The following is a 72,089-nucleotide window of genomic DNA, read 5'->3' as shown; positions in this document are numbered from 1 at the left end:
ACCATCTTTAATGTGGAGTGGGCGGCATCATTGCTCCAACTTTCTAAACAAGGACCCAGACTCTCCCCTCTGTACTCATGTACTAGCTGATATAACCCAGCTCTCACTCCACGAGACAAAAGGCCAGTTCAGCTGCCTACCTGTATTCCTCTGGGTATCTAGCCAGCACCTCAAACTTGCCATGGCTAGAATAGAGTTCATCTCCAGAGTACAACATGTTGGACCTCAACATCTCAAAAATACTAGAACGGTCCACCTTGCCACATCTTTCCTGCTTCTGCCCTTGGCCAGGCGCCATCAGTTTTGGAAATACCGTAATAGCCCCTGAACTAGAGGTACGGCTCTCATTCCATTCCCCACCCATAAGCCAGGGAAGTCTTTAAAATCTGAGTCAGATGGTGTCACTGTCCTGCTAAAAACATTTTAATGACTTTCCTCCACACTTCAAAGTACAACCCAACCATGACATACGTGGCCCTGGCTGATCAAGACCTTGGTTGCCTTCCTGCCTCTCTCATACTCTTCAGTCTTTTCCTTTTTTAAAATAATTTTTATTGGATTACAGTTTCTTTGGGCTTCCTAGGTGGTTCAGTAGTAAAGAATCTGCCTGCCAATGCAGGAGATGCAGGAGAAGCAGGTTCAAGCCCTGGGTTGGGAAGATCCCCTGGAGGAGGAAGAGGCAACCCACTCCAGTATTCTTGCCTGGTAAATCCCACAGACAGAGGAATTTGGTGGGCTCCAGTCCATGGGGTCACAAATAGTCGGACACAACTGAATGACTGAGGCTGCACATTTTATAGTTGCTTTACTATGTTGTGTTAGTTTCTACTGTACAGCAAGGTGAATCAGCAATATACATATATCCCCTCTTTTTTGGATTTCCTTCCCATTTAGGTTGCCAGGGAGCATTGAGTAGAGTTCTCTGTGCTATACAGCAAGTTTTCATTAATTATCTATTGTATGCATAGTAGCATATAAATATCAATCCCAGTCTCCCAATTCATCCCACCTCTCTCTTTCCCCCTTGATATCCATACATTTGTTTTCTTTGTCTGTGTCTCTGTTCCATTCTTCCTGCTACTCCAGTCACTCTGGCCTTCTTTCTGCTCCTCCATCCCCTCCCTGTTCACTCCCCACCCATTCCAAGGCCTTTGTTCGTCCTGCTCACCTGCTTGGACTTCTCCCCTCTGAGATCTTTGCAGGGCTGGTACTTCCAGGTCTCATTTCAAATACAGTCTCCTTGGCTATTCTGATCACCTAACCCCAGGGACTCCCTCAGCATTTCCTTGTTCCCCACAAGCTGATTCCCCAGTGGAAACTCAGGTTCCTGTGCTGAACTGGAGCTCTGGCTCACTGCCCTCTGCCTTCCCAGAACCTAGCATGATGCCTGGGTCAGAAAGTGCCAACTGGGTCAAAAATGGAATCAGGAGTCTCCCTGGGGCAGTGACCCTGGGAGGGTCGCAGAGTCAGAAGACCACAGTCCACCTCTGATTGTCCTGTGGGAGCCATTCATTTCCCCTGAGCTGCAGGGCTTTGTCTGTCTTGTTGCATCACTGTAACGTCCACAACAGTGGAGTTAACAACGCTTGATATCAGCTGGTTGCTGTGTGGATTAAATAAGGTCACACATTGATGGTTCTGAACACACAACAAATGGTCATGGTGCATTTTCTATCTCTTTCGGAACACAGGGCTAACAAGGTAAGAATTTCATGGACTTAATGTCTCATGAGCTGGTTGCAACTGACTTCTTGGGCTCAGACTTATCTTGCTCATCATACCATTTTAAAAGCCATCTCAGAGCACGTGTCAGATGGCACTTGGTCTAAATAATAACACAGGTAGTCACAGGACCCACCAGGTTATGGTGCACATACAGGACTTCAGTAAAGCAACACGGATGGCAAATGTGATGAGATTTTTACCAGAGGTGAGAGAGAAACAGGGGCTTCCCTGGTGACTCAGTTAGTAAAGAATCGGCCTGCGATGCAGGTCAAGCCTGCCTGCAATGCAGGAGCTCCAGGTTTGATCTCTGGGTAGGGAAGATCCCCTCAGTTGGCAACCCACTCCAGTATTTCTGCCTGGAGAATCCCATGAACAGATGACCCTGGCAGGCTACAGTCTACAGGGTGGTAAGAATTGGCAACAACTTAGCAACTAAGCCACCACCACCACCAAGAAAGAAATGGAAGTGGCATTTACTGAACAGCTATTCATTTCAGCTGATTGGAACACAAAATTTCAAATGTCACAATACTCTCAGTTGTGGGTGTCATTGTCCTGATTTTACAGATTGAGAAAACCGAGGCCAAAAATGATTATGCAAAGAACATACATTTTGTGAAGGCTTTTGCTACATGCTTCATGACGTTTTAGAAAATTTTCTCACTAGCAGTTAATCTCCCCACACCCTTGCAGAATTCACTTTTTGAGGGTGTAGGTGAAGGACACTTAACATTTACCTTTAATTAATTCAGTCAATATATTGGGAATTTAGCAGCTGGTTAATAGCAAGTAGTGACAAATATATTTTTTCAAGTTTAAAATAAGTTGTTTTGAGTACTTTCTAGCAACTTAAAACCATGAGAACGTATGTGAATGGCTGAAACACTTTTGTAAAGACCATGGGAAGGTTGTTGGGGATTTCCTAACAAAGTCTTCTCATGCAAACCTTCTGAAAGAATGGTGGTACAGGCTGGAAAAGCAGCACTGTGGGTACTAGCTTTACTGTTAAACAGATGCAAGCAGATGTAGGACCCAGGGTGCTAATAGGTTCAGCATCGCCCAGTCCTTTCCCCTCCCATCCCCTCATCTTAGCACTAGAAAGAGCAACCTGTCCTTATACTGGTCAGCATGGGAGGGAATGGTACGCTTTCTGGTTCTCCACAGATATTGGATTTCATAGTACTTTGGGTTGCTATTCCTTGGCTCAAGATCAAGGGGTTTTATTGTTTCTTCCTTGAGCCCAATTAGAAAGAGTTTGCAAGATGTGGAAGCTGAAGAGAACATGCCCAAATTGTCCATTTTACTTTCTTACTGGTCACAGAAACTACATTTTCAAAAGCAGAGGGCTGGTTTTCCTCTTCAATCAAAGTATTATGACACCAGCTCCACTCTGGTGGGTGGTAACTTCTTAACTGTCCTCGAAGGGAGCAATTGATCTTCTTTGCATCTGCTGTGTTTCCTTCATCAGTTCTTGAATTGTTTTTCCACTCTTAAATCCATCTTAAATCATTTCTGCTCTTACCTGCTAGTTGCTCAGTCGTATCCAACTCTTTGTAGCCTGCCAGGTTCCTCTGTCCATGGAATTCTCCAGGCAAGAATACTGGAGTGGGTTGCCATTTTCTTCTCCAGGGGATCTTCCTGACCCAGGGATCGAACCCGGGTTTCCTGCATGGCAGGTAGATTCTTTCCCACATGAGCTACCAGGGAAGCCCCACTCTTCTATCCACTCTTGAATCATTTCCACTCTTAAATCCACTCTTAAGTCATTTTTCCACTCTTAAATCATTTCCAGCACACGGCTGATCTTGCCAGAAGAATCATAGTGCCTGCTAACCACTGGTCCTGTAGCAGTTCATCAGCTGTGATTCTAGTTGCAAGATCCACTTTTACGGGTTCTTTCAAAACGCTTTTAGCACATCACTTACAAAATCCCCAAGTGGATCTTCAAAACATAGTTATCCCTTTCTCACTAAGTCAAAAATTTCTCTTCTGAGCTTGCCATAAAGTGTGGTTCCCACATAATAACATGTCCTTATGCAGCTCTGATCCAATGTCACACATGACTATAGCCGTGGGGATTGATGACTGCAGGGGTCCCACATGTGTTTCACAGCGTTGCTTCCCCACAGCTAAGCCACAATTGCCTTTATGTTGAAGTTGGTAGCATCAATAAAGCTGCTTTAAACCATTGTGCTTTCCAGCTTCAGATCTCTGTATACCCTGTTGTGAAGATATGCTCTAGCTGATAGGAGTGAGGCTTTGGATGATCAACCTGGACTCATCTCTGAATTTATTTGAGTTCTCCCTCTCACAAAGCTCCATCACAAGATGCATTCACTTGGGCATCTCAGACACTTGCTTGTGGCATGCAGTGTGTTCCTGTTTCATACTTTTTAAGAAGCTTACCTCTAGTCCAAGAAACTTGATAGTGGAGCTTCTAGCCAGTCTCCTTTCGCCCTTTTAGTTTCTATTTCTTTATCTGCAACCTCAGGGACCACATCAAAGTTTCCTTGTCCCAATAGTCTTCCAAGGCACAACTTTCCTGAAGAGCTGCTCCATCTCCTATCTTTAGCTGAGCAACTTCTCCTTCTGAAAATATCCCTGTAACCCTCGCTGTTGAGGTGCTTTTCTCTTTGCATTTGGAGTTTCTAAGGGCTCTTCCATGAGAATGAGTGACCCTTTGGTGACTGGGAGGGCAATGAATTTGCTGCAAGGCCCCACATAGATGGGATTAGAGGATGAGACCTGAATCTTCAGTATTTAGCAAATCTTTCCCAGAGGCCATGTCTCTGTGGGTAATTTTTTCTTCTTTTTTCTCTCTGGCGAAGTTATGAATTCGGAGCTACCCATGCTTGGTAATCTGATATTTCTTCCACCAATGGGAGGAAACTTTGTTTACAAGAATATACATGAAGTCCCATTTTTCTGAGCCTTAGCAACACTTGAGACATTCAGTGGATTTTCTAATGAAGGGCTATTTCCTTAACGTTGTAGCAAAAGCAACTTGAAAAGGAGGGAGTTTCTGTGTGAGGAAGAAGGATAAGGTGAGTTGACGACTGATGGGTGAGGTTCATAGTTTAACGATGGGCTACACTCATCTTACAGCAGCAACTTTCAACTTTCAAAGTGGTTCATATCCCTGAGTCAGAGGTAGACTCAGGGTAGACAGAGTGGAGGTAAGAAGGTGCAGGTGAAGGGGAAATATCAGAGACCACCCCAAACGTGAGACCCTGGGGAAAAGATTTCATAACAGCTCTGTCCCAGGGGAGACCAGGAGACTAGAATAGACAAGAGAGAGCTGACTTGGTTTCTCTGCAGTGACACCCTGATTCTGACTGCCCTGCCTTTCCTTTTCCAATCTGTAAAGACAAGGGGGTAAATAAAGTAGGCAGGTCATTTAAGATTAGGTGGCAGGGGCTGTGGGTAGAGTGATTTTCCTTAGAAGGGGCTCTGGGTAGACATATACCAAATGACATGGCATGATGGAGTTAATCAAGAACATGGGCTAACCAGGGAAGGAAAAAAAAAAACTTAGAAAATTATGTACACATTTATAGAGATAAAAGCTAGATTAAAGTTTAAGATATTAAGTGAAAACATGAAAATCACACATTAACTCTAGTCTTTAGGCACACTACTGGAAGAATTATATAATTTCTCATCTTAGGTATGGACCAAACATTTCAAGAAACAGAACAGGTTTAGTCGACAGAGGGCAGGACTAAGAAAGGGACTGTGTTGTAAACAATGCTTTGTTTGTTTTATTACTTTATTAAATACCAGTACCATCTTTAACACTAGAAGCAGAGTCATGCATGACTTTAAATCTAATTAGACCAGAGACTCAAACCTCAGAAAACCCGGAACCTTTGATATTGTCTTTAACAATGATGTGTTTGGATTTAACACTAATAGCAAAAACAACAAAGGCAAAAATGATACAAACAAAACACCCCAAAATAAGGGGGACTATGTGTGTGTTAGTTGCTCAGTCATGTACTGCTCTTTGTGACCGCATGTTCTGTAGCCTGCCAGACTCCTCTGTCCATGGAATTCTTCAGGCAAGAATACTGGAGTGGGTTACCATTCCCTTCTCCAGGAGATCTTCCCAACTCAGGGAAGATCTGCCTGAATTGCAGGCAGGTTCTTTACCATCTGAGCCACCAGAGAAGCCCAAGTGGGACTGTATCAAGGGGTTAATAGCTAAAATATATGAAGAACTCAGAAAAACTCAGAAAAAATCCAATTAAAAACAGGCAGAAATTTTTCCCAAAGACATACACATGACCAACAGGTATTGAAAAGGTGCTCAACATCAATAACCATCAGGGAAATGCAAATCAAAACCACACCTGTTAGAACAGTTATTACCAAAAGACAAGAAATGAAAGTATCGGGGAAGTTATGGAGAAAAGTGAACCCTCCTACACTGTTGGTGGGAATGTAAATTGGTGCAGCCACTATGGAAAACAGCATGAAGTTTTCTCAAAAAACTAAAAATAGAACTACCATATGAACCAGCAATCCCACTACTGCTGATGGGAATCAAACCACTATTATAACTGCAGTTACGTTCATTGTAGCATTATTAACAATAGCCAAGACACAGAAACACCTAAGCATCCATCAACGGATGGATGGATAAAAAAATGTGATATATGTGTATGCATACACACACACACACACACACACACACGCACAATGGAATATTATTCAGTTTTAAAGAAGAAGGAAATCCTACCATTTGTGACAACATGGATGAAACTTAAGGGCGTTATAGTAAGTGAATTGAGTCAAACAGAGAAAGACAAATACCGTATGATATCAGTTTTATTATATGGAATCACAAACACCTAACAAACCAAGTTCATAGATGTAGAGAACAGATTGTTGGTTGCCAGAGGTTGGGGGGTGGCAGGTGGGCAAAATAGGTAAAGATAGTCAAAAGGTACAAACTTCCACTTATAAGATGTGGAAGTCCTGGGGTTGTAATGTATAGGATGGTAACTATAGTTAATAATACTGTATTGTGTATTTGAAAGTTGTTAAGAGAGTGGAGTTTAAAAGTTCTTTTCATAAAAAAGTTTTTGACTGTGCAGTGATGAAAGTTAACTAGATTTTGTAACAATCCTCTCACAATGTGTACAAGTGTCAAATTATTTTGATGTGCTCCTAAAACGAATGCAATATTATATGTCAATTATTAATATTCTCAATTAAAACTAATAAAAAAGAAAACCCAGAAGCAATTAAGGGAAACTGTCCTTAAGGTTTTACTCCTCTAAAACCAGACTCCAATAACATGAGTGGCAACTCTACACATGGACATCATCAGATGGTCAATACTGAAATCAGATTGATTATATTCTTTGCAGCTGAAATTGGAGAAGCACTATGCAGCCAGCAAAAACAAGACCGGGAACTGACTGTTGCTCAGATCATGAACTCCTTACTGCAAAATTCAGACTTAAATTGAAGAAACGAGGGAAAACCACTAGACCACTCAGGTATGACCTAAATCAAATCCCTTACAATTATACAGTGGAAGTGGCAAATAGATGCAAGGGATTAGATCTGATAGACAGATGGACGGAGAACTATGACGGAGGTTTGTGACATTGTGCTGAAGAACTATGGACGGAGGTCTGTGACATCCTACAGAAGGCATTGATCAAAATCACCCCCAAGAAAAAGAAACGCAACGAGGTAAAATGGTTGTCTGAGGAGGCCTTACAAAGAGCTGAGAAAAGAAGAGAAGTGAAAGGCAAAGGAGAAAAGGAAAGATATACCATCTGAATGCAGAGTTCCAAAGAATAGCAAGAAGAGATAAGAAAACCTTCCTAAGTGATCAATGTGAAGAAATAGAGGAAAACAATAGAATGGGAAATACCAGAGATCTCTTCAAGAAAATTAGAGATACCAAGGGAATATTTCATGCAAAGATGGGCACAATAAAGGACAGAAATGGTGTGTACCTAACAGAAGCAGAAGATATTAAGAAGAGGTGGCAAGAATACACAGAAGAACTATAGAAAAAAGATCTTAATCATCTAGATAACCACGATGGTGTGGTCACTCATCTAGAGCCAGAACCAGACACAGGTATCAAAGTTTTGTGCTAGTCCAGGTTCAGTTAGAGCAGCTGGACCACTAGGATATGTATATGATTCTCACAGGACTTGACTGCACACTTGTGGGCTGCTGTTGAAGCAGGTTCTGTGGGATTTTTGTCTTTGTTGGAGCCAAGTCCCCTGGGTGCTGAGGAAGAGGTGACTGTAGAGTGGGGAAGAGCAAGGACAAGCCGGAACCCTTGCTGAAAGAGGAGCACCAGAGGACAGACTGGAATCCATGTGATGGGAATTATATGTAATAGTTTGCAACTTCTAGCCCCAAATTACTGATCCATCCCTCCCCTAACACCCCTTCCCCTTGGCAACCAGAAGTCTGTTCTGTAAGGACATTTATTTATTAATTACATAGATAGTTTATATTCCAATGTGGGATGGAGAAGAATGCAATTGTCAGATACATGGAATCAATGTTACTAGAATATGTGTCATAAAGGAGCTGATTAAAAGACTGAATTAACAAATCAGAGATACTTAAATATATAAAGATATATAGCAATTTATATACAGATATAAAAATAAATGGCGATCCTTCCTTCCTTTCTTCTTTCTAATGAGGGAAGAGAGTTGAAAAGAAGAGTAACACCTGAGAGCGATGATGGATGAGAAGAGCATGGAAGAGCAGATTAGGCCCCTCTTGTCTTGACATCCAGTTATAAAGAATCTCAGTTCTAACCCATTAGGTTGGCAGGAAGTTCAGTCTTATCCTGAAGCTACTTCTCTCATGATTTTCTTAGAACCTCCCATCACGTCTCTTGTCTCCTAATTTTCTGTGAATCCCATTGGCTGGTGGATCAGGGACCCAACATTCCTCCGGGGACCTGGGGGTCTGTTGCTGTTAACGCTGGCTGCTGCAGCTGGTGTGACCAAGGATTTGCAGGCCCACAATGTAGAGGAATTCAGGAGCTGTGTTTGCGAATCAGTTCTGCCCTGATGCAGTAAGGAGGATATGTCACCTTTAGTGGTCCATTCAATCTTCATAGGTGTGGGCAGAGTGTTTGTGTGTGTGTGTGTTTGCACACACATGCATTTGTTAAGGGGTGCTGTAGTGTGCTCCAAGGCCAGGTGCCCTGAGCCCCATGGTACTGAGAAAATGGATGTGGCTCATGCCTTTGCCACCACGACTGGGTGCTCTACTGGATAATCTGGGGTCAGGGAGTTGGGTTCTCAGACATGCTCAGTGTTTCCAGTGATCTGCTTGTCTCTGTGGCTGTGACTGTCCGGGTGAAGGCTGGGCTCGACAGCAGGCTAGGTGATCCCCTGGCAGTGCCAATAGTCCCTGAGTCTCTCTGCAGCCACTGCTCTCAGTGAAATTGCAGAGTCTGATGACCTAACCAGCCTCGGGAGAATGGGAGACACATTCCTTCTTTCTGCATTATGTTCAACAGCATGTGGTCCAGGTCCCAAGGGTTTCAGTTCTTTGGTTTAATCACTGTGCTGTGCTGTGCTTAGTCACTCAGTCCTGTCTGACTCTTTGCGACCCCATGGACGGTAGCCTGCCAGGCTCTTCTGTTCATGGGGATTCTTCAGGCAAGAACACTGGAGTGGGTTGCCATGCCCTTCTCCAGGGGATCTTCCCAAGCCAAGGACCGAACCTAGGTCTCCTGAATCGCAGGCGGAATCTTTACTGACTGAGCCATCATGGAAGCCCTTAATCACTGTTGTTCTCTACAAATGGGGCATGCTCTAAAAAATTCATGATTTTTAAAAAGTACAAAAAGGAGGCTACAAATCAAACTAAATCCAATTATATCCCAGTCACCTGTGTTAATATTTTCTGAACATTAGACTAGACACATGTCTATGCATCTGGGTGCAGGTGCACACACATACATACAGAAAGAATTTCTGAAGAGTAGGAGTACACTATACATAGTGTTTTTAAAAACAAAATTTATTATATATAATATTGATTGAAATCATATGAATGGTAAACTGATGTAAGACTGTTGGAAATGCTAAATTTTAGATAACTTTTCCTATCCCAAAAGATTGTTACAGCTCTTAAAAAATTATTATGAAATATTTGCATATGCAAGAAGTATAAATAACAGACACTATGTCTCCACCATCACCAGGCTAGAAAGTGAAATGTTGCAGTTTAAAGTCACCCTCTGCTCCTGCAGCTAGGCTCCTGGGCAGAGACAAGCTCCGGTACCAACTGGTTTGTGGGCCTGGAGCCCACGTCCCCTCCAAAGTGCCATCAAACAAAAATCACAGGCCCAAGATGATGTGGCTTGCACTAAAGTCCATGATACCAAACCTAGATCTAGTGCCAAAGCTGAGTTGCAGACCTTCCCCAGAAATGTAATCTTAATCAACCAGTTTGGAATTTTCTGGTCAGCATCGATGAGATCACTTGTCAGGTGGGTCCTCTTCACCCTGATCCACCTCCTGAGGAAGAAGAGGCAACCTGCTTGTTAAACCCCGTGCTCTTCCCTACCCTCCAGAAAGAAGGTGTTCTGGCCCCCAAAACCCTTTTTTTCTTTTACTAATGGTTTCCTTGCCCACCCTTTCCCCCACCCCCTTTCTATAAAAGCCTTCTATTTTGTACCACTCTTGGGAGCTGAACGTCCTTCAAGTTGCTAGACTGAATGCTGTCCAATTCAGGAATTGTTGGATAAAGCCAACTGGAGCTTCAAAAATGTACTCACTATTCTGTTTTTGACAGTGTCCAGGGTGGGTTCCAGTGCCTCTGCCCGCACACTGAGCTCCTTCTTTGCCAGGTAGGACCTAGTAGCTTGTGCTCTGGGTTACCAGGGCATCTCCTGCCCCTTAGAAAAATCAGCCTTGGTGGCCCCCCAGTGACCATCCAGAGTTGCAGCCACATCAGAAGTGCCCTTTCAGAGAGCCAGAGCCAGTGGATAGATTATACCCCCTGAAGGCTCCTCCTTCTCCAGGCCCTTGCTGCTGACTTGAGCTTATGCAGTTGTCTTAAAGGGAGAATCTCACTATTTTTGGATGTCCTTACCTGTTAGTTTTGAGTTTATGAGTTCCTCAGGCCTATTAAGTTTGCCATCAATTGCTTCATCTCTAAATTTATCATGATCTGACCTGGTGGCACTGCTCTGGTTTATAGGAACTGCTAAGTGCTGTGCTTAGCTGCTCAGTCGTATCCAACTCTTTGCAACCCCATGGAATGTAGCCTGCCAGCCTCCTCCATCCATGGAATTTTCCAGACAAGAGCCCTGGAATGGATTGCCATTTTCTTCTCCAGGGATCTTCCCAACCTAGGAAGTGAACCCATGTCTCCGGCATTGTGAGCAGATTCTTTACTGTCTGAGCCACTAGGGAAGCCCATGAATACTGGAGTGGGTAGCCTATCCCTTCTGCAGGGGATCTTCCCAACCCAGGAATTGAAACAGAGTCTCGTGCATTGCAGGCGGATTCTTTACCAGCTGAGCTACCAGGGAATCCCAGGAATTGCTATAGATTCAATTATTTATATTTATTCTATTATTTTAGTAAGATTTTGCAGGGAGAAAAGGTAAAAATTTGTATTCTGTTGGGTATTTTGAATAGCAAGCCTCATTCTATTTTTATAGAATCTGTATCTATCTATAGATATAGCTGGAACAATATAGACTATATAGAGCAATGAGAAGAAAAGCAAGAGTTATTTAAAAAATAGTGAAAGATTTTGAATTTTTACGGGTGCCCCTCAATTTAGTGGGGCTTCCCAGATGGCTCAGTGGTAAAGAATCCTCCTGCCAGGGCAGGAGACGCAGGAGACATGGGCTTGATCCCTAGGTTGAGAATATGCCCTGGAGAAGGAAATGGCAACCCACTCCAGTATTCCTGCCTAGAAAAATCCCATGGACAAAGGAACCTGGTGAGCCACAGTCCATGGGGTCGCAGAGTCAGACACGACTGAGTGACTAAGCACATACTCCATTTAGTAATCATGCTTCTAACCTTGCATCTTAAATACATTTACTAAATTGTTACTATAATCTTTATTTTTTCAGGTGACTTATTACCTTTCTCTATTAAAAAAATATTATATTATTTTTTCAGTTTTATTGAGACATAATTGACTAATAAAATTTAAGATATTTAAAGTGCACCAAATGATGATTTGACAGATGCACTGTGAAAGACTTCTTCCCCCCACTGAGTTCATTAACACATTCAGGTGATTTACTAAGGATGTCCCTAGGCATTTGATGACATGGGGCTGGAAAGTGCATTGCATGGAGGGCTGAAGGGTGGGTTGGGAGGGTGGTCAAATTTGGACTGAGAATTTGATACACTGTTTCTTAATCACTCTGGGTTGATTGAGGCAATCTTAAAGTTGTCTCCTGGACTCTAGGAATTGGATGTCAGTTTCAGACCTCCAGTTCTGGGCTGGATATTTTCTTTGCCTGTCCAGAGCAGGGGAGAGTTCTTCTGCTCTCTTCCTAGTAATGATGAACCTGACTGAACAAATGGGCTTCTTTGTCCTCCAGCTCCCTCTTGGCTTCAGCTGATGGGTTGAGAAGGAGGAGAATGAGGTTGGGATATTTGCTATCTCGGATTCCTGCTCCTGTGGGCTGGCCTTGGATGGCTGAGCCCTTTGACAGAAGAGGACAGCATCTTTTAAGATGACATCCTCTACAGGACTTCTGCCTTCTGGCTGGTAACCACACCTTCCTCTCTTTCCTTGAGTTCCAAGTTTCTAGTCTCAATGACACTAGTTTGGGGGACTGCACTATTCCCTGTGTTTTCTCTGCAAAATTTTAAACAGTTCTTTTATTTAATATTTGCTGAATTATCCAATCTGAGCATGTCATCTCTTTCCTATCAGAACCTTGACTATTTCCCATCTATAAAAGTGTTGTTAATTAAGCATAATACTAATGACATAGTTCTAAGAGGATGAAGGAGAATATATGACACATTTTCACATTTCAGCATGTGCAGAATTGATGTTGTACTTGCTTTGATTTTCTTTTTTTTCCCCCAAACCTTGTGATCCTGGACAGGCAAGCAAAACCTCAACTACAGCTGCAGAAGAGACAGATCAGCATTGAATATTCCAATTTGGGGTTGAAATTCCCTCCCTTCATTACTCTTCAATCATATATAATGTATAATGCGTACAAAGGTACTTCTAGGACATTTAAAAAACCCCTTTTCCTCCCATGCTGCCTGGCTTACTGAGAGTCAAGGAATCTTCTCAGGGAAGGCATAGATTTCTGGTGTTCAGTGATTTGGGCTAAATTTCAGCTGCACTTATATTGACAGGCGAGTCTGAGAGATGCTCAGATCAGCAGGAATTTAGCTTAAGGGAGTGACTTACCCTTACCTGGTAGATAAACAACTCTTACAGGGTTGTACAAACTGGATTCCACTGGCAGATCATGGGCTCCTTAGGGCAAGGATTTTAGTTGATTCACTCTGTACTCTTAATCTCACAAGTATCTGGCAAGAGATGCCCAGTCAGTGCTTGTTGAATGAGCAGGGTGAACTCAAGGCTCCAGGGACCTCGGGAAACCATCTCTTCATCCTCCTGGCTCCTGTGAGCTGACAACAAAGCACAAAAGCTCTCCAGTGTGAGTGAGGAGAGCCTTCTGAAGCTTATTTATCTACGCATGTAAAATCTTTCTCTAAATGAATGCTACATAATTGCAGTTTAAGCTAATTTTATTGGACACAAATAAAAACGAATGACAAGACACTTATAATAGCTCTTTTTATACCTGAAGGCTTTCAGACCTTCTCTGGCTTCTTTCTTTTCTTTGTGGGCTTAATTATCCCAATTTCTTAAAAAATTTCTCAGAACTCATACAGTAGAGTATGATGAAATTGGCTAAAGACATTTGAATTTATATTCCACCTATTTAGGGACAATGTTTCTCAGAATTATTCCATTTTACAACAGTTCATCATGTTCAAGAATCAAAATGGCTTATAAGCTAGTCATTGAAATTGAGTTGCCTCCTTGTAGCCACCTAATTTTCCTTTAGTAGGGCAGATGGAGGGCAAGAAAGGATTCGTCGAAGGTAAATAATTTTTTTTCTTGGCTGTACTGGATCTTAGATGCTTTGCTTGGGCTTTCTCTAGTTCTGTTGAACGGGGTCTACTCATTGTTGCAGTGCACAGACTTCTCTTTTGGTGGCTTCTCTTGTTGCAAATAACGGGCTCTAGGGGGCGCTGGCTTCAGTAGTTGTGGGGCGTGAGCTTAGTTGAAAAAACAGGAAAAAAATAAGTAAGTCTTCCTTTTTGATGAACTGAACTGAATCAGGGGCTCTGAGCAATCATCAGCAAAACTAGCCTAGATGCCTAAGAGAACTGAGGGAGAAAGCACACACTGATTTTCTCGCCCCCATTTGGGTGGTGGGTTTGTAATCAACCTGAGTGGGTGTGGCAAGTACTTACCTCCAAGTCCCGGTGGGTGTTCATGGTCCTAACGGTAGAGCCACATAGACTCAGGGAAGTCGGTAGGCCTTAGGATCCATTCACCCAAGGCACAGGCCTTAATTAAAAGACAGACTGAATTATGGCCTGCATCTGGATTGGGTTGGAAATAATTTTGTTTTATAAACAAAAGACTCTGGATTTACATCTTAGTTTGGATAGAGACTGGGATAGAAGAAGCCTAACGGTCTAGGTGTCTGCTGAAACCATGGCTTTCACTCTGTAAAAGAGGGGAGTGATTTTTTGGAGGAGACAGATACCCTTAGAGGGCTTCCCTGGTGGCTCAGATGGTAAAGAATATGCCTGCAATGCAGGAGACCCAGGTTTGATCCGTGAGTTGGGAAGATTCCCTGGAGAAGGGAATGGCAACCGAGTCCTGTATTCTTGCCTGGAGAATTCCATGAACAGAGGAGCCTGGTGGTCTACAATCTATGGGGTTGCAAAGAGTAGGACATGACTGAGCAACTAACACGCAGACACTCTTAGATAGGAGGGCCAGGGAGAAAGAGAAGGAGAGAAAGGAAGATGGGAAAGAGAAGAGCTGATAAATTAGGATCAGGGCCAAAGGGTGAAGGGCAGTCAACAGATTTTTAGCAATGATGATGCTCGAACTGTGAGTACAGGTTGTACATGGAACACACCACACCTCTAAGGAGAGCAATTCACTTTTCAGGTACGAATATTTGAGCTTGAGTATTTATTATCATAGTTATCCACCAGATGTCAGTAAAGCGTCTCATTCTAGCAATATAGGATGGTAAAGGCAATTTTCCAACAGACAAAAGTGTCTCGAGGAAGGGTGCTTTAAAAAGATTTGCACAAAGGAATAGTATGTGCTAGCAGAGCCCTGAGTCTCGGCTTCTTCACTTACTATTTAAATATCTTCCTTTTACACCCTCCCAAAAGAGAAAGAAAAGAAAAAAGAACGAAAATACTCCCAAGTTTTCTACCCACCAGGAAGCCGTCACATCTATAACCTGTAAAACAACCTAACCAAATGAAGCACACCTTTTATTGTATTCAAGTGCATTCAATGCTTTTAAGAGCTTCTCCTTTGGTCCATAATACATCATGGTTCACTTTGGATATTTATAATATGTATTCTGTAATTATCTATGTTCATGTCTGCTTCTCCTCGAAAACTGTAAACCTCTTTTAAATCAATAACTTATCTATTTATTTAAGTTATGAATAGACATATTTTAAAGTTAAGTATTACTATTGATCATATAATAAAAACCAGCAGCCATATACCCCATCCCACTCTAGTTCTACTAGGACTACTCCTTGGATGTACCATTTCACCTCTTTTTCCTGTTTCTTTGACTCTCTACCTCTGTATATCTAAATTATTTGCTTCAATGTCTGCTTCTTGATTGATCAGATTTTTCATTGTTTAAACCACTACCTATTACAGTGGTTGAATGTATGTCAGGCTGAGTGATGCCAACTGCTAAAATACCCTCTCCATCATGCTATCTTAAAACAATATAGATTTCTTTCCTAGGCAGGTCATTAAAGGAGGTGAGAGGATGTTCTCCACACCTTCAGGAACCCAAGCTCCTTTTATCTTTTGAGGGCACCGTCTTCAACATGTTCCCTTGCAACAGGAAGAGAGAACATAATGCCTAAATGTGAGGGCTATGGAGCAGTCAGGAAGGAGTGTGTTCTTCCCTGTGTTGGAGAAGAACAGAAAAGAGAGTGTATCAAGTTGGAGGGGTGATAAATTGTGCCAAGTAAGGAAAGAGAGAACTGACTATTGGAATCAGCGAGCCAGATGTCGTTGGCACCTATGTTAAGACTGTGGGATGAAAATGTGAGTGGAGTGAGCCTAAAAAGGAGATGTTGGAATAAATGCAATAGCATTGTAAGATGGTTTCGGGACCCTTTTGTTTGGAGAAATAGGGAGGGAGCTGAAGGAGGAAGGAGAATTCAGGTAGTTTTAAATGTTGATGAAGATGACCCAGTAGAGATGAGAAATGATGGAGTTTCATAGAGGAGAATTTTGGAGTGGTTCTCCAAGCTAGCTTACAGCACAGGAGCTTTACTGTTGGAAAGCGGCCTTTGGTACCCACGCTCAGCTCACTTCAGTCATAGGAAGGAAGAGCAGATGCTGCGGGCAGGTGAACCAGGACATGTGGTGACAGGAGTTTGGGAGAGTTTTTCCTGGGACATGAAGGGAGATCATTAGCTGAGAGTGAGGATGGGGGTAACCTGAGAGGATGGATTTGAGCTTTATTTCTTCTTTCTGAAAAATTCTTTTTCAGTCATTTTAGAGCAATCTGGGGAGGGAACACAGGTGTTCAACCTGCCATATTTAATAGGAAGTCCAATTATAAACTACTTAAAATTCCAATCCTATTCCTTTGCATCTGCCAGGGATCTGAACCAGTAAACTCTCAATAAATATTTGTGTAGCTGAAGTGAATGTTCTTCGTGGTCACAGTCAGCTTTTCCATTAAAAAAAAAAGATGTTTCTTCCATATCACCTTCACAAACTTGAGAAAACTAAAGATAAACGTGTTAATGACAGCTTCTCCACCCTTGCTTGCTGGGTGTTTTTGAGTTTGGGTTGTCCATGTTTTCAAGCACGTGTGCTGTTTGATATACATCTTTGCAGAACATGGAGGGTCTGAAGTGACCCGGTAGCCAGAGGTTTGGGAAACTTGTTAGCTGCAGGCTGTTTCAGGACATGTCCAGCAGCATCGTGTCTGAGGGTCAGAGCCAGGCCTCTGTCTCCTGCAGAGTACAAAAGTGATGTGCTTCCAGCATGGGATGCCAGATGTGGGCACTCATGCTGTGATCTGGAGGAAGTAGACTGAAGAGTCATTCACCTTATGGCTTCTGAATTGAGAATTAAAGCATTTATAGGACAGCAAATTCAAGGGTGAGGGAGCTGGTTATTGCCATGAGAGAGGACAAGATTTTACTCTGTGAGCTTTTGATATTTACATAAGGACAAGAAGAACCTACATTTATGGAACCTTATTTAATCTTAATGACTTCCCTTTGAGTATTATTATCCCTATTTTACAGATAAAGACATTGAGGTACAGGAAAGCTCAGTGATTTGCTGAGGCCAGACAGTTCTGTCAGAGGCAGGTTTTAAACTAAGGAGCCTTGGCTCTAGAGCACAGGTTCCTCTTAATTTCTGTGCTAACTTTCAGAGCCTCTATTTTCCTATCTTTCAAATGGGAATATGAGCATGTACCTTGCAGAGTCATGCTGAAAATTAAAGGAGATAATATTTATAAAGTATTGGAGCTCGGTAAGAGGTTTTTTTGTACTTTAAGTTATTTTTCTTTTTTTTTTTTTAAGCAAGAAATACGAAGATGTTATACTTCTCCATCAGAGGGCAGACAGACTGAAAACCACAATCGCAGGAAACTGATCAATCTGATCACATGGACCACAGCCTTGTCTAACTCAGTGAAACTATGAGCCATGCCGTGTAGGGCCACCCAAGACAGATGGGTCATGGTGGAGAGTTCTGACAAAATGTGGTCCCCTGGAGAAGGGAATGGCAAACCACTTCAGTATTCTTGCTTTCAGAACCCCATGAACAGTATGAAAAGGCAAAAAGATAGGACACTGAAAGATGAACTCCCCAGGTTGAAAGGTGCCCAATATGCTACTGGAGAAGAGTGGAGAAATAACTCCAGAAAGAATGAAGAGATGGAGCCAAAGCAAAAACAACACCCAGTTGTGGATGTGACTGGTGATGGAAGTAAAGTCTGATGTTGTAAAGAGCAGTACTGCATAGGAACCTGGAGTGTTAGGTCCATGAATCAAGGAAAATTGGAAGTGGTCAAACAGGAGATGGCAAGAGTGAATATTAACATTGTAGGAATCACCGAACTAAAATGGATTCGGGAGCAGGGCTAAGATGGCGGAGGAATAGGACGGGGAGACCACTCTCTCCACAAATTTATCGAAAGAACATCTGAACGCTGAGCAAACATCACAAAACTACTTCTGAATGCTGGCAGAGGACGTCAGGCATCCAGAAAGACAGCGCATTATCTTCGAAAGCAGGTAGGAGAAATTATAAAAGATAAAAAGGGAGACAAAAGAGTTAGGGACGGAGACCCGTCCCGGGGAGGGAGTCGTAAAAGAGGAGAAATTTCCAAGCACCAGGAAACCCTCTCACCGGCGGGTTTGGGGGAAGATTTCGAATCTCGGAGGGCAACATAACTGGGAGAAAAAATAAATAAAACCCACAGATTACGTGCCTAAAGGCAGCTCCCAGCAAAGAACCCCAGACGCTCGCATCCGCCACCAGCAAGTGGGGGCTGAACGGAGAGGAGCGGGTGGCACTGCCTAGGGTAAGGACTGGGCCCGAACGCCCTGAGGGCAATCTGAGGGAGCTAACGTGAGATAGTAACCTAAACTGTGGGACAGCCAGAGAGAGAGAACTATCCCGCGAAAAGCCCAAATCTAAGGCACTGCCGGCCCGCTCACAGAACAAAGGACTGAGCGATACCAGAGGAGAGCTAGCCGGCTGCGGACCGCCCCATCCCCCGCCGGACACAGCAGGCAGGCGGGGCCCGCCAGAGCTGGGAAGGGGCAAACTCGGCCTCAGAGAGGGCACCCCCTACCAATCTGCAAACAGGCTCCCAGTTTCTAAGCAAAGACTGCCTGAGATCCCGGAGGGTCGCCAGCCTCCAGGAGGGTCGCAGCCAGAGACCAGCTCCCCAGAACTGACACAAAGCACACCAGAGCCGGGCGCGCCTGTAAACCGAGGCTGGGACCAGGGAGGTGATAAGCCGCACCACCCCAACAGGGGAGAGTGCCCTCGCCAAACTCCTGGCTGCCTGAGCTGCTCCGACCGGGAACGGCAAAAACTGCGGGCGCAACCGAGTCTGCGCCTTTGTGGAATTCCCGGGAACCTGAACCTGAGCGGCTTAGACCTGGGAAGTGCATGCATCTCAGGGCCCACTCCCCGGCCGAGAAACCTGAAGCCTGAGCAGGGTAGATGGGGAAAGCACACACGCCCGTGAGCGGGGGCGAACCCAGTGTGGCCGAGACACTGCGAGCTCACCACACACACGCCAGTGATATAGGTTTGCAGTGTTCCTCCCTCCCCACAGCACGACTGAACAAGCGAACCTAAAGAGACCACCTCCGCCCCTTTGTGGCAGGGCGGAAATTAGATACTGACGAGACCTCCAAACAGAAGCCAAATAAACAGAGGGAAGCGCGTTGGAAGTGACAGGCCAACAGATTAAAATCCCTGTAGTTAACACCGACTACATTGAAAGGGGCCTATAGATCTTGAAAAGTATAAGCAGGAACAAGGATCTATCTGAAACTGAACAGACCCCACACTGCTCACAACAGCTCCAGAGAAAGTCCGGGATATATATTTTTACTATTATCATTTTTTTTTAATTAAAAAAAATTTTTTTTTCTTTCTTTTTTCTGTAAGTCCTCTATTACACCTTTAATTTTCATTTTCATAACCCACTATTACCTTGCAAAAAAAAACCCCTATTTTTAAAGCAAACTGCATACATATATCTTATACCTTTTGTGTTTTCTTTTTTATTACTGTTTTTTTCCTGTTTTACTTTTTTTTTTACTGTTTCTTTTTTTACTGTTTTACTGTTTTTTTTCTTTTTACACTGTTTTCTTTTTTATATTGTATATTTTATAAGAGTCTAACCTCTACTCTAGAGTTTTAATCTTTGTTTTACATATTTGATATCAATTTTGTACATTTAAGAATCCAATCTTTAGTACCCAGGAGCGTGATTACTGGCTTGATTACTCTCTCCCCCTATTGACACTCTTTCTTCTCCCCCAGGGAACCTCTATCTCCCACCCTCCTCCTTCTCTTCTCAACCCAATTCTGTGAATCTCTGAGGGTGTTCTGGGTACCGGAGAACACTTCAGGAACAGAATACTGCCCAGATCTCTCTCTCCCCTCTTGAATCCTCCCTTTCTACTCATGCTCACCTCTATTACCTTCCTCCCCCCTCTCTTTGTATCTCTGTGAACCGCTCTGAGGGTTCCAGACTGTGGAGAGCACAGAGGGAAGTGCTTACTGGCTAGACTGCTCTCTCCACGTTTGAGTCCCCCTCTTGTCCTCCTGGTCACCTCAAACTCCCTCCCCCCCCACCTCATCTCTCCATGTAACTCAGTGAACCTTGCTGGGTATCCCTCACTGTGGAGAATCTTTTCACCATTAACCTAAAAGTTTTATTATTGATGCTGTATGGATGGAGAAGTCTTGAGGCTACTGCAAGAATAAGACTGAAAGCCAGGTGAAACATTAATTAATAAGAGATCATCCAATAGCCTCCACATATACACTGAAACCAAGCTCCACCCAAGAGACAATAAGTTCCAGAGCAAGACATACCATGCAAATTCTCCAGCAATGCAGGAACATAGCCCCGAGCATCAATATACAGGCTGCCCAGAAGCACACCAAACCCATAGACATCTCAAAACTCAATACTGGACACTCTATTGTACTCTAGAGAGAAGAAATCCAGCTCCACCCACCAGAACACCGACACAAGCTCCCTCAACCAGGAAACCTTGACAAGCCACCCGTCCAACCCCACCCACAGTGAGGAACATCCACAATAAAGAGGAACTTCAAACTACCAGAATACAGAAAGGCCACGCCTAACACAGCAATCTAAACAAGATGAAAAGGCAGAGAAATACTCAGCAAGTAAAGGAAAATGAGAAATGCCCACCAAACCAAACAAAAGAGGAGGAGATAGGGAATCTATCTGAAAAAGAATTTAGAATAATGATAATAAAAATGATCCAAAATCTTGAAAGCAAAATGGAGTTACAGATGAATAGCCTGGAGACAAGGATTGAGAAGATGCAAGAAATGTTTACCAAGGACCTAGAAGAAATAAAAAGGAGTCAATATATAATGAATAATCAAATAAAGGAGATAAAAGACACTCTGGAGGGAACCAACAGTAGAATAACGGAGGCAGAAGATAGGATAAGTGAGGTAGAAAATAGAAGGGTGGAAATAAACAAAGCAGAGAGGAAAAAAGAAAAAAGAATCAAAAGAAATGAGGAAAACCTCAGGGACCTCTGGGACAATATAAAACGCCCCAACATTCGAATCATAGGAGTCCCAGAAGAAGAAGATAAACGGAAAGGCCATGAAGAAATACTCGAGGAGATAATAGTTGAAAATTTCCCTAAAATGAGAAAGGAAATAGTCACAGAAGTCCAAGAAACCCAGAGAGTCCCAAACAGGATAAACCCAAGGCAAAACACCCCAAGACACATATTAATCAAATTAACAAAGATCAAAAACAAAGAACAAATATTAAAAGCAGCAAGGGAAAAACAACAAATAACACACACGGGGATCCCCATAAGGATAACAGCTGATCTTTCAATAGAAACTCTTCAGGCTAGAAGGGAATGGCAGGACATACTTAAAGTAATGAAAGAGAATAATCTACAACCCAGATTACTGTACCCAGCAAGGATCTCATTCAGATATGAAGGAGAATTCAAAAGCTTTACAGACAAGCTAGAGCTGAGGGAATTCAGCACCACCAAACCAGCTCTCCAACAAATGCTAAAGGATCTTCTCTAAACAGGAAACACAGAAAGGATGTTTAAACACGAACTCAAAACAACAAAGTAAATGGCAATGGGATCATACTTATCAATAATTACCTTAAATGTAAATGGGTTGAATGCCCCAACCAAAAGACAAAGGCTTGCTGAATGGATACAAAAACAAGACCCCTATGTATGCTGTCTACAAAAGACCCACTCAAAACTAGGGACACACACAGACTGAAAGTGAAGGGATGGAAAAACATATTTCATGCAAACGGAGACCAAAAGAAAGCAGGAGTCGCAATACTCATTTCAGATAAAATAGACTTTAAAATAAAGGCTGTGAAAAGGGACAAAGAAGGACACTACATAATGATCAAAGGATCAATCCAAGAAGAAGATGTAACAATTATAAATATATATGCACCCAACATAGGAGCACCACAATATATAAGGCAAATACTAACAAGTATGAAAGGGGAAATTAACAATAACACAATAATAGTGTGAGACTTTAATATATAGACGCTCTATACAGTCAGAAAAACAAGACCGGGAACTGACTCTGGCTCAGATCATGAACTCCTTATTGTCAAATTCAGACTTAAATTGAAAAAAGTAGGGGAAACCACTAGACCATTCATGTATGACCTAAATCAAATCCCTTATGATTATACAATGGAAGTCAGAAAGAGATTCAAGGGATTAGATCTGATAGACAGAGTGCCTGAAGAACTAGCGACGGAGGTTCATATCATAGTATAGGAGGCAAGGATTAAGACCATCCCCAAGAAAAAGAAATGCAAAAAAGCAAAATGGTTGTCTGAGGAGGCCTTACAAATAGCTATGAAAAGAAGAGAAGTGAAAGGCAAAGGAGAAAAGGAAAGATATACCTATTTGAATGCAGAGTTTCAAAGAATAGCAAGGAGAGATAAGAAAGCCTTCCTCAGTGATCAGTGCAAAGAAAGATGAAAACAATAGGGTGGGAAAGACTAGAGATCTCTTCAAGAAAATTAGAGATACCAAGGGAGCATTTCATGCAAAGATGGGCACAATAAAGGACAGAAATGGTAGGGACATAACAGAAGCAGAAGATATTAAGAAGAGATGGCAAGAAGGAATAGAAGAACTATACAAAAAAGATGTTCATGACCTAGATAATCATGATGGTGTGATCACTCACCTAGAGCCAGACATCCTGGAATGGGAAGTCAAGTGGGCCTTAGGAAGCATCACTATGAACAAAGCTAGTGGAGATGATGGAATTACAGTTGAGCTATTTCAAATCCTGAAAGATGATGCTGTGAAAGTGCTGCACTCAATATGTCAGCAAATTTGGAGAACTCAGCAGTGGCTACAGGACTGGGAAAGGTCAGTTTTCATTCCAATCCCAAAGAAAGGCAATGCCAAAGAATGCTCAAACTATCTCACAATTGCACTCATCTCACATGCTAGCAAAGTAATACTCAAAATTCTCCAAGACAGGCTTCAACAGTACATGAATCGTGAACTTCCAGATGTTCAAGCTGGATTTAGAAAAGGCAGAGGAACCAGAAATCAAATTGCCAACATCTGTTGGATCATTCAAAAAGCGAGACATTTGTATAAAAACATCTACTTCTGCTTTATTGACTATGCCAAAGCCTTTGACTGTGGATCACAACAAACTGTGGAAAATTCTTAAACAGGTGGGAATACAAGACCACATGACCTGTCTCCTGAGAAATTTGTATGCAGGTCAAGAAGTAACAGTTAGAACTGGACATGGAACAATGGACTGGTTCCAAATAGGGAAAGGAGTACGTAGTCAAGGCTGTATATTGTCACCCTGCTTATTTAACTTATATGCAGAATACATCATGAGAAATGCTAGGCTGGATGAAGCACAAGCTGGAATCAAGATTGCTTGGAGAATTATCAATAACCTCAGATATGCAGATGACACCACCCTTATGGCAGAAAGCAAAGAACTAAAGAGCCTCTTGAGAGAGTGAAAAAGTTGGCTTAAAACTCAACGTTCAGAAAACGGAGATCATGGCATCTGGTTCCATCACTTCATGGCAAATAGATAGGGAAACAGTGGAAACAGTGACAGACTTTATTTTTTTGGGCTCCCAAATCACTGCAGATGGTGACTGCAGCCATGAAATTAAAAGACGGTTGCTCCTCGGAAGAAAAGTTATGACCAACTTAGACAACATGTTAAAAGGCAGAGACATTACTTTGCCAACAAATGTCTGTCTAGTCAAAGCTATGGTTTCTCCAGTGGTCATGTATAGATGTGAGAGTTGGACTATAAAGAAAGCTGAGCACCAAAGAACTGATGCTTTTGAACTTTGGTGTTGGAGAAGACTCTTGAGAGTCCCTTGAACTGCAAGGAGATCAAACCAGTCAATCCTGAAGGAAATCAACCCTGAATATTCATTGACAGGACTGATGCTTAGGCTGAAACTCCAATACTTTGATCACCTGATTCGAAGAACTGACTCATTTGAAAAGACCCTGATGCTGGGAAAGATTGAAGGCAGGAGGAGAAGGGGATGTTAGAGGATGAGATGGTTGGATGGCATCACTGATTCAATGGACATGAGTTTCAGTAAACTCTGGAGTTGGTGATGGACAGGGAGGCCTGGCGTACTGCAGTCCATGGGGTTGCAAAGAGTCGGACATGGCTGAGTTACTGAACTGAACTGAACTAATATTACAATATTACTTGAGCCACTTGGTAAGAAATACATGGAAAAGCCCATTGATCTGCTTGGCAATTGTTGTTATAGTTCTTTCCATTGTATAGTTTCAAGAATTGGATTTTGGAGCATAAAGTACAATTTCAATTTATCTTATACATTTTATTATTCCAATAAAATCTCACAATTCAATGCTTTTTAAAGGAAAGAAAAACTAAATTCAATGCTTTTAAAAGGAAAGAAAAACAAGTAATATTCAGAATAAAGTTCTCCCTAATTTCTCAGTTTTCATAAAGCATTTATTTTTCTACTATTACTACAAGTCCCTCATTTTTCATTAATAATCTGGAGAATTGACAAGACCAGAACCATTTTCAGCTGAAAAGCCATAAAACAAGGTCACGAAATAAGGAGAACATATTTTAAATGAATTGTTGGTTTCTTCTTTGCTCAGCTATCTTATTATTAATAGTGAAGTGGGTGAGAGACAAGTTGCCAGGTAAAGACCTGGCATGTAGGTCAGATGTAGATGTAGATCAGAATGGATGTGGATCAGAAGACTGGGCACCTATTCCAGCCCTGCCTCTTAATGGTTGTGAATACTTGGTAGGTCACCCAACTTTCTCATGGTCAATTTCCTTACTTGGAATTAGAGATACCATTTCCCTAAGAATAGGCCCAAAAATACTAGTCCCATGAGATATTAGCAGGTGGTAAAGAAGAAAGAGGCTTCATGGTCAATACATTTGGGAAATTCTACATTAGACAATTCTAGATTAGACCGAGTTATCTTTACCATGGGCCTTCTTAGAGCCATCAGTATGATAATAACACTGCCAGTTTCTAAGAAAAAGATGTAGTGGTTTCTAAACTTAATTCATCACAAAATTACTTTCCTTTGTCTCAGATCTGAGCTGCTTACATTGAGAAAAATTTGTGACTATAGAAGGCATGAACAGACGCAAGTAAAGGCCCCCCAAATTGTTGTAGGGTAGGGCTTGCCTGGTGGCTCAGTGGTAAAGAATCTGCCCATCAATGCAGGAAATAAGAGTTTGATTCCTGAGTGGGGAAGATCCCTTGGAGAAGGAAATGGCTACCCGCTCCAATATTCTTGCCTGGGAAATCCCATGGACAGAGAAGCCTGGTGGCCTGGAGTCCTTAGGGTCACAAAAGGGTCAGACACAACTTAGTGACTAAACAACAACAACAAAAGGTATTAGGAAGATGATGCATTGTGTTTTGTATTGCTCTTGAGAGAGCAGGAGTCTATCAGGTAAAGGAATGGTTTGTTATGTATCAAAATATTGCCCAGCTTGGGACTTCCCTGGTGGTCCAGTGGTTAAGAATCTGCCTGTTAATGCAGGGGACACGGGTTTGATCCCTGGTCTGGGAAGATCCCACATGCCACAGGGCAACTAAACTTGTGTGTCACAGCTACGGAGCTGGGGTGCTGCAGTTACTGAAGCTCGCCCACCTAGAGCCCATGCTCTGCAACAGCAGAAGCCACCACAGTGAGAAATCTGCACATGACAACCAGAGAAAGTCCTCACGCAGCAAGGAAGGCCCAGCTCAGCCAAAAAAAAAAAGAAATGTTGGCTAACCTGATCATCCAGTGGTAGCAGACTAGTGACATGGTCTGTCCTGATAGCTCAGTTGGTAAAGAATCTGCCTGCAATGCAGGAGACCCTGGTTCGATTCCTGGGTTGGGAAGGTCCCCTGAAGAAGGGAAAGGCTACCCATTTCAGTATTCTAGCCTGGAGAATTCCATGGACTGTATAGTCCACAGGGTTGCAAAGAGTCAGACATAACTGAGTGAATTTCTCTTTCACTTTCTGCTCTCTAGTAGGATTGTCAAGAAAATCATAAGGTGACAAATACACTACTGGCCAGGGCCATTTTTCATTACTGCTTTCTCTCATCTCCCTTTTAGTAAGGGAAGTTCTGAGTTAAAATGTGAATGAAAAGTAAAACCACAGACATTAATTTGCTGAATTCTGAACTAAATCAGTATACAAGATGATCCATTTTGGGTATAAAACAAAGATTTCAAACTTCAATCCTTTACAAATTATATTTTTGTGTGTATGTTTCTCTTCACATATAAATATGATAATATAATATTAATCTATAAAAGTAGATATGTATTGTGCAACCAAAAGAATTTTAAAGCTCCTTGTCTGACTTTTTAAACTTTGTTCATTTCCATGAAATTTTATAACTTAAAGGTTTTTAATAGAAGAGTGTTGCATAAAAAAGTTTTAATGTCTTGAATCACATTCTGAATTTGGATATGGATTGTTTTAATACACTTTTGCCCTTAAGTCTATATGTTTCGAAGCTTGGGCACTAAACACACATTATTTTCATTGTTGTTGTTTAGTCACTAAGTTGTGTCTGACTCTTTGCGATCCTCTTAACTGCAGCACCCCATGCTTCCCTGTCCTTCACTGTCTTCTGGAGTTTGTCAAAGTATATCCATTGAATCAATGATGCTATCCAACCATCTCATCCTCTGTCATCCCCTTCTCCTCCTGTCCTGAGTCTTTCCCAGCATCAGAGTCTTTTCCAATGAGCTGGCTCTTCTCATCAGGTGGCTAAATTATTGGAGAACCCCATTAACAGTATGAAAAGGCAAACACACATTATTATATGACTATTATTATTATTTTTATCTCTCCCCCCTCACTTTTACATTAATCCTTGTGTCTCTTGACAACTACATTCCTCTCCCTGCCTCCATTAGTATTTCTACTTTATTTTGGGCAAGGTAACTAGAGGAGCAGGTATAATGGAACCTGCATTTAAATGAACCTAATAGGCACTAAGTAACAGGCCATCCTTCAATAATGGGAGTACAAGAGTTGAGAAACAGGGCCTGGGGCACTTTCTATGCTTCTTTCTAGAATAAGAATTTTGTTTTGATGTGGCTGTTTGCTCTCTAGAAAAGTACTTATGATTGTAGTGATTTAAAAAAATTACTTTTCTAAAATTTGTGTTAGTTGCTCAGTCATGTCCGACTTGTTGTAACCCCATGGACTGTAGCCTGCCAGGTTCCTTCATCCATGGGATTTTCCAGGCAAGAATACTGGAGTAGGTTCTGAAATTTACAGAACATATAATGTTCATTTTAGAGAACTTGGAAAATACAGAAAATACAGAAAGGTACAAAAAAGGTAACTAAAAATTATAATCTGAGGTAAGAATAACCACTATAAACATTTGCACATATTTCTTCCATTTTTATTTGCATATATATGTCATATATGTATTTTGTGATTGTATAAAATTTGATTTATATTGTATTGCGAGTTTTGTATTATTTTTTCATGTAGCAGTGTTAATAAGCATCTCCTATATCATCATAGTTTTTTCTTTTTTTCAAAGTCCTTATCCATGTCTGTGACTATGCTCCTCACATGAATGTGCAGTAGTTTATCTAACTATCCCCACGTTATTGGAAGTGTTTGATATTTTGCAACCACTATGATGAAAAACCTTGTGAATAAATATCTGTCTACATCTCAAATAAGTTTTTAGACTGAATACTCAAATGAAAATGCTGGATAGGAGATATGAAATACGATGAGCATTCTCACAGCTAAGTTGCTGTGCATATCCTTAGTTATTTCTGTACACAAATTCTGTGAAGTGGATTTGCTGTTCAAAGAATATGCAGGTTTTGTTTAACTATATGTATTTTTAAAATGGGACTAGGTTTTTCTGTCCTTTTCTTCTCATTGTGAAAGAAATACGTGCTCACTGTAAAAAATATTCAGACACAGACAGTCATGAAGAAAGCAGAAGTTACCTGTCTTTCCATAATTTTTGTTGACATATAGATTCTGGGCTGACATACAGAAATATGTGCACCAATATGAGAAGTCATGTAGACCTCCATCATTACAAAAATGGGATCCATACTATGCAAACTCTGTTATATACTGATATTTTAAGAAAACTTACATTAAAACATGGAACATTCAGAAAAATATGCACAAAACATAAAGTTTATAGATGGATAAATATTCACAAATAAACACTCAGATTAAGAAAAAGAAAAAATGTAAAACACTTCATCAGGTTGTATGTTATCCTTAGCTAGGTGCCATGCTAACTGCATCATTCTAATTTTACTTTATATGCTCCTGAAAGGAACATTTAAAATGGGTCAGGAATACATTTTCATGTTAACAAAGAAGCGATTCAATGTATTTCATTGACTACAAGACACCACTGATTGTTAGCATCCCTGTGTTTTAGGTACTGCAGAGAAAGAAAGAAAGAGAGAGAAAAAGAGAGGGAGGGAGGGAGAGAAGGAGGGATGAAGGAAAGGAAGAAAGAAGGAAGAAGAGTGAGACAGGAAAAGAAAGCAAGCAAGCAACAGCTGCCAACTAAACCATAGCACAACAATTTGTTGATGGAACTGTCCTGTGTCATAAACAGTTTTTTTTTTTTTAAATTGATATAAAATTGACATTTAAGACTATACTAGTTTTGAGTGTGCAACATGATGATTCAGTATTTATAAATTGCAAAACGATCATCACAATAAGTCTAGCTAACCTCCATCATCAGACATAACACGTTTTTTCTCTTGTGATGACAGCTTTTAAAATCTACTCTCTTAGCAACTTGCAAGTGTACAGTACAGTATTATAAGCTATAGTCACCATGCTGTACGTTACATCCCAGGACTTATGCATCTTATGACTGGAAGCTTGTACCTTTGGACTCCTTCATCCACTTCACCCATTTTGCCCAGCCCCATCCCTTGCCTCTGGCAACCATTAATTTGTTCTCTGAATCCATGAGGCTGTTTTTTGTTTATTTTAGATTCCCCTATAAATGAGATAATGCAATATTTATCTTTCTCTGTTTGATATAACCAGCTTCTTGATGCTTTTGAAATCTTCTTCTGTGCTGAAGTTTGCCAGTTTCTCCACCCTTCAAGCTGCATTGTATGGTGTGTGAAGGTAATCTTTTTGCATTTTCCTGTTTTTCGCCACTTTGGGTATCTTCTCTCTTGGGTTCCTTCCAGCACTGGCTGTTTCTTCCCCAGAAAATATGAAACTGAGGTCATTCTTCCAATGAGATTATTTGCTTTAGTAATATTACATTTCTGCTCTGCTTTTACATTTCCACCTCTTTCTGTACACATTGAATAATTTTGTTTCAATGCTGGTTATGGTAAAATCTTTTGAAAGACATTTTATAATAAATAATAATTAAACTCAGCATATGTAATACCAAGAAAGTGTATAAGTCAAATTTGAAATGACGAATATATAAAAGCCTTGCTGGAGTTCATTCATGCCCAAGCAGTTAGGAGGACAGCAGAATCTGTGTGAAAAATGTAGGCCTAAGAGTCGATGAAATGTAATACATATGCAGCATCAACATTTTTATAAATGAGGTTTTATTGGTTTATTGTTTTATCTCTTCACAGATTATATAAATGGAAGAGGAAATGGCAACCCACTCCAGTATTCTTGCTTGGGAAATCCCATAGACAGAGGAGCCTGGTGGACTACAGTCCATGGGGTCGCAAGAGTCAGACACAACTTGGCGACTAAACAGACAGCACACTGTTCTTATGTAAGTACTAACAAATCTTTAAAAAGTGATTGCAGTCCTTTTCTAAAAAGTTACCCAGTCACTTCAGTTAAAATTTGGAGGAAAATTGTCCTTCGGAAGAGGATATAAATTACTAATATGATAAAATATTGATAAATTTTTAGGTTAAAATCCCATTAATTCATGATTACAACATGCTAAAAAAAATCCAGTCTTTCAGCATATAATCAAAGCTGTAGGATAAACTGGGGCTACTGCTACCAAAGATGTCACAGCTGGCACTCAAGTCTGACCACGAGGGCCAAAATCAGGGGCAGTCTCCTTAGACAATTATTCTACCAAAGAACAGCATAGGTATAGAAGATCAGCAATGAAATGTTTGAGATGTACTAAGAGCATGGTTATAATTGTGAATTGCATTTAATTACACTTCATGTTCGGAGAAGGCAATGGCACTCCAGTACTTTTGCCTGGAAAATCCCATGGATGGAGGAGCCTGGTAGGCTACAGTCCATGGGGTCATGAAGAGTTGGACACAACTGAGCAACTTCACTTTCACTTTTCACTTTTTCATGCACTGGAGAAGGAAATGGCAACCCACTCCTGTGTTCTTGCCTGGAGAATCCCAGGGATGGGGGAGCCTGGTGGGCTGCCGTCTATGGGGTCGCACAGAGTCGGACACGACTGAAGCAACTTAGCAGTACACTTCATGTTAAAAGATATAACCCTCCTCATCCACAGCCTATGGAATAGAAAGTTGGAGCACAAGATTCAAAGACTTCCTTAATTCAATATTTTTCAAATTCCAGGTTGTGCCGAAAAAGAATCGTTGTACCCCATTTTACCTCTTAAGAGAAAGCATTTAGGGACTTCCCTGGTGGTCCAGTGGCTAAGACTCCTCATTCACAATGCAGAGGGCATGTTCGATCTCTGGTCAGGGAACTAAATCCCACATACTGTAACTAAGAGTACACATGTCACAACTGAAGATCCCATGTGCTGCAGCTAAGACCTGGTGGAGCCAAATAAATAAGTAAGTATTTGAAAAAGAAAGAAAAAACATTTACACCCATCTAAATTTGTAAAAACATCCTTAATTATTTTTAGAGCATCTAAAAACATGCCTTTAGGAAACAGTTGAATAGTAAGGGGAGAATGGAGACCATGGAAAAAATTCAGCAGAGGATGTTCATCATATCAGATGTGGCTTCTTTTGCTTCTGTTTCTTCAGAGGCTGGACTCTCTTTTGTTTCCTGCAGTTACATCTTCTTTAATGTCTTCCTGACCCATTTCAGCCTCTTCCTTTTGCTCCTTTTCACTGTTCTTGGTTTTCACTCTGAAGATTGGCTCTTTCCTGCTGTCTTTTTGTAGCTTAATTTCAACATTTGCAGCTACAGTTTGGTGGATCATTTTGCTTACTTCTCTGGGTTTCTTTGCTGCCCCTTGGGCTAGATTGCTCTTGCTCTTGGGCCCCTCGGTGGTGCCTGTGATGGTGAGGGCTGGTGCTAGTCCTGTTGCTGCTTTGCTGGAAACTGTATCGTCGTTTTTCATGGTTGCACAATGGTCCGTTGCATGGGAATGCCATACTTTATTACCAATCCTGAAAATGATGGGAATTCAAGTCTTCTCTAATTTTTTCACTGTTCATAAAAGTCAAGACAAAATTCTTTCGGTCAGATAATTATACTTCTTGTGTAACTATTTCCTTGGATCACATTGGTCCTGAAAGACCATTGGTCCTGAAAGGACCAAAAACCCAAATGCCTTTGCTCATTTTATGGATTTTACATACATTAAAAAAGTTATTCAGATTGACACCCATGATGGCATCTGAGAATGTATAATTCCTGAATCCTCATAAATACTTTCTTGAATAATATTTCATATATTATTGATCTTATTTTATTGGTTACAAACATTTCTTCCAATATATCTTTTGTCTGATTTATATGTTGTAAATTTATTTTAGGATGTCATTTACCTTTTCAATTTTTAAATTTTTTCATAGCCTTTTTTTTGCCATACAGAAATTCTAAATTTTTATGAGTTCATTCTATTGATATTCTCCTATATAATTTTTGTATTTTGTTCTATTCTTCTGAGGACTTCTTTTCTAGGCAATAATGTAAGTACTTTATTATTCTATTTATTTTTATTAATTCAAATTTAAAAATCCAATTGTGAATTTGATGAGACTTTTATTCCATTAGGTGTTAATTTGGGGATAATTGTCATATTTACAATATGAAGCTTCTATCTAATCTGGACTACAGTATACTTCTCCACTTTTTGTACATTTTAGGTACCTCAGTAAAGGTTTGTTCAAATCCTGCACATTTTCTTTTGACTTTACACATAGTTGTTTTGTCCTGGTTGTTGTGTGAAAGGAAACATTTCCCTTAATAGTTCTAATGAATTAATGCTGATATTAATTAAATAATGGTGTTAGAAAAATTATAAATGAGGTGAAGAGTATTCTAGCATCTCAGCAGTTGATATTAACTTTTATTTGTATGAAGGGCTTGGTTTTACTGCAAAAAGATTGAATAATCCTGAGGGATAGAAGCTATCATGTGGCTGATTTTTAGGTCTCATGAAAATGAAAATAAGCTTTTAAAAGAAGAAAAAGAGTAGATGAGGAATAAAAGGAAAGTTCTCTAATATGGGCTTGGGAGAGCACCCAGTTGATCCCAATGACCCCCAGTCATTGGCTTGGATTCAGGTGGAAGAAGCCAGAATTGGGCCTCTTAATCCAGTGTCCAAGAGCTGGGGTCCTGACTGCCCACAGGGGTATGTTGGCAAGAGCCATTTAAGAAAGAATTGTCTGATGGAAATAATATGTGCTATGTGCTGTTAGCTTTTCAATTTGGCTACATGGTTAGCAAATTTTAGTTTCTTAGTTAATAAAATTTATTTTTAGAAAAGTTTTGAGGTCACAGAAAAATTGAGTGCAAAGTACAGAGCATTATTGTACACCCCATCATTTAACCTCCCCCACTTTCAACATCCTGGAAAATTCTAGTTTTTTTTTTCCCCCAATAATACTTTGGTGCTAAAGGATTATTTATTGGGAAGTGGGATTTGTAGCAGGTTTGAATTTTGCATCAAGATTGGCATGAAGCAAAAGCAGAATCTATATATGGGTATAATTGGATATCAAGGTTTTATTTATAATGGTGTTAGATTAAATATGCATTTGATGTACATGAATTCAAATGTCTGATCTGACAGGAAAAAATATAGAGGAAGAGAGAAAAGCAAAGAGATAATGATGTGAATGTTAGAAAATTCCATCCCCCGTTCAATAATAATAAATTTATATCTGAGAGTGAGCATGACAAGGGGGATATTGGATAAAATGTCTTTGCTGGACACACTGACAAGTGATATGTATATGTCTCCTTTCTGTTGAAAATTTTCAATGGTAATTTTACAATACTAGATTAGTCTTTCGTTATCTAGGCGAAAAATTATCTGCAAATCATATTATCTCCAAATAGGAAGTTTTCTCCTTTCTAATTTATGTTTCTTTTAAAATATTTGTACCTCACTTTCTCTTTCTTAATACATAGGTTGGAAATTCTAGTTTGAATAATGTGAAAGCAAGTATTCTATTATTGTTCCTAATTTAGTTAGTATAGATATTTTTCATCATGTTAAGAATCTATTTTTCTAGTGTTGATTCATAAAGTTTTTTTTTAAGAAAAATAGATTCTCTAGGCCAGAATCCTAGAGAGGGTAGCCTTTCCCGTCACCAGGGGATCTTCCCAACCCAAGGATCAAACCCAGGTCTCCCGCATTACAACCAGATTCTTTACCAGCTGAGCCACAACAGAGGCCTAAGGATACTGGAGCAGGTAGCCTATCTCTTCTCCAGGGGATCTCCCCAACTCAGGAATCGAACTGGGGTCTCCTGCATTACAAGCAGATTCTTTACCAACTGAGTTATTGGGGAAGCCCTTCTAAATGTTGTCAAGTATCTTTTCAATACTGATTGAGGTGATCTCATACTTCTATGCTTTGACTAATTTTATAAATTATATGCTTTTTTCTTTGATATTTCATCATGCTTACATTTGTAAAGTCAACTTGGCAATGGTATATTATTACTATGGACTTTAAGGTTTGAATTATTTATATTTTTCACATCTATATTCCCAAGTGAGATTTCTCTGTGTTTTCCTTCTTTGTCAGATTTTGGATTAACTGTCTTTTATTTCATCTTTTCTGCCTCATTTTGTCTGATTTGATATCTAAAAAGTTCCTTTTAATTCTATTATTATTTTTAAAGTATAATTTTCATAAAGTTGAGCATAAGCATACCCTATAATTCATAAGTTCTACTATTAGATAGAAACTGTTTTAAACCAAGTCTATTCCAATTCAGATTGTTATAGCCCCATAATAATGCACATGTGTATTAGAAGACATATGAAGAATGTTTATGGTAATATTGTTTATAATGGAAAAATACTGGGAACCATTTAATTGCAATAGTTGTAAAATGAAAAATATATAGTATATGCAATATTATACATCATCATGAATTACTTTCAAAAACAAAATACTGTGTAAAAAACACATAAGGAAGAATATATAAGCTATGACTCAATTTACATAAAAGCTCAAAACAAGCAATACTAAATAGCATATTGTTTGGGGATTTATTCATATGTCTGTATGAAGAAATTACAAAAAAAGGGGAAAAACTGCTTAATACAAAATCCAGATAGTAAAGACAAGGTCGCTGATATGCATGAGGAGGAGCAGTCTAGGGGGTTTCAAAATTACTTGTAACTTTCTTTCTTAGGTCAAACTATGGATAAACGGATGTTTATGTTATTGTTATTGATTGTGAACTGTCAATTTACATGTGTATACTCTTTTGTATATCTCACTGTAGTAGCTTCCTAAGGCTACTGTTACCAATTGTTACAAAGTAGGCATCTTTCTAGCAACTAAATCAAAGTGTCAGAAAGGCTCCACTTCTTCTGGAGGCTCTAGAGGGGAAGTCTTCCTTACTTGTTAGCTTCTAGAGACTCCCAGCAATCTCTGGTTTGAATGTGCATAACAACTCCTATCTCTGCTTCCATCTTTATATGGACCTTCTCCCCTGAGTGGGTTTCTATGTATCTCATCTTCCTTTAAGTACACCACCCTGTAAGGCCTTGTGTAAGGCCCACCCTAATCCTCTAAAACTTCATCTTAATTTAACTAATTATATCTAATTACATCTGCCAAGAGTCTATTTCTAAAGTGACCAGTTCTGAGATTCTGGGTGGATGTGAGTTTTGGGGGGACACTATTTAACCCAATTCTTACATAATTTTTTAAGGAGATACGTTTAAAGACAAAAACAAAAGCAGGGAAAGGAGAGTGGATTGAATTGGGAAATTGGGATTGACGTATATACACTACTGATACTATGTATAATTAATGAAAACCTACTGTATAGCTCAAGGAACTTGACTCTGTGCTCTGTGGTAACCTAAACGGGAAGGAAATCCCCCCAAAAGAAGGGATATATGTACATATAGAGTTGATTTCACTTTGCTGTATGGTGGAAACTAATGCAACATTGTAAAGCAACTATACTCCAATAAAAATTAATTAATAAAAAATAGCAGAGTAGTATAAGGCTATGAGTTTGGGAATAACTTTAGCTTTATTTGAGTGTTTCTCATTCTTTTTAAAAAACTAAATGATTTCTGCTCTTATAAAAATTATGCTCTTCCTCTGCAACCTGAGTGTACCATTTCCTTTTTCTCTAGTCATGCTGCATCGCTTCCCAGGCTCTGTGTTGCTTTTTTCTGTTTCTTTGCCATTGAAGCAGTGAAGGGCTAGTCGGGCTTGGCTCCCCTGGCTAGTGGCAGGAGTTGGCTTTGGTTCCCCTCATTGTCCGCCAGAACACTGCCAGCATCCTCCTTTCAGATCTTAGGGAACGAGGCTGAGTGCTTATACATCACACTTGGCTAACTGTACAGGCATCTTCTCTTCCTATAACTGTTGAATAACTGGCTGCAAATGTGGTTCTTCTTGAAACAATCCATCATTCTTTCTGTATCAGAAATGGTAAAGAAAAATTTGCTGGTTCTGCAGGACACTTTTCCAGTGGCCATTCCTGACTCCCCACCTGTCTCTTTCATATCTCACACCTTAGAAGTGACCATTTTCTGCCTTGTCTATTTCACCTCCTAGTCAGATAGTCTTCTACATGGTTACAACCTCAGAATGGTGCAGGAGGCAACTGACAATGCAGTTTAGGGAAGGGAGGCCACATCCCAGTATGAAAAAAATAGTCCGATATTTTTGCTTCTTTTTTATTAAATTTTAGAAAAATATGAAAAGAAAAGTTATGTAAATATTTGCTTTGATCATTTGAAATTTTCTTGGCCTCAGCTTTCAGAAAGCTTGTGGTTAAACGTGGAATGTAATGCAATTCTAAAACTGCTAGAAATGTATTTTCTAAAACCCTCAGGATGTAAAATTGTCCCTTTGAATTTATTTTTGTCACTGTTTACTTTATATACATATTCAAACACGCACATGTACATTTTTAAGCTATTGGATAACAAAAATTTTAAATCTATGTTATTGTGTAGCAGTAGTTTCATTTTCATTGTTAAACATTATTACGTTATATAAAATATATCACAATTTATCCATTTTACTCTTGAAATTTTTATTATGGTAAAGTATATATAACATAAAATTTACTATTTTAACCATCTTGAAGTGTTTAGTTCAGTGGCATTAAGTATGTTTAAACTGTTGCACAACCATTCACCACTATCTATTTCCAGAAATTTTCATCATCCAAACTGAAACTCCATACCCATTAAACAATAATTTCCTGTTCCCCCTTCTCCCAATGCCTGCCAACTGCCATTCTACTTTTTGCCTCTGTGAGTTTGACTAATATAGGGACGTCAGATAAGTAGAATCATAAAATGTTTGTCCTTTTTTTGTCTGGCTTATTTCAATTAACATGTTTTCAAGGTTCATATATGTTGGGATATATATCAGACTTACCTTCCTTTTAAGGCTGAATAAAACTATTTTATAGCTATCCATTCATCTGTTAATGGGCACTTGGCTTGCTACCAGTTTTGACTATTGTGAATATTGTTCATATGAACATGGGTGTACCAATATCCACTCAGATCTCTGCTTTCTATTCTTTTGAGTATCCACAAGTGGAATTGAAATAATTCTATGTTTAATTTTTTGAGGGATTACCATACCATTTTCCACAGTGGCTGCATCATTTTACATTTCTATCCCTCCGTTCTACTGCTGATAGACATTTGGGGGGTTGTGTTCAGTTTGGGCTGCTATGAATAATACTAAAAGCAAGCTTATACATGTACATTGGCGCACCTATGTAGACATTTTCATCGAGTATATGCGAGGAACAGGATTGTACATTTGCTTGTTCACCCTAACAGAGAATCCCAGACTTTTTCCAAAGTACCAGTACCGACTGACACTACTGCCAGCACTGTGAGAGTTCCATTTGTTTCCATTTTTGCCAACTTAGCATTGTCAGTTGTTAAAATGTTAGCCATTCTGATGAGTATGTAGTGTATCTCATTTAGACTAATGATGCCTAGTATCTTTCATATGTTTATTGATCATTTGGGTAGACTCATGAGTGTCTGGTTTAAAGCTTTTGTCTTTAAAAATTTGGCTTGTCTGTCTTTTTCTCATTGATTTGAAAGAACTTTTTTTAATATTCTGAATATGAGTTTTTTTGTTGCATATATGCTTTGCAAATATATTTTCCTACTCTGTGGCTTACCTTTTCACTTATGTACTATACCTTTAAACAACATACTTGTTCCTATATACAGTTTCATTCACAATGTAGAATTTTTTGACTTACATTTCTAATTGATTATTGTTAATCTGCATAAAAGATGTTAATTTATAACATTTATTTTGTAATTAGCTCCTTTATCAAATTAATTCTGTGTTTTATTCAATAATGTCATATAAAAGGAAGAAAGATATTTATCTTCTTTTTCATATTTTGTTTATTTTGCTTTTGGGCATTAGCTAAATGTTTCTAAACATTATTGAGAAGTAGTGGTCATAATGTACATTCCTATCTTGGTCCTGATTTTAATGGAAATGCCTTTAGTAATTCACTGTTTAGCATATAATTTGCTGTGGTCTTTTCCATTTTATATTGTATGTAGTTAAGGCCGCAGAATGATGTAGAAAGTAAAGTGCTAATTACAATTGGTAGAAGGGTCCAGTATTGTACTAGAGCCAAATATTTGAGTCCTCTGTTTCCATTGAGAAGGAAATGGCAACCCGCTCCATTATTCTTGCCTGGAAAATCCCATGGACAGGGGAGCCTGGCAGGCAACAGTATATGGGGTCGAAGAGTCGGACAAGACTGAGCTACTAAGCACAGCTATTTCCATTAAAATAAACTTCCTTTAAGGTAGTGTCTCTGAAGAGTTTTTAATCATTTTGACCTATCACATTTCAGCCTCAGTTTTTTCCATGTATATTTGGAAAGCAATGTTTACATTTTAAGTACGTTATGTATTTTTATGTATGTTTACCTTTTTATGTATGAGTCTGGTGTTTTCTATTCTATTTTCATTTAAAATATATTGGTTGAAAATGAAGCCGCACAGTTGTGTCCGACTCTTTGTGACCCCATGGACTGTAGCCTACCAGGCTTCTCCGTCCATGGGATTTTCCAGGCAAGAGTACTGGAGTGGGTTGCCATTTCCTTCTCCATGGGATCTTCCCGAGCCAGGGATTGAATCTGGGTCTCCTGCACTGCAGGCAGATGCTTTACTCTCTGAGCTACCAGGAAGCCAGACCTACTTAATTGGTTTTGTGAACCATTAATAGCTTGCGATTCATTGTTGGAAACATTTTTTCCTAAGTTAATATGTGTCTCTTTCCTAGCCCTTGGGCTAAGAAAAGATCCAATGGGTAATAATTCAGTGAAACACAGGGAATAGTTGAAGACACATTTGTTAATACTTCATAATACTATCCTGTTGCACTATTTAAAAATTGGGAACGTTCAGAGGTTTTTAAAAATGACTTAGGTGAAATTCTTAGCTTTAATCACACTTGATGGCTCAGTTTCTTGAGTGAGTTGAAACATTGTTACTGAACTGATGACTATTTATTTACAAATTACAATTTTTCGTATGTTGTTGTGAAAACAGTTTCTGATTAAGTAATAAAAAGGTCAGTAAGAGCTGTATTAGTCAACTATTGATGTGAGAATATGGCATAAAAATGACTCCAGAATCTCAATGGTATACAGCAACAAACATTAATTTCTTCACCCACAGATCTGCAAGTTAGTTGGAACAGTTCTACTTTAGGCTCAGAGTTGGGTTCAAGTCTGTTACTTGTTTTTGAGATCACAGAGCAGCTGTAAAGCACATGCTTTCCTCATGGAAGATGGCAGAAGTACAAGACAGGAAGCAAACTTATAGGAAGTCATTAAAGGCCTCTGCTCTGAAATGGCACACTGTCATTTTGTTGACATTCTGTTGGCCAAAACAAGTCACATGTCTGGGCCTGCCATCAATGGGATGAAGAAGTACACTGTGGGGTTGGTTGACAAGGATGAGGAGGAAAGAAAGAACTCAGAGCCAGTAATTCACCCTCCTACATTAGGCAGCAGTTTCAGAATCACGTTTATTCTGTTCACTTATATCTGTAGTCAGAACGGTCACTGCTCAAAATAAGAAATAAATTGGCCTTTTATTTCATTACGAGAAAATTTAATTCCTTGATAAAGTGTTTTTCTTGAAAAAAGGATTACGTTTGCATTGTATAAGCAATTGTTTTCCAGTATATTTGTTGAACATTTTAAAAAGAAGTTTTAAATCTTTATGGAAGGTAGCCAAGGAAATGTGTCCTTTGGATAGTTGTTATATTGCATTTTTTTAGCTTCAGTGCATGCTATATTTCTAGTAAGAAATAGCCAACCATGGACGAAATAAAAAAAAATTGGTGACTCTCATATAGGAAGCGGAGAAGGCGATGGCACCCCACTCCAGTCCTCTTGCCTGGAAAATCCCATGGACGGAGGAGCCTGGTAGGCTGCAGTCCATGGGGTCGCAAAGAGTCGGACATGACTGAGCGACTTCGCTTTCACTTTTCACTTTCATGCATTGGAGAAGGAAATGGCAACCCACTCCAATGTTCTTGCCTGGAGAATCCCAGGGACGGGGGAGCCTGGTGGGCTGCCGTCCATGGGGTCGCACAGAGTTGGACACGACTGAAGCGACTTAGCAGCAGTATATAGGAAGAAAAGGTCTCTTTCCTAATTCCCTTTATGATGAAGTTCTTAACTTTAACTATATCATATCTTTCTCTGTGGGGCCACACATTTATTTAATCAATAGAAGCTCTAACAATTGTTATCTCCTACTTTGATTCCTGTCCTGAATTCAGTTGTATAAAGATTTCTCAGTGTAATTAAAAATGTGCAAGTCAATAAGTGAAGCTGAATGATGGGAAAAGCCAGTATAAAGTCAATTCTGTTATGCCTTCAATGCTCTCTATTGGAGTTGGCAGAACCATGGCCCATGGGCCAAATGTGGCCAACTGTGTATTTTTGTGGGTGAAGTTTTACTGAAACACAGCCATTCAAATTCACTTAAATGTTGCCTGTGACTACTTTTGTGAGCCATTGGCAGGGCTGGCTACTTGTGACAAAGACCATATGGCCCACACAGAGGCTAAGATATTTGCTATCTGGTCCTGTACAGAAAAATCTGACAGCTCCTGCTCTATATAGTTATCATAGTTAAAAGAACAGTTTTTAAAATGTAAATATTACAAAATATAAATGCTTTTGATTTCTTAAAAAACAAAGTTCCTATGTTTCATCCTTGTATCCACTGAAGGCCTGGTATTTTTGAGGAATATCTGACAACCATCTTTTAGGACAGATGAGTAGCAATGAACATGGATGAAGTCATGCTTGGTAACAAACAACCCCCAACCCTCAGAGCCTTAACGTAGTAGGTTCAGTTCTAACTGCTGCTGAGTACTCATTGCAGGCTTCAGACTGTTGGAGAAGCCATTATCTGGAGAGCTTCTGGTCACATTAGCCAAAGTAAAAGGAGTGTGGCTACTTGTGTCCTGGGTGTTAAAGCTTCCAACTGGAAGTGACACACATCACTTTTCTCAGGCCAAAGCGAGTCATATGGCTATATCTAAGCTCAAGGGATTGGGGAGGTACAGTCTTATCATATGGGCTTCTCAGGTGGCACTAGTGGTAAAGAACCTGCCTGCCAATGCAGGAGATGCAAGAGACATCGGTTTGATCCCCAGGATTGGAACGATCCCCTGGAAAAGGAAATGGCAGTCCACTCCAGGATTCTTGTCTGGAAAATCCCATGGACAGGGGAGCCTGGTGGGCTAAGTCCATGGGGTCACAAAGGAGTCGGACACGGCTGAATGACTCACACACACAATCCCATCATAGACCTAGGAAAGAGAGTGAAATACTTGGTAGGCAGCACCAGTGACTGCTACTGTATGTAACAGAGATCATTTCAGAGACTAGTTTCTTTGCAGTAGGAGACTGGCTACCAGCTTCTTGGGCAGCACAGGCCTAATGTCTCAGGTGGAGTTTTGCAAGGAAAAGGGGTGGGTAACAAACTCTTTTTACTTCCTTTCTCTGCTCTTCTGTTTCAGGGCTTCTTCTATGCTTTGGTTGCTACAAATTTTGCACAGAGAACATTGGATTATTAATTTCCTTTGTTGCCAGTTTTATAGCACCTTTGCATCTGTTTGCCTTCGCAAGTATTTGATGTGCTGTTATGACAGTGAAATTTAGAGTCACTTGCTGGCTTCCAACTTACCTTGAAAGTTTTGCTCTTCTTATAAAACTCTATGTTGGGCCAAGCTAAAAACATTTTAAAGTACCTGAAAAAGCAAGTCGATGAAACCCACCACCTAGTAGCTAATTTTCAAACTAGTACTGGAAATGAAGCTATTTACTTATTTTTTCACCTCAAAGTATTGTTCAGGGACAGACATAATGCATCAAAATTGCTAGAAATTGAACCCAAGTAAATTTGGTGTTTCAATTTCTTGGAACTTCTGTTTTGAAGAAGGGACTTTGTTTTCTCTTCCCAAACCTTCTAAATGGCTCCAGAAAGAACAGCCCTATGGTGTATAATGGACATATCCAGCCCAGTGTCTCAGTCTAGAAGAGGATGTCAAGAGGAACTGAGGCTACCTTGACCATTTTCTATTGAGAGTCCATGGAAGGAAGCTGTGGGAACTGAAATGCCCCTGTTTTAGGGGTTTGTGTGTCAGTTGTAGATGATTGGATTTTATTGAATCTAGTTTCTAGAAAGTTCCACGTAGCATTTATGTTCAATCTCTCCTTTTCTTGATTATGGAATTAACATTTGAGACCCAAGGGGTTAAACTGTGCCTCGTCCAGACAATTCAGAACCTGTTAGAAGAAACCGAGATTCTAACACAAGGAATCAGGAGTAAACTGGACCATGAGCCCCAGGTGGCTACAGGTTTTTGATGGGTGAGCAAGCAGTGCTGGGCACAAGGTAGGAACTCAAACTCTGAACAAGTAAGTCTCCAAGCCCAGAGGCAAGACTGAAGTTGGAATTACAGAGCCAGGAGATCACTGACAGGCAGAGATGAGATTTGGAGAAAGGAAAGTAGGTGAAAGAGAAGTTCTGCGTATTTTCTGTGGCTGGATGGGTGTTTGCAGCTAGCCTGGGTGTTGTGTGTCCTTGGCTCAAAGATGTGTCAGGTAGATTTCAAAGGCCAGAGATAGGACAGATAAAAATGGTTTTCAAAAAACTTAAGTAAAATGGATTTTATTTTGTGGATTTATACTTTAGGAGTAAGAAGCATTGATGTAATTTTTTAATATCATGCCTTCATTTTTTAAAATAAAAAAGTACACATTTAATTCATAAATGAAGATGGTTAGGTCCTTGCAAGAACTCAGTGAAGGAATTTCTCCAGGAAGAGAATCAAGAAAATAGGAATTGGGGGTCTGACACTGACCCCATTTCTGATGACTGATCTCTAGTTTTTACTGACTCCTCTGTCCATGGAATTCTCCATGGACAAGAATGGCAAGAATTCTCCATGGCAAGAATACTGGAGTGGGTAGCCATTCTCTCCTCCAGGGGATCTTCCTAATGCAGAGATCGAACCCAGGTCTCCTTATTGCAGGCAAATTCTTTGCCGTCTGAGCCACCAGGGAAGCCCTTTATTGACATTGGCAGCTGGAAAACCCTGTAAGTTATTATATCTATGCATAGACCTGCTTGTATGCAGTTCTTCATTTCAACAGCTATGTCTTTAATCCCTGTGTTTATGATGCCAAAAAATTCATCACACTTTATCTGCAGTTAAAAGCTTACAGTTTGAAAGGAATTTCATACACCAATATGTGTTTCTTGAAGGAGGCATTATCCTATTTTGGTGGTCAGCAAGGGTGAGAAAGATTACATGATTTTAGTTTCCATAGAAAGTCACAGAACTGTGGCTAGGACCCTAAATGTCTACAGTTCAGTATTGTGTCCAAGACGCTAACTGCCATGATGCTCCGAAGTGGAGGAGGGCTCCTGGGTTAGCTGCCGAAGACCATGTTGCACAACCTGGGTGAGTCATGCAGCACGGGGCTCAGTTCCTGGAGCACACAGAGCTGAGTGCCTCGCTGGTTATCTCTGCTTTTCTCTTGCTGCTCTGACAGGAAGTCAGGTGGCCATTGGGAGACTGCTGTTCTGTGCTCTGAGTAGCAACAGCGAAGTTTATCTAAAGGCAGCCACAGAGAGGAAAGTAGGAGTATTCTAGCAACAGCTGTGAATGCTTCATGATGAATGCTTTGGTGACCCAGTTGGTATGTTCAGTCTTTTTGTTTTTCTCACTCTTGAGAAAAGCTGAAGATAAAATAATAGGAGATGAGATACTTTGTGTACAGGAGATGGTGATAACTTATCTAAAAATGACCCTGAGCTGTGTGACCTCAGGGTAGGGAGGGACATTTAATGCTGTATATCCAGATGGTAGCTATGGAGTCAATCTTTCTTTGGCAAGGGATACATTTAAGTTTTTAAAAAAATTTTCATGGGAGTTTAATTTGACCTGTTTCTGGTGATTCTGAGTTGTTGAATAATGAGGTGGAAAGGCAGAGGGTTTTCAGAGTACCATTAGGGACTTACTCATCCTGAGATGTGTGAGTCCCCAGGCACCACTTCCTCCTGGGTGGATGTAATTGCATTTGGGCTCACTTTTCAAGAGGTCTCTTTCCAGGGTCAAATTTATGGTGGGGGACAAAATAATCTAGCCTGATACTTTCTTGGATGTTGATGTCCCACTGGCTTGGAGGTGCGCCCTTCCCTGGGCCAGGTCTGGAAGGTTCACATGTCTGCCGTTTTGGAGCTGTGGGCAGAGAGCCTGTTTCTTCAAGACATATAAGAAGGTAACCTGGGACCCTGGAGGCCAGAGCCAAGTGAGGGAGCACTCAGTGACAAGGACTCTGTGGCTGTTTCCCAGAGGACTTTGACCTCTTGTGGAAATTGATCATAGGACAATGACTGTTGCCATGGATACTTACTGGTTTAATCTGTCCCTCTAGCCACCTGTTTGTAGAAACTGCCCTCCTCCTGTCCTGTCCCCGAGGTTCAGCTGGCCTTGCCCACCTGGACACACCCGATTGTCCTGGTGTCAGCACTGGACTGAGGTGGACCAATGGATTTCTTCTTGGTGTTTCTTGACTTTGAGCCAGAGTGAATATCTGGTCACTCTTCCTCTTAGGCTGCTAAAGCTACCAAATGAAATGCTCAGAAACTGCGGAAGCTTGTTATCCTCTCCACAGAGAAAGCAGACAATCAACAAGAAAGATACACAGGCAGGGAGAGTGGCAGCCTGCATGGCTTGAGAGGGCCTGATCCTCATCCCCTGGAAGTCCAGACACAGTCTCCTGTCTTAGACATCTATGAGGTCATCTATGATCTTTCTAGTAAGTTCCTGTGTTTGCTTAGACCAGGTTAGGCTGGTTTCTGGCCGTTGTCAACCATGGGTTTTGAGGTTGTGGTGTTTTCTCACGAGAAATGAAGAGGAGACCATAGAAAAGGTACGCTCCTGAGGTTAGGAGTGAGGTTTGAACTTTCCCTTCACTCCTACAGTGTGGTTGGGCATCCAGGAGCAGGAGATGCATTTGTTGAATAACTAACCAAACTTAACACAAGGGCCACTGGTTAGCTCAGGCCATCCAGAAACTTCCTGGCTCCATGTAGTTGAATCTGTAACTGAGGATGACTCTAATGGTGTCACCTGGCAAAAAGGGATGTGGAAGCAGAATCAAAGTGTAAAAAACACAGATGGGGAATGCTGGTTTTCCCTAAAATGTACCTCCCCTGCTTCTAGAACACCAGACTTTAAGCTGGGAAGCCGGTGGCCTAGCAAAAAGACTTCATTTTCCAGCCTCCACTGTTGATGTGTGATGTGAGCAGAATTGTTATATGGAGCCTCCTAAGAACCTTCTTGAAAAGGCAGGCAACTTGTACTCTCTGTCCGCCTGTTCTCTGTCCCCTCTCCATCCAACTCTGTGGAGTGTGGTTGTGAGAGCCAGTGCCCTAGCCCCCCTAGTGGACCATGAGGAGGAAGCCAGGCCCTGGAGATGGCAAAGTGGTGAAATGAATCCCTAAGAACACCATGAACCGAGCGCCCCAACCAGCCCTGTGTTCTCTGCCTCTGGAGCTATGTTTGAGGGATAAATGCTTTGTTATCCCCCTTTAGCCACTGTTCATCTGGGATTCTCTTACTTGAAACATTACATAATCCTAACTGACGGTAGACACTGAGCGGTAAACATTCGTCTCCTATTTCCAGAAGTGATGAGTGATCCAGGGGAATTATATGTATTGATAATAGGAGAGAAACATAAGAGTGATATTCCTCCCCAAATATGTCTCTGGATTTTAAAGAATACAAATTGAGGACAGTGGTGGGCTGGGTCATGAATAAAATGAAGCATCATCCTCTTTTCTTCTCACCCATTTCCTGCTTTTAGAAGGCAATTGGATGAACTCTTTAGAGTTTGAATAGCTTTAGAAAAAAGCTCCTGGAGATTTTATTGACTCAGTGCCCTTAACATACACAGCCATACTCAGAGCTGCTAGGCTTCATTTTTAATGACCATGACCCATTTTTAAAAAGGGAAGGCCTTTTAGAAAAATAGCTTTCCAAACTGCCTGGGCTTCCTTATAAATGAATCAATGCCGACAGTGCTCTCTCCATTAAAGCAACATACACCCCAATAAAAGAGGATGAAAACACTTTTAAGCTGTAAAATAATATACAAATCGAAGGTATTGTTATAAGGTATTCCTGTTTTCTTTATTATTTATATATTTTTATTTATTATTTGGCTGTGCCAGGCTGTGCCAAATAGCACATGAGATATTTGATCTTCACTGCAGCGTGCAGAATCTTTAGTTCTGTCATACAGGATCTTTTTAAGTTGTGACATGCAAACTCTTAGTTGCAGCCTGTGGGATCTAGTTCTCTGACCAGGGATCAGATCCAAGCCCCTTGCATTGGGAGCATGGAGCCCTAGTCACTGGACCACCAGGGAAGTCCCAATCCTATTCTCTTTAATATCTACTGTGGAATTATTTTTTCTTTCTGAGCTATAAGGTCTTTACTTAGCTTTTAAAATGTGCGTAATACCTACCTCCCAGGTTTGTTGTGGGAATTATACACTTTTTTGGGGGGTTTGATTTCTGTCATACATCAACATGAATTAACCATAGGTGTACATATGTCCCCTCACTCTTGAATCTCCCTCCCACCTCCCACCCATTCCCACACCAGTAGGTTATTAAGAGCCCCAGTTTGAGTTTCCTGAGTCATACAGCAAATTCCCATTGGCTATCTATTTACATATGTTAGTGTATGTGCATCCATGGTACTCCCTCTGTTTATCTCACCCTCTCCCTCCCCTCCCCAACCCGTGTCCATAAGTCTGTTCTCTATGTCTGCATCTCCATTGCTGCTCTGTGAACAGATTCATCTCTACTGTGGAATTATTGATAAAATCATTCAACTGGAAGAGAGGGGGTCTGATTTTTAAATGAAGGGCAATTTTCTCTCAAAGTAAGACTCTGTTCTCCCGAGAGTCCAGTTGTGTGTGACAAACTTAACAGTTTGCCAAACATATTCCCTTTATCATAATTATTTTGTTTAATCCTCTTAAGAATTGAATTTTTAATTGCATAAGAACAGAGGTGCAGAAAGCTTAAGAAATGTGCTTAAGTCCAAGTCCCAAGGCTGGGATGGCTGTGACTGCACTGGCAGTGAAGTTTGGGAGTGAGGGGTAGGTGGGATGAGGGAGGGAGGAGATCCTGCCGGTTCTCCTGGGGTGGGGAATGCGGCAGCTCACCCTCAGACAGTGGGTACATCCATCCTAACAAGCCCAACCAGAGTCATTTCAGCCTGAAATCCCTTTCCCACCTGATTTGACTGGACACACCCCTCTCCTCTGCAGGCACAGTGCATCCAGATCAACTCCTGGCATTCTGGGCACATCTGCAGAGCTTGCAGGAACAGCCTCTCCAGGCAGCTGAAGTACAGCCCCTCTTAGCAGATGGTGGTTAATAACAGGCTTTGTTCTCCAGGTCCTTCTATTTTCAGCCACGGAATACGATTTATAAAGAAAAAAATACACACACACCACCATCCCCCCCACCCCCCACCAGCCCTTATCAGATCTCTTATAATTATAGAACAAGGTGCCTGCGAACTCCCAGGGAGCTGGTTTCCATGGCAATGACAAGCCATTATATTCTAAAGGCCAAGCTAGAACTCCGCCCCCTCGTCCTCCAGTACTGTGCCTCTTGTTATTGCAGTGTTCCAAAATAAACTTGCTGCCTAATCGTAAATCCCATATAATTAGAGATGAGCTAATCGTCTCCCACTACCTCTGTGCGGCCCACTCATCATGCCTGCAGTTTCTGGAATAGGGATGCTGACGGACTGTTTGATGTCAGAACAGACCTTCCTCCCCCAGGAAATGGGTGCAGCAGAAATCCATGTATGGCTGGGGACCCAGCAGCCGGAAAGAACCTCGGAGCTCAGAGCTCTGTGAGCTGCCTCCCGGGCTTTAGTAAATGAGAGAGAGAGAGAGAGAGAGAGAGAGAGAGAGACATCATGTAGGTAGCATCCCGGCTGTCAGATTGGAGAACCTTACCAGCTCCATGAAGGAAGGGCAGAGACAGTTCATGGGAGGTGGCAGAGAACCCCACCTCTCATACTTTTTGGCCGCCTGATATGACCAGGAAGAACATGTCACCCTGTGACATTTAACAGAAAAGAAGTCTTTACCACTCTCCCTCCCAGTTCCCGCTCTGCTCCCTAGCTCCTTCGTAGACATGAGTTTGCTTTTAGCACAATTTGTATCTTGGGCTTGTGTGTTTTGTTCTGTCCAAGAGTGATCATTGTCTAGGTTTCAGCGAGTGGGGACTCGGGCATTGTTCTCAGTGAGGAACAAGAGAGGTTCTTGAGAAACTTGACTCTCCTGGGAGCACAGGATAAAAATCAACAAAGGGAACAGCATTGTTTCAGATAAGAGCTGCCAGGGAAATAAAACAGGGTTGATGTGTTAGAATGTGTTTGGGGTCTGGGGGGCTCGTGCAATATCTCAGCAGAGACCTGGGGGACTAGAGGGCCAATTGCAGCTTACCTGTTCAGAAAGCAGCATCCTCTATGTTGAGCTTAAACGCCCATCAGGTCCAGCTTGAGTTGCTGTAGGACTTGCTGGCGCTGCCTCCAGGCGATTCGTTTGCTGACTCCTGTCTGCGCCCTTCCAGATTTGCTCTCTGCCCCCGGCCATCCAGGAGTCTGCCGCTCACCTTCAGAGCCACCAACAGGTCCTCTGGTAGCTTGTGGTCCTAGCCAGTGCTCAGCATGAGACTGGGGAGTGGCAGCAGGTGGCACTTGGTCAGGCTGGGCCTCCCCTGGCTCCCTTCCTGTGGGATCTCTTGGGGTGGGATTGCCTCCATCTTCAAGACCACAGGTGCTGCCAGGTGGTCCCCTTCAGAGTTGCCCTCTCTGGGTCCGAGTCCGGGCTCTCTCATCTTGTTCCTCTAGGATCAGGGCTCCTGTTCCTCTAGGATTATGGCTCCTCAGTGTTTCTGGTCCAAGGAGACCTCACCACCCCTGTGGTTTCTTACATGTCAGCGCCCCTGCAGACCCCATAGTTGTTGAACCTTGTTTTCCACCCTGGAAGGGGCTGGCTTTTGCCTCACTGGCCCCAGCCTCCTTTCTATCATTTCTCTAATTGCTCACCCACTACCCCAAATGCTTTCCTGTTGCCCTTGCCTGTTGTTAATCCCGCTCATTCAAAGATCAGCCCAAGTCTCACTTCCTCCAGACGCCTCCTCCCACCTGCCTTCAATTCTCTAAGAATCAGCCTCCAGGAGTGTAGCAGCTACTTCCTGTTCCCTCACTGTTTCCCCTCTGTGGGTTTTTACCTCTCTAGCTAGACTTTCACCTCTGCCAAGGACAGGACTGTTTCAGGATGCCCTCCTTCACGACTCATAGACTGCCAGGTGCATCTTCCTGCTTGAGGAATTCTCCTTGGGGGCTGTGGTAGTCTGGTGCTGCTTGGGCCCTGCCTCAGCGTCTCGGGTTGTCAGCTTGTGAGTGCCAGGGCAGGGAAGCAGATTTAGCTATTTCATCTGGTATCCTGATGGGTGGAAAAGCACTACCACGGGGTTGCACTTCTTTTTCATTTCCTAAGACATGGTAGGTAGTTCCAAAGACCTCCTCTGGTTTCCTCCTGAAAATAGTAAATGAAACAAAAGCATGAAAGCTGTTTAGGGAAATACATTGCAAACCCTGTCTACACAGAAAGGAGCAATTAATAGAGTGAAGAGAAGGGGAATTGGAAATCCCAGAGTGAAAGTGTGCATGTGTACTGGGTAATAGGTACAAAGAGACAGTGAAAATAAAGAAATGCTTCTAAGAGATCATAATACTTGGTAGGAGGATCATGTAGGGCTCACATTCAATATTTTTAGACTCTTTAGAACCCCAGGAGATGTCAATGAAATCAACAGATTTATGTTGCTTCTTTGGACTGATGAAAAAAAAAAACAAACCCAAGGTTGATGTTTTGAAGTGCTGATAGAGAATAATCTGAAAAAGTAATACTCAGAGGGTTGCCCAGGATTAAAATCAGGGGAGAAGGAACAGAAGACAAAACCTCCAAATCCATTCAGATCAACAAGAAGGGTAGCTTCCCAGCAGGCTAATAAGAAGATTTAAACAAATTAAAACACAATTGTCTGTTAATTGACATTTGTGAATATCTTCGCTGCTTTATTGTGGTAAGGAGCTTTGCAGTATTCTGTCCTGTGCCCAGGTTATCTACAGCAATGTGGGGTTAATCTCTCCGGTCCCCAAGCTGGGGGTAATTGGTAATTTTGCTGAGATGGGTCAGTTCACTACAGGTTAGCTATAAAAGCAGGCTCCAGTGTGATTTTGCTCTAGGTGACATAGAGCAAAGGAGCTTGGATGATTTGTCCATCAAGACGAAAAATAGTGCTTTGGTAATATTCCCTTTTATTAAATGCAAGTACGTTATTTGGTGGTCCCTCCTAGTAGAAAATCTTGTTCAGACAAAATCCTTGGCTTTGATTCTGTATTTCCTTCTATAGGGTGAGGGGAGGAAGGCAGGACTGATTTGAGACTTTCCTAACAGGGTAGCACATGAGAGAGGAAAAGAGAACTCGCCTCCTTCAACACAGAACAGCACACAGCTCTGGTCTTCTGAGTCCCCCATGTGCCAACAGAGATGCCTGGGTGGGCAGCCTTGTCCAGAGGACACAGAAGTATCCATCAAGAGCAGAGTGCCAGCTGGCAAAGGAATGACACAGTCGAAGTGGTGATCTATAACAAAATGGTGCTTTTATGGCAAAGATGAGGTATATCTCTGGGATCCCCAATCCCTGGGTCATGGACCACTACTGATTAGGGACTGGGCCACACAGCAGGAGGTGAATGGCAGGCAAGTGAGCGAAGCTCCATCTTTATTTCCAGCCACTCCGCTTCACTTGCATCCCCACCTGAGCTCCACCTCCTGTCAGATCAGGAGCAGCATAGATCCTCATAGGAGTGCAAACCCTACTGAGCTTGAATCATCCCCAAACCATCCCTCTACCCCCAGTCAGTGTAAAAATTGTCTTCCATGAAACTGGTCCCTGTTGCCACAATGGTTGAGGACTGCTTGTGTATCTGATGGAGGGGGTTGGAGCAGCAGCAGAAGATAAAAATTGGCAGATGTCATGTGACAGGTTCAGATGCTCTAAGAACTGATAAGATATAATCTCTGGAATTTCCCAGAAGTACTTGGAGATGGAGGACATTACAAGTGGCTGAGACCTATGTTAGGAGAGAGGGAAACATGGATAACAAGTACAGTTAGGAAAGTTAGAATGGGGAGACTCCAGACAAGTGGGGCAGTTGGAGAAGCAATAATAATGGGTTTGAGTTTTGTTTGTTGATTTTGAAGTAACTTGGACATCTAAGTGAAATGTTCAGTTGTGTTCTTCAGTACAGAAAGGATGATTGCATATTTGGAGTTTTAAAATTACTTGTATGTCCTTCAGAAAGGAGATCCTTTATGTACAAGTTAGTCATTTACACATTAGTATAAATAAATTTTTGCAACTGGTTTTCTTAGGAGGGCAAAAATAAGAGCCACATATAGATACTACTGGAAAAGTGGTTATCACTGAATAGAGAAATTCAGTCACAGAGGAAGCCTGAAGAAAGTACATCTATCTTTACCATAAAGCCCTGGGCCCACTCTGCTGAGGGCAATTCTCTCTCCATCAGGGCTACCCTTAATCTTATTTCCAAGCTTATGGAAAAACAAATTCATCCAAATGTATCTCCCTTCAACTCTTTTTTACTTATTTCCTTTTTGGCTGCACTGGTTCTTTGCTGTGTGCTGGCTTCCTCTAGGCGGCGACTGGGGGCTATTCTCTAGTTGTGTTGTGTGGGCTATTCACTCTGGTGATTCCTCTTGCTGTGAAGCACAGGCTCTAGGGTGCGCAGGCTTCAGTAGTTGCCGCACATGGGCTCAGTAGTTGCGGCTTGAGAGCTCAAGCACACAGGCTTAGCAGTTGCGGTGTACAAGGTTTTTTGCTCCGCGGCATGTGGGTTTTTCCAAGGGACACCAGAGACCGAACTGATGTCCCTTGCATTGCAAGGCAGATTCTTACCACTGGACCACCAAAGAAGTCCCTCCTTTAGACTCTTATATCTTATTCTAAGAGAGAAGGGAATGGAGAAGGGAATGGCAAGCCACTCAGTACTCTTGCCTGGAGAATCCCAGGACAGAGGAGCCTGGTGGGCTACAGTCTGTGGGGTTGCAAAGAGTCGGGCATGACTGAGTGACTAACAAACACTCATCTTATCATCATTATCATTCTACCTTTGGTTTCAATATATTATTTCTTCTTTCACAGTATATTTGCTTTATTGAGATATAGATTACATATCATAAACTTTACCAATTTTAAGTGTGCAAGTTAATAATTTTTATTAAGTTTACTGATTTGTACAACTATCACCACAACCCAGTTTTAGAACATTTTGCTACCCCTGTGAGATAACTCACACCCATTTAACATTAATCCCCATTCCCATAATTACTTTTTTGTGTGTGGAAAATGAAGTTTCAAGACATGTCAAGTTCTTCAGAGAAGTGAGTAAGAACTCAAGAAGTCCTTGAGTTTTAGACTCAATCTAATTCTACCTCTTTCACTATATACTGTGAGTTTATGTAACTATTTTGAACATCAGTTACTCATCTGAAAAATATGATTAGTAGTATCTAACTTGTAGAAGTTTTCAGATGATCAGAGATAACACATATGAATAGCCTGACATATAGTAGGTGTTCAGTCAGATTATGAAATTATCTTATCATGATTACATAGATGCTTGCAAACAATAGAAATTGGTTGGGCCCAAGGAATGAACTATGGGATTCATTATTTTTCTACTTTGTAATTTAACCCGAAAAATGGGATAGGGAGGAGAAAATACAATTCATTTGTAATAGGTATTTGCTGCTTTGAAAAATTAAATGCGTTTAAAAATCTTAATTTCTTTTGATATATATTGCTCAAAAAATTTTCCTCTTAAAACTACACAGAGGTTTTCTTTCCAAATGTCTTGAGTCCCACTGACCTCATCCTAACTCTACCCTGCGTTCTACACTTTTGTCTTGCTTTCTTCTGCAAGAGCTTTGAAAAAAAAAATAAGACCCTGGCTTTAGCTCTTCAGAGCCCATTAGTGATTTTCTCTTCTGGTATGAAATTTAAGACCCATAAAATGCAATTACCATTTCCTGTGGAAGTTCCGTCTCTGTGTTCCTATTTCATATTTATTACCACATGAGTCAAGATCACAATAAGTTGCTCCATTGCTCTATGTTATTGATAGAGTGTCATCTGTCTATGTGGGGATGATTAGCTCCTGACATGAGTACCTGGAAAACTAAGCATGACCACCAGGGGGCGCCTTTCTCCCAGAGTCTAGTCCTGGGTCCTAATTTGGAAAAGGAGAGAGGACCAGGGATGAGGCTGCTTCAGCCCTGCTTCTCTTCCTCCCCAAGAGACTCCACAGGTGAGGAGCATCTTTATGCCCAAGAGCCAGTCCTCACAGTGGGACAGGTTCCCAAGTGGACAGGAGAAGCGTGGGACCTCCTTGTCACCTTTGAAAGCTGGGGTCCTGCCTGGCTGCTTCTGGGGAGGGTTTTTCTATCTGCTTCTCGAGAACCACTAGAAGGTGCTTGCTAAATATGTAGATTCTTGGATTTCCTTCTCTAAACAAAGTGAGTCAAGATCTCTGAGGACGGGGTTCAGGAGTTTTGGCTGTCTAGATGAACTTAATTGCACACCAGTTGCTGCTGCTAAGTCGCTTCAGTCGTGTCCGACTCTGTGCGACCCCGTAGACGGCAGCCCACCAGGCTCCACCGTCCCCGGGATCCTCCAGGCAAGAATATTGGAGTGGGTTAGGACCCTGAAAAAGTATTCTTAGAAAAAACTTTCAAAAACCCAGCCCTTCCCTTTCAAAACCCAAACCCAAACAGAAGTCTTCAGAGAATATGCCATCGCCCTAGGTCTCCATGTTCATCTTATCCACTCTGTGGTGTAGAATAATGCTTCCATCTCTGCCCGAGTTTGAGAGACCCTCGAAGACTACTTTGAATTTCAGAAGTGAGATTAAGAAAAATAGTGTTGAAATCATTATTAGTATTAATTAGGAGATGTGACTATTTTCTTTGAAAAAGAAATGGATTCCGTATTAAATGGTTTCCTGTGGCAGTTGTAACAAAATACCATAAACTGGGTGATTTAAACAAGAGAGACTTACTTATTCCCTCAGAATTCTGGAGGCTGGAAGTTGAAATCCGGGGGTCAGCAGGGCCAAGCTTGGCACCCAGGGCTTTCCTCACAGGCTCCATGCTTTTCTCTTAGCTTCTGAATTGCTAGCAATCCCATATGTTCCATGGTTTGCAGCTGATGCTGGGAAAGATTGAGGGCAGGGGGAGAAGGGGATGACAGAGGATGAAATGGTTGGATGGCATCATCGACTCGATTGACGTGGGTTTGGGTGGACTCTGGGAGTTGGTGATGGACAAGCAGGCCTGGCGTGCTGCAGCTCATGGGGTCACAAAGAGTCAGACAGGACTGAGCGACTGAACTGAACTGAACTGAATTTCAATCTCAGCCCCTCCATCACATGATCATCTTCTCCTGCGTGTCTATGTCCTCTTCTCATAAGAACACAGCCATATTGGATTAGGGCTCATCCTAATGACCTTACATTAATTTGATTACATCTGCAAAGACCCTGTCTTCAAATAAGGTCCCATTCACAGGTGCTGGGGGTTAGGATTTCCATCTATGCTTGGAAGTGAAAGTGTTAGTCACTCAGTCATTTCTGACTCTTTGTGACCCCATAGACTATATAGCCCACTAGGCTCCTCTCATGGAATTCTCTAGGCAAGAATACTGGAGTGGGTTGCCATTCCCTTCTCCAGGGGAATCTTCCTGACCCAGGAAGTGAACCTGGGTCTCCTGCACTGCAGGCAGACTCTTTACCATCTGAGTCACCAGGGAAGCCCCCTAAGTTTGCAGGGGCATAATTCGGCATGTAGTGTTTCCTACAAGTGACTATCATTATTTAAGTTTCCAACCCACTGAGTCATAAGGAAAAACTAAATTTAGTCCAATCCGATAATCTCTGTCCAGTCACATGGCTTAAAATGGCCTATTCATTTTCTGTAAGCATGACTAAATAAATGCTTAATCTTCCTTTTCCATTTTCCTTTCTTTCCTTTTTTTCCCTTCCTTCCTTCCCTCCCTCCCTTTCTTACCCTCTTCCTCCCTTCCTTTACCCTTCTCCATAGAATGCTATCTGCAGGTATAGGTGACCAGGGTACCTGACTTCATGGTTGTAGGGGAAGGGGCACACTCACTCTGTCCCTGGCTCCTGGCTGGTCTCGGCTGCAGAATGGCCTCTCTGTTCCATTCCAGCAATGGATCCCACTGAGGCAAGGTTGGTCTTATCTAACTTTTTGGATCTGATCTGGCACCCTCCTCTGCAACCACATAATCTTAGCCATTAGTCCCTGAAATTTAGAAATCTTCCTCATCTTAAAGACCAACTTTCAGGCTATTGTTTCATTAAAGAAACTGAGAATATCAGCTTTAAGATTCCAAGTTGATCAATAGCCCTTTTGTTTCCGATATCAACCAATCTCTTCATCTCAGAGTGGTTTAGTTTCTACCTGCAAGGGAATAAGTAATAAAAGCACACAAAACCCACATGGCATGTTATCTGTTACTGTGTAACAACACATCCCAAAACTCAGTGGCTTAAAACAAGGGTTGGAAAACTGTCCCATGGACCAAATACAGCCTGTGGGATGTTTTCATAGGGCTCACAAACTAGGAATCATTTTAAATATTTTACCTTTAAAGTGTTTAAAATACACAAAAAGATTATGCAACAGAGACTGTATATAAAGCCTGTCAAACCTAGAATATTTACTATCTGGTCCTTTATGGACAAAGTTTGCCAACTTTGGATTAAAATAATTAACATTTATTATTCCTCACAAGGGCATCCTTGATGGCTCAGAGGTAAAGAATCCATTTGCCAATGCAGGAGACACAAGTTCTATCCCTGGGTCAAGAAGATCCCCTGGAGAAGGAAATGGCAACTCACTCCAGTATTCTTGCCTGGGAAATGCTATGGATAGAAGGGGCCTGGTGGGCTACAGTCTATGAAGTTGCAAAAGAGTCAGACGTGACTTAGAGACTAACCAACAACAACAATTGGTTCTTCAGCTACTTGACAGACTCCTTCATGTCTCTGAGGTTAGCTACGGGTCAGGCAGGCAACTTGGCTGATCTTGGCTGGTCTTTCTCACTTGATTGGAGGCTGGCTGGCTGTAGGCTGATCTAAGCTGGCTTTGCTGGGATAAGTGAATTCTTGTCTACGAGCTCTCTTATCCTCTAGAAGGTTAGCCTGGCCTTGTTTTCATGGCAGCAGTAAGGTTCTGAAAAACATCAGAAATGAGCAAGTTCTCTTGAGTCCTAGAATTAGAATTGACACATTGTCACTCCTGCCACATTCTACTGGTCAGAAGTTCTGGCCCAGATCCAGCCTGGAGAAATAGACTCTATCTTGACAGATGGAGCTTAAGGTCACAAGTTAAAGGGTGTGGCTACAGAAAGTGGTGAATAATTGAACCCTGTTTTTGTAATCAGTCTACCACATATGGGTCATTGGTTTCTAAATATTCTTCTTCCAATGACAAAAAAAATTACATTTATCTATCTTCTCCAAATATTCCTTATTAACTTAGGACTCACTTGTATAGAAGCAGGTTTGATTTGATTTAGAGCACAATAGAGACTTGTGCACCTTGCTCATAGGACTTGTAGGTTCTAAAACCTTAGTATTAAGATTTTTAAAACTTTATGCTAAGGCTATCCTCTTTTACCTTCAATAATGCCTTCTCTTTCCATTCTCAGATTCCCCCACCTGAAGGAGATAGTTTAATATTGTTTAATATTGTTAGTTTTGTAGTTAACAGTAGTTACAAAATTTCCTATCCTTTCGGTCCATCCTTTCTGAAATCTGAGCTGGTTTGGAAAATCCTTGAGAGACATTCGCTGGATACCAACAACCCTTATAAAATTTCCGTGAGGCATCTCTTCTCACAAGATTTTAAAGAAAACTTCTAAATTGATGCCCAGGAGAACTATCTAGAATTTCATCCCAGTCAACCACAAGAGAAATTTACCACCAAACTTTCTTTAACTCAATTTTTAAACTCTGTGACTCATCTCTCCCTATGTTGGGAGCCCCACAATTTTTGCCCGATGTTGTTTTAAGAGGGAAACTAAAGCAAACCACAAAGAGCTGAAGCATTGACTTCTGGAGCCAGATGGAATGTCCAAACTTTTTCTGATACATGCACATTCTGCTGCCTTTAAGAAGTGGTGGGCCAGCCTGTTGGCTGTTTCCCATATCAGGGAGCTCACTACCTGGCTTTCACTAGACCAGGTTAATATAGACTCCATTTATGGCACCCAGATACCTGAAGAAATATCTAGGTCATGCTAGCCATTTTGTCTTTGGAACATGACTTCAAGACCAGCATTTTGGGGCAAAATAAAATGAAGCAAACCCAGGGACCTGCCTGAGGGAATGGTGGCCCCAACTCAGCCAGAGAAATGCTATGATCTTGAACATTCTTTCTAAATTCCAGTTGTAAAATCAGGCCCTTACTGAAGCTCTAAAAATGAGGCCTGGAATATAAATTCCTTGGTGGTTTCCCTAAAGGCTGACAGCGAGCTCAGGGAATGAGGGGTGTGTGAAGGAGGAGACCTGTGTTGTTTTCAGTGCAGTCTCATGGGAGCAAAAGGAGGAGGCCTGGGCAGGAGGGAGGGAGAGTTTCCTTCCCGGAAGAGGCCCATGTGTGCAGAGCAGGCTGCCTAAAATCATATGGTGCCTGGTGGATTTGAGAACTCTTTTCAAGGTTGCCATATGTGAGAGAAATTGTTGATTATCTGCCTAATTACCCACTATCCAATCTTCCCTTCTTCCTTACTAACAGAACCCCATTTTGTTTGGAGTAGCTCTGTGCCCAGCTACAAACACTCACTTTCCCTGATTCCCTTGCAGCTATCCCCTGGTGGCTGTGATGTCATGAGTGAGGGCCAGTGAGGTGTGAGAGGGTGTCTTCTGGGATTGTGGGGGAGAGCCTTTGCTTCCTGTTATGGTAACCATAGGCAACAGCGTGGATGGAAATTGACACCCTTGGGATTCACTCTTCAGCCGCTGTACCAGCTCAGGACCACATCCCTGGACTGACTCCATGGACTGCATCCAGGGACCACATCCCTGCTTTGTGAAAAATAAACCTCTGTGTGTTTAAGCCAACATGAATTGGGCCTTGCCATTACTTTCAGCTCAGTTCTCACTGCTGTAGAGCTCATACAATATAACTCTGAATTTTTCATCTTTGAGTTTGATACCTGAGGGTCCAGAGTTGGCATCAGTCCTGGGTGGCCTCTGAGATGGTCTTCCTCATAGTGTTGTTGGGTGGAAACTACAGAGACAAGATGAATAAGGACTGCTGTGTCTCTGATCTGGGAGACTTTCTCTGGGCAGGGGGAGCCCTGTGAGTTGGCAAGCATGCGCTGAGCCTGCAGGATAAGGGTCGTGTAAAATGTCAATGGGAAGCCAAGGTGCTCTGTGCTGCTGTGACAAGATGATCCCACACACCGGACTCCCACTCTTGGTGGCCAGGCATGTTCCGTGTGGGTGAGGGGACAAAGGAGCCTCTGCCCTTGGATGGCAACTGGGCCTCCTGATGAGCTGGAAGGGTTGTACCTGCTGCATTCCTGGTTCAGTTTCCTTCCAGCAGCTGAGTGAATGTGGTATGAGGTCAAAGTCTCTGTCTCTTGAGTCTGAACACCAACTCATACCCTTGACCATCTCTGTGCCAAAGAATCAGTTGATTTTGTTAAGACTAATTAGCCATATCTTCCGTCTCCATGAACAATAATTACTTTATTAACCTTTTGTGCAGCCTTTCACATTGCCTTAGATATATGTTTTGGGGATGGGTTGGGGTGTAAATGATTTTTATTAGTATTATAATTATTAATACTTTTAAATTAAAGCTTTCCTCATCAATGAGGATGGAATTGAAATGCTGGAATTGAAAATGTTAGCTCTCCAGGAAGAGTTGATGATGGTCAGGGGCCATTCCACCTGTCATGGGCAGGGAGGTGGCACTGAGAAATGAAAGTGATGTGGGCCTGGAGGTCAGGGAAACTGGAAGTGAAGTCCAGATGCTACTATTATGGTGGTGATGTCTTGGGGGATTTATCTGGGCTTGCTGAGTCTCAGTTGCTGCATTTGTGCATTGGGCCTAAGTCTCTGTGTAGATGAAACAAAATAGATAAAATGATCAAGCATAGTCCTGATCCAGGCACAAACACAGGCTTCCCACCAGTGTTATCTCCCTCCCTTCTTTCAAATCAATAGTAATAATAACAATAATATTAATAACATCATCACCATCATCTGTAATCATGGTTTCCTCTTACAGTGGAGTAGAGTGAAGTGCTTGGATTCTTGAGTCAGACTTCTGAGTTTGAATCTTTACTCTGCTCTTTGGAGCTGAATAACTTTGGGCAAGATATTTAACTTTTTTGGTGGCTCATGTGCTTCATTTGTAACATGGGGAGAACAATACCTACTTTATAAGGTTGTTGAGAAGCTTAGTGAAGTTGATGATAAAGTGTCTGGCACAGTGCTTGGCACATGGTAAGGGCTCAATACATGGTTACAAAAAGGAGAATGTTTATAAGAACTTAGGGGTTATGAAGCTGGCAGAGCTGGGTCTCAAAGCCTGGCTCCTTGTCACTGATCTTGTTCTGTGCCTGGCACTGTGCTCAGCATGAGGTATTTGACCGTGAATAAGATGCAACTTCAGCTTCTGTTTTCAAGGAGCTGAGGGTCTAGAGACCACAGGGTTCAGGAAATGAGAATATCACAGTTCTTACTCCTTTACTACCTTCAACTGTTTAGATTTCCCTCTCCCTAGGAACAGGGAAGGTGCCCCAGAATCTGAATAGATGATCACCCGGGACAAGATGGTGGAGGCTAGAGGCAAACCTACGGGTTCCTGCTTGTTGTTTTCCATCTCTGCTGCCTCTGTGTGCACTGCTGAGGTTCTTTGCCTCCTGGATTTATGTAACTTATCATCAGAGTCACGTCTATGTGTTTTGTTGATGCCATTTAAATTCTGTTACTATTTAATACCAAGAACATCTAAAAAGAACATTTTGAGGGACTTGAAAAATCCAATTGGTCTGTTAGTAATTTGATTTGTAGGAAATTGGAGAAGATCATATTCTGAATGGAGTGCTTTTAAATGACTCATCATGGCTTTCCTGCACAGGCACTTGATGGGCTCAGATGGGGAGTCCTGCTAAACCTCTCATTAGATAGGAGATGCAGTCTGTGTTGGTTAGGAAAGGTTCAGTTCCATGTGGCAGAAAATACAAAATAATAATGGCTCAAACAAGATGGATGCTATTTTTCTCTCATGAAAAGGAGTTCTAGAGGAGACAGTTCATGGCTGAGAGGTGGCTTCATGGAATCCCCAGGGAGCCAGACTTTTTTCATTTTCTTGTTCTGCTATCCTTAGAATGTGGCTTCCTCCTGATGGACAAAAGAGGCCTTTCAGACTCTACCATCACCATTTATGCCTGCATTCCAGGCACAGGCAGGAAGGAGGGATGAAAATGGCATGCCCTCTGCTTTTAAGGTATTTCCTAAGAGTCATAAATTACACTTTTATTCTTACACTCGAGCTCAGCACTTAGTCATGTGGCCATATCTACCTGCCAGGAAGGCTGGTATCTTAGATCAAGCTGCTATAACAAAACACCATAGACTGATGGCTTATAAACAACAGAAATTTATTTCTCATAGTTCTGGAGGCTGGAAGTCTGAGGCAGGGTACCTGCATAGTCAGATTCTGGTAAGAACTCTTTTCCAGGTGGCCAACTTCTTGTTGTGCCCTTACACAAAGGAGAGCAGAAAGGAGCATGAAACTCTCTTATAACCCTTACAAGGGCACTAATTCCGTTCATGAGGTCTTCACCCTCATTATTATGTTATTTAGTCACTCAGTCATGTCCAACTCTTTGCGACCCTGTGGATTGTAGCCCGCCAGGCTCCTCTGTCCATGAGATTCTCCAGGCAAGAATACTGGAGTCATGGCCTCATCCAATCCTAATTACTTCCCAAAGATTGTACCTCCTAATTTCATCACATGGAGGGGTGATATTTCAACATATAAATTTTGGGAGGACTCAAACATTCAGTCCATACCAGCTGGGAAATTTACCTTATTGCAGGTACCCGGGTAAAATAGGTTCCATTACCATGGAAAGAGGGGGTGAATGGATACTGAGGGGCTTTGCAACATATTTTTGAAGACATGACAATACCACTTTCTCTACTAGCAAAGGTTTTTTTCTTTGAGAGGAATAGCAAGGACCAGCAGGAGAGGAACCCCTAGTGCAGATGGAGCTGCAAATAGGACATATGGGACTAGGAAAAAAGAGACAATTGCAAAGTAGGATTTAAGACAGAGTTGGAGAACCCTTGGAAGTCACGGAGGGCTGCAGGTCAGCTCCCTCATGTAACATATGAAGATGCAAAGAGCCAGAGGGATAAGTTAGCTGGCATGTTAGAGGTCACTAAGTTCACCCTCTAGCTCCATAATTCACTAGGACTCACAGAACTCGGAAAAAATGGAAAAGCTGTTATACTCACAGTCACAGTTTATTACAGTGAAAGCATACAAGTTAAATGAGCAAAAGAAAAAAAAAAAGACTCAGAGTGGAGTCCAGGAAAAGCCAGGACTCCTGTGAGCTTTTAGCTGCTGTGTCCTTGTGTGGTCAATGGACAGGGTTTAATTTGCCTGGTTACAAGAGTGTGACAACATGTACAAAATTTTGCTAACCAGAGATGCTCACCTGAGCCTGGATATCCAGGGCTTCTTCTGGGGAATTAGTCCCCAAAGCAGGCAATGCCCACATGACTGACTCTAGTTATTCTGTCTCCAGCCTGCTTCTCAAGTCAAACTGACAAAAAAGTGACAAAGACCCCCATTATAAGTCACATTGTTAACATAAACTCTTCGGTGTGGCCCAAGACCCTAGGTATACGGAGACACTCTAATCAAGCAAGAATTTCCCATGACTCAGAGATTATTTCTCAGCACTCTCAGGGCTGAAGACCTTTACAGTGTGCAGGATTTGGGCAGCCCAGGCCTGCTGAGATAACCCCCGTTGCATACTTGCTCAGAGTCACATATCTATGGTGGAGCCAGACCCAGAATATTCACCTCCTGGAGGACAGTGAAGGGAGTTGACTTGCCCGTAACAGAGGCAGATCTAGAGTACATGTCTCCAGATCCCCATCTAGGACACCAACAGGGTTGAAAGTATGATCTGGGACAGTCATTTAAATTGGCTCTGACACTTAGTGGCTGTTTGACTTTCTCAGGTTGCTTATCTGTAAATGCAAAGAAGAGGAGAGGACTAGCATTTACTCAGCATTTCTGTTAAGACTGAATCCAACCATTAACATGAGGTTCTAGGAAGAGTGCCTGGCATACAATATGTGCCCAATAAGTGAAAGCTAGTATTTTTATTATCGTTCATATCACATTGCTATTCTGCAGTCTCGTCTTATGTCTGTAGAAAGCTCTGGAGCAGGATCAGAACCTGGCTGTTGACAAATACCTGCTTTCCCAAGACAGGATCTCTTCCCAGAAGATTGACCACCCAGCAGCAAGCTGCATAGGACATTCTGTGATGTCCTTGGCATGACTGAAGACTGAAGTCTCATCCATCCTTGGCATTGCCCATGTTGCAAAGATTCCCTCAACATTCACTCTAACCCTGGTTTCAATAAAGTAAAGCTGCAGTGTTTACATTCTAAAAAAGTCTGTTCTCAAAGTTTTCTCTGATCTTTTCTCATTTCCAGAAGCATTTCAGATAAACCTTTTTCCCTTGGAAGTGATTCTCTGCAATGCTTCAGTGTTCTCCATGTTTCTCTAGAGAAAGCATTCCTGATTAGCTTCTCTTGTTTGGTCAAACTCAGCCCCCAAAGACAAGAGCAAAGGATTCAGGGATCTCTTTCCTTATTTGTCACTATCAGGCTTTGTAATTTTGGGAAAGTCAATTTTCTGGGCTTCAGTTTTCTCATTCCTAAATTGCGAGGGAGATGGATGCTAAAATTCCTTCCTCTTCTGTGCTCAGATGCTCAAAGTGAACATGCTTAATCTGTGTCTTGGGCCATTTAGTCATCATAAGTATACAGATATTGTGTGTGTGTGTGTGTGCATGTGAGCGCACGCACGTGCGCACACGTGCATGCATGCTCCTAAAAGACAGGGACGCAGCAGGGACTCAGCTAATGCTGTTTATTTCTCCAGTTTCTCTGTTCCTGAGCAATTCTGAATCACAGGTCTGTCAAAGGGGAGTCTGTGTTGGGGTAAGAAGCTCTCAGCTGTACTCCACCCCCTCTCTCCACACTGTAAATGCCAGTGCACTTGAAAAGGGTGGAGGAGAGAATCTTCAATTTTTCCAGAAGCTTTAAAGTGGCCTTGGGACAAAGACCCTCCAGTTGGTGGGCACTCCCCTACAATCCTGGCAATGCGAGGCTGAATTTTACGCAGAGCCATCATTCTGAGTTTGCAAAGAAGTGTGCTGGGTGGTGTTTAAGAAGAGGAAGACCTCAGGGAGAAGAAGACAAGACTCCTGTTGGTCCCTTCCCTTTCCTTCCCTCCCTCCCAAGGCTGTTCTTTTCAGAACCCAGTCCCCTGCCTGACTGGCTTCCTAAATTCTAGAGGAAGTGCCACCCCCAGCAGATATAGAGCCTGCCTGCATGCCTTCACATCTCTCACTGCCCTGCGCAGCAGGCACCTTGCTCAGCTTCTTTTTAAAGAGATTTTAAAAAGAAAAGAGATGCTCCCCATGAAGCCTGAATAGCGGCACTTCTATCATCGGTTGTCATGACATGGGCTGACATGGGAGCAGCCCCAGCAATGGGGTTGACAGTTTGATGGGTTTAATTTTGGTGCAGATTCCTGCAAAGAAGCAACTGCTAGAAGTGCACTGCCATTGGCTGGGGAGGCTGAAGGGGAATCAGGCAGGTGGTGGGAGTCTAGTATTGTAGCCCATTGCAACAACAGCAGCCCAGTGGGACTGCCTGCAAGGGCTTTGCCTGGCACCAGCACCAGCATCACTGATGGCTGATTTCAAGCTCTCAATGGATTTGTTAATAATACTCAGCATTTGCCCTGCTCACTACTCGCTCTCTAGAGGGGCCCACCTTTGGTCTCTGTCTGAGAAATGGAAGTAGACATCAAATAAATTACCCTGAGATGTGGTTGGTTGAGGTGGCAGAGGAATCTCCAATCCCAATTCTTGGTCCTGGTGCCAGTCACTCTGAAGCAGAGAGAGGCAACAAAATAGCATCAATTCCTCCTCCATTTTTAACCCCACTTAATGGTCTAACCTGAGGTCCAGTGCACGTGACAGAGGATTTAGTGACAAGGAAAGCAAAATGAGGCAGGACTCCTTCCTCCCAGCTCTGGGTTTCTGTTCCCTTGTACTCTCTCCCACCAGGATCTGTGAGATCTAATTTGACAAGAGATGGGATCAACAAACCATTTGCTACCCTGCTCTCTTCCACATTCTGACATCCTATTTTGTTTCCCTCTGAACCCTGAGGATCAGGAAGCCCACAAATTACCATCATGTATTCATTCCACTAATGTTAGGTGGTCCTGCATGCTAGACACACCCTGATACATGCTGAAGCCACCAATTATGTGTGCATCTTGTCTTTTAGGATCTGAACATCTGGCAGGGAGGACGGACAGGCAAAGAAGCACTCTTAGGAAATGCAAATTAAAGACCAGCTTGTGATGCCATTTTATACACCCCAGATTGGTAACATTTAGAAAGTCTGATGTGAATACCAGACCACCTGACCTGCCTCTTGAGAAACCTGTATGCAGGTCAGGAAGCAATAGTTAGAACTGGACATGGAACAACAGACTGGTTCCAAATAGGAAAAGGAGTATGTCAAGGCTGTATATTGTCACCCTACTTACTTAACTTATATGCAGAGTACATCATGAGAAACGCTGGGCTGGATGAAGCACAAGCTGGAATCAAGATTGCTGGGAGAATTATCAATAACCTCAGATATGCAGATGACACCACCCTTATGGCAGAAAGTGAAGAAGAACTAAAGTCCGTCTAGTTAAGGCTATGGTTTTTCCAGTGGTCATGTATGGATGTGAGAGTTGGACGGTGAAGAAAGCTGAGCGCCACAGAATTGATGCTTTTGAGCTGTGGTGTTGGAGAAGACTCTTGAGAGTCCCTTGGACTGCAAGGAGATCCAACCAGTCCATCCTAAAGCAGATCAGTCCTGGGTGTTCATTGGAAGGACTGATGTTGAAGCTGAAACTCCAATACTTTGGCCACCTGATGCAAAGATTTGACTCATTTGAAAAGACCCTGATTCTGGGAAAGATTGAGGGCAGGAGGAGAAGGGACGATGGAGGATGAGATGGTTGGATGGCATAACCGACTCGATGGACATGAGTTTGGGTAGACTCCGGGAGTTGATGATGGACAGGGAGGCCTGGAGTGCTGCAGTTCATGGGGTCGCAAAGAGTCAGACACAACTGAGAGACTGAACTGAGCTGAAGAAAGTCTGAATGTATTAAGTGTTGTTGAGGGTGTAAAGCAACCTCTTTCATATGCTGCTGGTGAGAGGGTGAATTGATACAAGTACCTGCAAATCATTTCATATTATTTAATAAAGGGGAAGATGTATATATGCTATGCTATGTCTGGGGAAGTCTATGATTAAGTATGTGCCCAGGAAAATTCACTGTGCACATACTCACAATAATGTCTTTTGAAATAGTAAAACACTGGAAACAACCCAAATGACTATTAAGAATAGAATGAATAAAATCATTTTGGGATATTATATAGCAGTGAAATGAAAAGACTACTACTATATATATCAACATGCATGAATATTACTAACAAACTGTAGAACAAGAAAAGCAAGTCACAGAATAATATATTGACTATGACTTTGTTTATACAAAGGTCAAACATGGACAGAAGTAAGCTACATATATAGTAAGTGTATTTTTAAAAACATCAAGGGAATGATAACCACAAAATACAGGACAATGCTTCCCTCTTGGGTGGGTGAGGTTCAGAGGGACACAGTCATAAATGAGCTCATGGCTGAGCCTTTGCACAGGCCTATGTACAGAATGTTCATGATATCCACACGGTGATTTTCCTCATTAAAAAACACAAACAAACATTTTATTGAAATATAATTGAAATAAGATGAGCTATGCATATTTAAAAGTACAGTTTGATATATTTGAGATACTTTTCAAACTTCTTTTGGCTATTCTAAGTCCTTTGCATTTCTGTACCAAATTTAGTTTTAAACACTTGAGGACTGAGCACATGTTAAACTTTCTTTTTTAGAGTCCTTTCAATTACACTGATAGCTTCCCTGGTGGCTCAGATGGTGAAGAATCTGCCTGCGGTGCAGGAGACCCAGGGTCGATCCCTGCGTTGGGAACATCACCTGGAGAAGGGAATGGCTACTCACTCCAGTATTCTTGCCTGGAAAATTCCATGGACAGAAGAGTCTGGTGGGCTATAGTCCATGGGTCACAAAGAGTCAGACACGACTGATTGCCTAACAGTTTAACTTTTTTATTTGGTTAGTGAGAGAGGCGGTGGAGCAAAGAGCAGTGGTGGAAACGGAGGAGTCCAATGTTAAGTAGATATGAGGATCTTTGCAGCCTGATGACATCAATCAGTTCAGTTCAGTTCAGTTGCTCAGTCGTGTCCGACTCTTTGCAACCCCATGAATTGTAGCACGCCAGGCCTCTCTGTCCATCACCAACTCCCGGAGTCTACCCAAACCCATGTCCATCGAGTCGGTGATGCCATCCAGCCATCTCATCCTCTGTCATCCCCTTCTCCTCCTGCCCCCAATCCTACCTAGCATTAGGGTCTTTTCCAATGAGTCAACTCTTCACATGAGGTGGCTAAAGTATTGGAGTTTCAGCTTCAACATCAGTCCTTCCAAAGAACACCCAGGACTGATCTCCTTTAGGATGGATTGATTGGATCTCCTTGCAGTCCAAGGGACTCTCAAGAGTCTTCTCCAACACCACAGTTCAAAAGTATCAATTCTGCGGCTCTCAGCTTTCTTCACCATCCAACTCTCACATCCATACATGACCACTGGAAAAACCATAGCCTTGACTAGATGGACTTTTGTTGGCAAAGTAATGTCTCTGCTTTTAAATGTCAATCAGAGGAGAGCTAAATTCTCTGCCCTCTTGAGCCAGCATGGCCAGTGGTGTCCATCCATACAACATTGGGAAGCTCCCTATGTGTCCACAGGCCCGGAATGGTCCTCTTGTCCTGAATATTATCCTAAACATCCTCTCTGCTAGCATCTTTCAGGATGTGGTGGTGACAATATACTGAGTGTCAGATAGACCCAAAAAGCAGACCCCAGCATATACTTCCAGTTTCTTGAATAACTTCTTCATGGCTCTGTCTCTTGTGAGAACATTATGAAAAATGAAGTTGAGAGTAATCCATCCATTTGTGTGAGAGACCCCCCTGGACTCAACTTCTTTCTGCTTAAGCTAGAAGCATTAGTAAACAAGATGAAGGTTGTGGTTCCTCTCTTGCTTCCAGTTGCACATATGCAGCCATATATTTGAACTGTGTTGGAGAACTTCAGGGAGGCAGCTGTGGAGGACATGTGCCATCTCTTGAGTGACTAACATCCAAATCTCCCTCTTCCTTTAATATCCTGATTTCCTAATGAATGCCTGAGAGCATGTGGAGAAAAGGGAACCCTCCTATACTGTTGCTGGAAGGTAATTTGGTGCAGCCACTATGGAGAACAGCATGGAGGGTCCTTTAAAAACTAAAAATAGAACTACAGTATGATCCTACAGTCTCAATCTTGGGCATACATCCAGAGAAATCTAAGTAAAAAAGATACATGCTCCCCAGTGTTCATTGCAGCACTATTTACAATGGTCAAGGTATGGAAAAAACTTATTTGTCCATCGATAGATGAATGGATAAAGAAGATGTGGTATGAATACACAATGGAATACTATTCAGCCATAAAAAGAATGAAATAATACCATTTGCAGCTAGAGATTGCAACTAGAGGTTATCTAGATTAACTAGAGATCATCATACTAAATTAATAAGTCAGACAGAGAAAGACAAATACCACATGCTATCATTTATATGTGGAATCTAAAATATGACACAAAAGAACTTATTTATGAGACAGAAACAGACTCAAGACAGAGAAAACAAACTTATAGCTACCAAAGGGCAATGGGGGAGGGGGAGGGATAAATTATAAGTTTGGGATTATCAGATACACAGTACTACATATAACATGGATAAACAATGTCATACTGTATAGCACAGGGAACTACATTCAATCTCCTGTAATAAACCAAAATGGAAAAGAATATGAAAAAGGATAAGCATATATATGTATAACTGAATCAATTTGCTGTATACCAGAACAAGCATTTTAAATTAACTATACTTCAAAAAGAAAGAAAAAATATCCTGGTTCCTTACTGGGGCAACTCACTACTGTGTATTATCTTAGTGGCCCCCACTTCCTGGTGACAGCTGCTTGCTTAGCTCACCTCCATGGAAGTCAACAGAAGCCAGATTTTTTCTCAGTCTTTTTGGAGAGGCTGGGGACAACCACATGACCTAAACTTGACATGTAGGACACTGGCTCTTGGGACATTGGATCTGGGGCAAATGAAGCTAAGATGCTGGGGCAGGCGTATCTGTTGATGTATGGGAATATTTTGGTGTCCCATCCACAGTCTTGCTACATAGAGGATGCTCAGTGAATGAATCAGTGCATAGCTAATAATACTGTCACCAGATCCCATTTCTCCGAAACAAAAACACTGTCTAGAATAAAAGATTTGTCAAGATTGAGCAAAACCTGGTTTTTCATTCTCCTCTAATTCAAATTCTCCATTTTGCTGGTAAGTAAACATACACAGGAAGTCCAAGGGACATGGTCAGAATTGCAGCCCCTACCACTGCTCCCCAGGTACACACAGAACTGGGTTTTAAATATTCAGACTCCCAATTTATTTTTTTTTTTCAGCTATCTTATTCCAAAACTTTAGAAGTATATTAAGATATTTGCCTACTTAACTAGACATACCCAGACATAAACATATTTATAGAAAAATCATTGAAAATGATGCCAGTGGAGGGCAGTCTTGATACCAGCCAAGTTTCAGAGAAGAGTGTTTCAAGATGCTAATTAATAGGAGTCAAGCTGGCTATTAGTCTAGGTGGATTTATTTAGCATGAGATACAGGATCCCAGGTGGCCCTAGTGGTAAAGAACCTATCAGCCAATGCAAGAGACATAAGAGACTCTGGTTCAATCTTTGGATTGGGAAGATCCCCCAGAAGACATGGCAACCCACTCCAGCATTCTTGCCTGGAGATCTCATGGGCAGAGGAACCTGGTGGGCTACAGTCTATAGGGCTGTGAAGAGTCAGACATGACTGAAGTGACTTAGCACACACACACAGGATCTCAAAGTATCTGTTCACTTTCTTCATTTTCAGATCATAGTGTGATATAAGTTGACTTTCCTGAGTCACTAAGGGGGCTTCTTGAAACTAGCCAACACTTTGACTCTTTTGATGAGACCACTGGGTTTGCAGATCCAGGCTGAGCTTCTAGAATCTAGAACACAAGTATTGCATTTTTTAAAGACATACACAGTGAATGCAGATTTGCTTCAGCAAATGTAACCTGTATAAAAAAGGCTTTATAGTTAGTTGGTAAACAAACAGCCTAGTGGCCAAATGTCCGTATTTGTTACCAGGAAACTAGGATGGAGGGCATCCCTGGGGGTTCAGTGGTAAAGAATCTGCCTGCCAATGTAGGAGATGCAGGTTCGATCTCTGGATCAAGAAGATCCCCTGGAGAAGGAAATGGCAACACACTCCAGTATTCTTGCCTGGAAAATCCCATGGAGAGAGGAGCCTGGCTGGTTACAGTCCACGGGTTCACAAAAGAGTCGGGCATGACTTAGTGACTAAACAACAACAACTAGGACAGAAGCTTTAAAAATGTTCAAAACTGTATTTACCTGAAATGCTGTTATCAGTCTTAGACAAATTGTGTTAAATCTCCATGAAGTGTGTGGCAGTTTCTTTTTGGGTTTGGTATTGATCAGAGAAGGTAAAATTAGAGAACAGTCCTTGTAATTTGCATCTAGGTATCCTTCATGTGAACATCTGAATTTGAGTCCTTCCAAAAGTAGACCCTGTGACAAGGAACTGGGTCCAAGAGGTTTAGTTGGGAGATGAAATGAAGGAGAGAGGAGAGAGACACAGGAAGGAAAGAAGAGCCAATAAAAGGTGTGACCATGGGCAGATTACTGCTGTGGGCAACTGAGGGTCAATCCTGCTGGGGATGCTTTGAGAAATAGTACAGATTACACTGCAGGTTCCTCCCACCCCCCAGGGAAGAAGAGGCTGCGGAGCCACCAACTCCTGCCCTTTCTTGCTTGAGGGTTGCTCCTGAGGAATCAGCTTTCAGGTGTTCTGCCTGCAGGTGACCACTGGGGTCGGCTAAGCCTGGGGATGGGAAACCAATGGCATATGCTACAGTAAGGAAATACTATTCCAGTGACTTGGAGAACATAGGATCTTTGTATAGCACTTTATAGTTCTCCCTTTCTTTAAACATCACCATGACAACCACCACAAAATAGAACACCTAAAGTTAGGAATAATTTAAAATTTCAGGGAATGTGGACTATAGGGGAGATTTGCATTTCCATTCGACAAAAGGGCTTTACAGGAAAAATTCAATACTCTAAGTTGATGGTGGCTCTTTATTGTCCATATATGTGCTGTTAGCATTGATTTCTCTCTCTTGACATCTTGCATAATTATAGTCCAATATCAAATCCAGGAAATTGATATTGATGATATTGGCACAGTCCAGTGACCTTATTTGGATTTTTACCAGTTTTACATGCACTCATCTGTGTATAGCTAGTCCTTTGTAATTTTATCAGTTGGGCAGATGTGTGTGGCTGCCACTACACTGAAGGTACAAGATAGTTCCATTCCAAGGATCACTTAATAGTCACAACTTCCTCTTTCTCTTCCCCCTCCCCACTAATCAGTGCTGGCAACCCTTAATCTGCTGTTCAACTCTATAATTTCATCATTTTGAGAATGATGTGTAAAAGGAATCATACAGATGACCTAGAATGCAAAAGAATGTGAATCACTTTTCTGGACACCTGAAACTACCACATTATAAATCAACTATAATTCCAATAAAAAAATTTGAAAAGGAATCATATAGATAGAGCCTTTGAGAATTTTCCTCAATCAGTGTATCTCCCTTCAGATCCATCCAAGTTCTCATGTGTTGTTAAGTTGTCAATAGTTTGTTCCTGGGACTTCCCTGGTGGTCCAGCGACTATGATTCCAGGTTCCAGTGCAGAGGACCCGGGTTTGATACCTAGTCAGGGAACCAGATCCCACATGCTGCACCTAAGAGTTCACATTTTGCAACTAAAGATCTTGCATGCTGCAAAGAAGATTGAAGATCCCATCTGCAGCTAAGACCTGGCAAAGCCAATTAATGAATAAATAAATAAAAGTAAATAAATATTAAAAATAGTTTGCTTCTTCTTATTGCAGAGTAGTATTTCATGGTTTAGATGTATCACA

At 41.7% G+C, this 72,089-nt stretch overlaps 2 long non-coding RNA genes and 1 pseudogene across 3 annotated transcripts; 1 reads left to right on the top strand and 2 right to left on the bottom strand.

The window, feature by feature from the left end:
• Positions 1-13,506: 13,506 nt before the first annotated feature.
• LOC145538706 (uncharacterized) lies at positions 13,507-31,127 on the top strand. Its single transcript, XR_014077199.1, has 4 exons — positions 13,507-13,837; positions 17,571-18,287; positions 29,383-29,466; positions 29,940-31,127. It is a non-coding gene; the product is annotated as an uncharacterized LOC145538706 (long non-coding RNA).
• Positions 28,551-28,651, bottom strand: LOC145521761 (U6 spliceosomal RNA; annotated as a pseudogene).
• A 16,175-nt stretch (positions 31,128-47,302) lies between the features above and the next one.
• On the bottom strand, positions 47,303-57,609 carry LOC145538701 (uncharacterized). Of its 2 annotated transcripts, XR_014077191.1 has the most exons (7): positions 57,557-57,609; positions 57,144-57,184; positions 56,461-56,696; positions 54,503-54,654; positions 49,585-49,892; positions 48,795-49,024; positions 47,868-48,683 (listed from the first exon to the last, which is right to left on the bottom strand). It is a non-coding gene; the product is annotated as an uncharacterized LOC145538701 (long non-coding RNA). The 2 variants fall into 2 exon arrangements; XR_014077193.1 differs by lacking the exons at positions 57,144-57,184; positions 57,557-57,609 and having other exon boundaries at positions 47,303-48,213; positions 56,461-56,637.
• Between the last annotated feature and the right edge of the window lie 14,480 nt (positions 57,610-72,089).

The sequence above is a fragment of the Giraffa tippelskirchi genome, chromosome 1 (assembly GCF_054371585.1).
Source record: "Giraffa tippelskirchi isolate mGirTip1 chromosome 1, T2T-mGirTip1v1.2.pri, whole genome shotgun sequence".
Classification (NCBI taxonomy): domain Eukaryota; kingdom Metazoa; phylum Chordata; class Mammalia; order Artiodactyla; family Giraffidae; genus Giraffa; species Giraffa tippelskirchi.
This window is presented reverse-complemented; position numbering and strand designations above follow the sequence as displayed.